Here is a 72,089-nt window from a genome sequence, read left to right on the forward strand (position 1 = left end):
TTCAAGTTCTGCACAGGTGTTTTCGTCATTTTGTGCAAAAATTGACAGTGCAATTTTCTGCAAAACAGGCATACGTATTCTATTGTGGACCGTGCTACATAACACGAGTTGTTTTCTGTTCAGTCTTTGCTTCATTACAGGTAGCTTTTGCATCAGTTTCAGTCAGTGGCCATGGCTGATAACATCAATGATGTATTTCGCATGTTATCTACTGTGCTGGATGGAGACAGGAACTACCCACTTTGGGCATACATGATGCAGCATGTTTTGGTTGCAAAAGGAGTGTGGAACATTGTGCAGGGTATGGATGTATGTCCAGGTTCTGTGGATGTAGGATCTGTTGAGGATGTTGCAGGTTCTAGCAGCTCTACTGTTGCTGCTGTTTTACCCACTGCTGAACAAGCTCGTTGGGATGGTAAAGATGCGCAGACTCATGCCTTGATTGCACTTTCTGTCAAACGTAACATCACCCCACATATTCGTTCAGCTAAAACAATAAAACAGGCTTGGGATATTCTAGCTGGTTTGTATGCAGGTCGTAACGAGGCCAAAATCTCTTACCTGTGTAAAGAGCTAGAATCGAAGATTATGCAAGAAGATGATTACATGAATGTTTTTCTTGCTGAGATTAAAAATCTCAAGGAACAGTTGATTTTTGTAAGTGAGATTATTCCTGATCATTCTCTTGTGCAGACTATTCTTGATGCTTTACCTGACTCATATCAGACTTTTTGCTTCTATGTGGAGACTTGTTACTGAGGACAGACCTGATGTTATCAATTAGTATGATAATTCAGTCAACAAGCTCTTGCAAGAAGCGCAGTCCAGGCAAAACAGGGCTAGGCAGCGTGTAGTTGATCAGGCATTTATTGCTGCCCAGCAGAGAAGAAGTGGTAAGGTAGCCCCTTCCACTGTTTCTTCTCCTATTAATAGGTCTGCAACTTCTTCTCCTTCCACAGGTAGCAACAATAAGTCTGAGAAGGCTCTTGATAAAGGCAAGAAGAAGATCAGGTGGTGCAACTATTGTAAGGCAAATGATCATGTCATTAAGAATTACCCTAAGCTAAAGGCTAAAGAGGCAAAGAAGAAAGAGTCAAATGCAGCCACAATAGCGGATGCTTCTACAAATGCAGATTCTGCAAATGTTGTACAAGATACAGAATGGGCGTTTAGCATGTATTGCCAGTATGACCCATCTGTACATGATGCATGTTTGGCAGTTTCTGTTGACTCTCATGTATGGTATTTTGACAGTGGTGCTACAAAGCACATTATCTCGCATCGTGATATGTTCACTTGTCTTGAGGCTGTCCCTAATGGGAATACTGTCACATGTGCCAATAATGCTTCTTACCCAGTGAAGGGCATTGGTAAAATTATGCTTACTGCTGCAAATGGTAGCGCTTTCACACTTTCAGATGCTTTGTATGTGCCAGGGATAAAGAAGAATCTATTGTCTATCTCTGCGCTTGCTAGACTTGGACTTGTAGTCAAATTTGTGGATGACAGATGTACTGTTCATGATTTGACTTCTGGTGATATGATTATTGTATCTGGCACCTTGTTTCGTGGGCTGTATAGTCTCAATTCTTATGACAAGTGTGTGGAAGATTCAGCAAATGCAGTTTCTGATGAAAAGGCAGTTTCATATGCAAAACTATGGCATGCTCGTTTTGGTCATCTAAACTTTGCTAGTTTGCTGCGTTTGCAGAAATTTGATATGGTTGCTTCATTGCCCTCTCTTGAGGCACCATTGAAACATGTTTGTGAAGGCTGTATTTTGGGCAAAATGCAGCGTTCTGCGTTTCCAAAGGATGGTTCTGTGCGGGCCACTCGAAAATTGCAACTTGTACATAGTGATGTATGTGGGCCTATGCAAACTCCGTCATTTGGTAAACACTTGTACTTCGTGACTTTCATTGACGATTACTCAAGGCATGCATGGGTATATCCACTGAAGGCAAAGTTCGAAGTGTTTTTGTGCTTCAAATAGTTTATGCTTATGGTTGAAAATGTATCCAATTGTACTGTGGACACCCTCCGTTCTGATCGAGGGGGGGAGTACATGTCTAAAGAGTTTGATGCATTTCTGGCTAATCATGGGATAAAACACCAATGTACAGTGCCATATACCCCTCAGCAAAATGGTGTTGCTGAGAGAAAAAACAGGTCACTTATGGAGATGGCACGATGTATGGTCAAGAGCCAAGCTTTGCCACATGCATTTTGGCTTGGGACTGTCATGTGTGCTGCATATGTACTCAACAGGTGTCCCACTAAGGCCTTGCAGTCTATTACTCCATACGAAGCTTGGCATGGCAGGAAGCCTTCTATTGGTCACTTGCGTGTCTTTGGTTGCTTGGCCTATGATGTCAAGAGTGGAGAGTTGACGGGAGAGTAGGAGACGAGAGTCAACTATGTGTGGGTGTGAAGAATGGATGATGTTGATGTCGAGAGTGGAGAGTTGACGGGAGAGTAGGAGACGAGAGTCAACTATGTGTGGGTGTCAAGAATGGATGATGGGCACACCACAACCCATGAGTTTTATTGATGTGTTAGAGTTAGGGTGGAACCGGTTCAACGAACCGGTTTCACATTGTATACAAACTACAAATGTTACATAGGGCCTTTACACCCCAACAACCTCCCACTTAAAGGCAATATGCCCGTAGGAGAGTGAGAAAAAAAAATACAGCAAGTATACAATGATATACAAGACCAACACAAATCTGTAAATGGCCTCATCCAACACCCATGAGTGATCTGCAGTGTGCAAACCACTCGGAATGTAAACTCTTCGTCAGAAGATCTGCAGGATTATCATCCGTGTGAATCTTGACAAGCTGAAGCAACTTGTTATCAACGGATAAAGTGGTACTTCACATCAATATGCTTCGTCTTTGCATGGAAAACAGGATTTCGTGCCAGCTGGATGGCACTCTGACTGTCACAATGCAAGAACGGAACATCACCAGGGAATCCCAAATTTGCCACAAGCCGAGCAAGCCATAAGGCCTCCTTGCAAAGCCTCAGCAGCTGCAGCATACTCTGCCTCAGTAGTAGACAAGGCAATGCATCCCTGTACATGAGATATCCATGAAATTGCACCACCTGTAAACGTGAAAACATAACCGGTAGTAGACTTCCGGTTATCTAGATGACCTGCATAGTGTGAGTCTGTGTACCCATGAACAATGGCATCATGCTTACCAAAGCAAATGCACATCTCCTTCGTACCCTTCAGGTATCTCATGACACCTTTCACTGCATCCCAATGTTTCTTCCCAGGGTTTGCCATATATCTGCTAATGACTCCCACTGCAAAGGCAATGTCGGGCCGTGTAGTAACCATGGCATACATGAGACTACCGCAAGCTGAAGCATAAGGTATCTTGGCCATCTCTGCCCTCTCAGAATCACTCTGCGGGCTGTCCTTAGCACTGAGTTTCACGTGTGGCGGCAACGGAGTAGAAATAGTCTTTCCCCCCTCCATATGAAACCTATGCAAGACCTTGCCTATGTATTCCTCTTGAGACAAATAAAGCAAATGCTGATTTCTGTCCCAAGTGATACGCATACCTAAAATGTGGCTGGCATGTCCCAAATCCTTCATGTCGAAGGTCTGATGCAAACCCTTTTTTAAGACATCCATCTCCTTGAGAGATTTACTGGCAATAGGCATATCATCAACATATAAAATGAGAATTAGCAAACTACCATCTGATACCCTCTTGGTGTATAAGCAGTGATCTGTGTCACTTCGCCTGAAGCCTTGGGATTTCATGAAAGCATCAAATTTATGATACCATTCCCTTGGTGCCTGTTTCAAACCATAAAGGCTCTTCTTGAGCTTACACACAAGATTCTCTTTCCCCTTTACTACAAAACCCTCAGGCTGCTGCATGTATATCTCCTCATGGAGATCACCGTGAAGAAAAGCAGTCTTCACGTCCATCTAGACCAATTCCATGTTCTCATGTGCAACCAAGGCTAAGACAATCCTCAAGGTAGTCATCTTAACCACAGGAGAAAAGATCTCATCAAAGTCAACACCATATTCCTGCTTAAAGCCTTTGGCAACCAATCTAGCTTTATACCTCGACCTACCATTTGGTATCTCTTTGAGCCTGTAAACCCATTTGCATGGCAATACTTTTTTTACCATTAGGCAATGGTACCAAATCCCAAGTTCCATTTTTCTTCTGAGAATCCATCTCTGACTTCATGGCAAGCTCCCACTTGAGCTTATCATGCCTCTGCATTGCTTCCTTGAAGCATGAGGGTTCACCACTATCCATAAGCATGACATAATCAGCCCCTGGGACAAACCTATCAGGTGGTCTTGTGATCCTAGTAGACCTCCAAACCCTATGTTCTTGACCTCCTGCTGGCTCTTCAGCCTACATACCATCATCATTTGGCATGTGTCCTTCAAGGTACGGTTGTAAGATAATGTCAGGAAGCTCCTCAAGCGGTGGCATAACATTTGGGAAATTGTTTCCCTCTTCCTACTGGTCATCAAGACCATCATTTGCAGTATGATTGGGCTGATTTTGGGGTTGTTCTTGCTGCGGTACAGCCCTCTCGTTTTGCTGTCCAGGATGTGCATCTTCATCATATACAACCCTTCTGCCTTCTGGAGCTTTCATGGGCTGTTTGTGCATGCTATTTTCATCAAAGATCACATCATTGCTGCGTATGACTTTCCTTTGTGCGGGATCCCAAAGTCTATATCCCATCTCCCCATCATCACCATATCCTAGGAATACACACTTATGAGACTTAGGCTCGAGTTTGTTGCGCAAATCCTTGCGGATATGTACGTACGCTACGCAACCAAAGACTCGCAGATGCTTATAAGAAGGAGGCTTTCCACTCCATATCTCTTCTGGCACCTTATTATCCAGCCTCTTATTAGGCGATCTGTTGATGAGGTAAATGGCCGTTTGCATGGCCTCTGCCCAAAATCCATGGGATAGTGCAGCATGTGACAACATTGACCGAACCTTTTCTTGAATGGTTCGATTCATACGCTCTGCAGTTCTATTTTGAGGTGGGTTATAAGGAGCAGTGATCTCTCTTTTAATACCCTTGGAGTCACAAAATGCATCAAACTCCTTCGACACGTACTCCCCTCCATTGTCAGAACACAAGCATTTGAGTGTCTTACCCATTTGGTTCTCAACTAAGGCAAGCCACTTCTTAAATTTCGTGAAGGTATCACTCTTCGAACGAAGAGGACTGGCCCACACTTTACGTGTGGCATCATCAATGAATATAACAAAATACTTTGCCCCCCCAAGTGATAGATTTGGCATTTCACATGTGTCTGTATGCACAAGCTCTAACTGTGAGCTTTTCTTACCCAAACCCCTCTTATGAGGACAAATATTCTGTTTACCATAAATGCAGTGCTCACAATTTTTCAAATCTGAAAATTTAAGAGACGGGATGTAACCAAGACGAGACAACTCTTCCATTCCTTTGACACTCATGTGTCCAAGCCGGCTATGCCACAATGAAACCTTTGGCAGCTCGGCAAACTAAAGCATCACCAGATACAACAATTTTTCCAGCAACTAATGGATAGAGAGTGTCCATCTTAGGACCCCTAGCAACAACCATGGAGCCCTTTACTATCTTCCACTTCTGAGCACCAAAGGTGGTGTGATATCCCATATCATCAAGCTGTCCCGTACTAATGAGATTCTTCTTAAGTTCAGGGACGTAGCGAACATCATGAAGCATGAAAGCTGAACCATCACAGAGCTGCAATTTCACATCACCCATTCCCTCTATGAGGCATGCATGATTATCTCCCAAATACACATATTGAGGCTTCCGAACACGGTACTTGCTGAAGCTGTCCTTGAAAGGAGTAACATGGAAAGAAGCCCCTGAATCAATCAGCCATGTGTTAAGATCTGAGAGACATCCCGCATGTAGAGAGTGTGCACTGATAGTAGAGGTAAAAAGAAGATCTGAAGAGCAGTGGCTGCCATCAGACACATAATTCAGCTCCTCTATCTTGACAGAGAACTTTTTAGAATGAGGCACAATGGCCTTTGAATCATCACTTGCATCTGCCTTTTGCATGCCCTCTTTCTTTTCTGCTTTCAACTTCCAACATTGTATTTTAAGATGTCCCTTTTTGCCACAATGATTGCATTCAACATCCTTTTTGGAGCGGGACTTGCTCCTACCATTTCTGTCCTGACTCTTGCCTCTATTCTTGGTTCGGCCACGTGCTTGCAATGCATTCCCTTTCCACTTGAGTTGTTCTTTCGATTCATATCTTCCTGCAGGATGGCACCCTCCACATCTGCCACATTTAAGAGAGGATTGGAGTTGCTTGTGGCTGTCCTGAAAGTGTCCCAAGATTTTGGCAATGAACCTAAGGGAATACAGCCTATACCTCCTCATCTAGTTTCAGCCCTTGTGCAAGCACTTGGCAAAAGATGCTTTTAAACTCATTTATGTGTGCACTAACTGATGTTCCCTCTTTCATCTCGAGACTTGTAAGCTTCTTGAGCCAATAAACCTTGCCTGTGGCACTCTTTTGAGAGTAAGTGTTCTCTAACCGCTGCCACATTGCCCATGCATTGGGCATATCTCGTATCCCAAGAAGAAGAGAATCCACAACTGATAGCATGAGTGTGGAATGCGTAAGCTCATCACCGTTGAGCCACTGCTCATCACTAATGGCGGAGGGCTTGACACCCTTTTCCCTTATAGGGAGATGCTGACTCTTCTACAACAAAACATTGTACACCTGGGTCCTCCAGATGTTGTAGTTCTTAGCACCCTCAAGCTTCCGGATGTGGAGCAAAGATGAGCTCTCTCCTGATGAAGCCATATCAGCAAATAGAACCAAGAAATAAAGTGTATGACTCCCTGCAAGCACTTTGAATTGCTCAGCAAAGTATCTCCAAAGTGCGGAAACACTCCCAGATAAATAACACCTCCCACTTGTTGCAGAAACGGTACAGCAAGCTTTAATGACACTTATAGCATTCGAAATGCGGTATAGCAGTAGGAAACCTCCACCAAAACTGTCCAGAAACAGTAAATGACTGTTTTACTCAGAAAATGGCACAATTTCCCCAACTTAAAGTGCTCAATTAGTGACCAAAAGGCATGTAACAGTCCCCCAAACTGTGGCAAACAATTCAGAACTGCAAATAGGCAAAAGCCCCTTGATTTGAACACTTTTGACGAGGATTTATGGCATGTACTTCCTGCTGCAGTTTGTCCAATGCACAATAACACCTCTGTCTTCAAAAGCCCCTTGATTAGAGCTCAATTTCTGAACATGTGAGGCATGTATGGCATCCAATAGCTTCCTTCTAAACGCATATGCATCCAAGAGAGTATGCCACACATAAAGCTCAATACGCACTTGTCATATCTAAACAAGTGCACCACATGTACCATACATGCTAATCAGTGTTCTCTGCAAGAACGTGATGCAAACTAAGAGCTTATCAACACTTGCACTACCGCAAGGACATCACAAATGGCATACATACATCAATTGCATCATAACCATGCACATACATGGCATTTAATTACATCCCCAAAAGCATGCATCCAGCGAGGATTTGACCTGTGAGCGAAAATTTGCAGATCTGTAATTTTGAAATATCTCCCAGATTGTTCAAAATTTGCAGATGCGCGTGAGAGACAAAAATGTGCAGAACGACGTTTCCAATAACCCAACGTGGACAGAATTCTAAAAAATTTGCTAATAAGGACTAAAAACGTGCTGAATCGTAGCTCCTGCACATACACTTTCTTTTTCCTATACTCTTGCTATGGTCTGAGAATCAACACACAAAGTGTGGGCAATCCTGCAAGCAAATAATGGGCAGATCTGGGCTCCAAAAATCTTGCTAAACATGCCCTCGAAACATACTGCAAGAAGCACCTGCTGCAATGTAGATATGTTGCCAAATGCCCTCCAATCTCAACCACAAAGGGAGCAATGAGAGGGAAATCGAGGAGCAACCAAGGAGCACACAAAAGCTCCAAAAATCTCCTGCAAAATAGCTCCGAATCAGCCCCAATAGGCTGTCCACAAAAAACCACACACTGCCGCAACAAAACCTGTTGAAATCTCTGCTATGTGCACTCCAATGAAGCACAAAACCAAGTGCAATGGAGAAGCAAAGCTCCGCTGAATATCCTCCTCAAATCACGGCCGAAAATCAGCCCACAACACTCATGAAGAAGGCCTCTCCACCGTCAGCAACCTCGAGCTCTGATACCAGTTGATGTCGAGAGAGTGGAGAGTTGACGGGAGAGTAGGAGACGAGAGTCAACTATGTGTGGGTGTGAAGAATGGATGATGGGCACACCACAACCCATGAGTTTTATTGATGTGTTAGAGTTAGGGTGGAACCGGTTCAACGAACCGGTTCCACATTGTATACAAACTACAAATGTTACATAGGGCCTTTACACCCCAACAGGCTATGCTTTAGTGCCTATGCAACCATGCAGAAAATTGGATGATAAGACTGTCAAATGCATTTTTGTTGGTTACAGTGCTGAGAGCAAGGGTTACAGATTGTATCATCCGCAGTCAAAGCGTATTTTGATTAGTCGAGATGTTTTTGTGGAAGATGTTGTGCAGCCTTTGTTATCATGTACCAAAGAGACAGGTGTGAGCTCACGGGATGTATTTGATACGTTGTTGCCTCTATTTACAGGTGGGAATTCAAATGTAAGTCCTAATGAGGCAAATACTCAACCTATGCAGATTTCAAACGACATCATAGATCAGCCTATTTCTAATGCAGATTTACAGGATGTAATCTATGAAGATAGGGCTAAAAATGACAGGCTAGAGGTATGCCTAAATGGCTGGTGAAAACCTTGCCTGATAGTAAAATTGATGCATCTATGTCTAGTCGTACTCGTTCAGGTTTTCAGCATGCCTCTTATGCATCAGATTGTTATGCTTTGGCTCTGTCTAGTATGTGTGAAGAGGAAGAATCTCTTTCATTTGATGAGGCACAAAAATCAGAAAATTGGTTGGCTGCAATGCAAAGTGAATATGATGCTATAATGAAGAATGGTACATGGTCTTTGTGTGATTTGCCTATTGGTAAAAAGGCCATTAGATGTAAGTGGGTTTTTAAGTTGAAACGAAAGCCAAATGGCAGTGTTGATCGCTATAAAGCTAGACTTGTTGCAAAGGGTTATGCTCAAGAAAAGGGCATTGATTTTGATGAGACCTTTGCTCCCACTTGTCGTATGACTACCATTCGTAGCATTTGTGCATTGGCAGCTCATAATGGTTGGAATGTATATCAGTTGGACATAAAGATTGCGTTCTTGAATGGAGATTTGCATGAGGAGGTGTATGTATCGCAGCCTCGTGGTTTTGTTGAAAGAGGGCAGGAAAACAAATTGTGCAGGTTAAAAAAGGCTTTATATGGTTTAAAGCAAGCTCCACGAGCTTGGTATGAAAAGATACATGCATATTTGACTGCACAAGGTTTTCAGAATAGTCCAACAGAAAGCACTTTGTATGCTAAACGTGTGGATGATGTACATCTAATCATTGCTCTATATGTTGATGACATGCTGCTCACAGGACCAAATGAGAGTCATATTGCTGATTTTAAGGCTGATTTGAATGCCTCTTTTGAGATGTCAGATTTGGGACATTTGCATCATTATTTTGGGGATACAGTTTAAGCAATGTGATAGAGGTATTGCTTTGTGTCAGACAAAGTATATTGAGACATTGTTGCGGAGATTTGGCCTTGAAGACTGCAAGCCTATTGCTACTCCAATGGAGACAGGTTTGAAGTTGAGTCTTCATGATGCTGGAGATCACTTTGATGTCACACTCTATCAGACAGCTGTTGGTTGCCTCATCTATGTATGCATTACCAGGGCCGGACATTCAGTTTGCAGTCTCACAGGTGAGCAGGTTTATGCATAGCCCAGGGTCTCAGCATTGGAAGGTAGTTAAACGCATCTTTCGCTACTTGACTGGCACCATACATCTTGGGTTGTTTTATCCCAAGGGGGGATCATTGCCGCCAGATTTGCATGCTTTTTCGGACTCAGATTGGGCTGATTGCTATGACACAAGAGTGTCCACAAGTGGTTTTTGTTTCATGCTCAGTAGCTCATGCCTATCTTGGTTGAGCAAGAAGTAACCTACTGTGGTGGCCACTTTGAGTTGTGAAGCTGAGTACAGGGCAGCTTTCACAGCTACGGTTGAGTGTGTGTGGCTCAGACGGCTTATGGCTAACTTGGGTGTTGGATAGGAGTCTGCCACCTCTATCTTCACTGACAGTCAGAGCGCGCATTGGCAGTTGCGAGAAACCCAGTTTTTTATGCTCGCACAAAGCACATTGAGGTGTATTATCACTATGTCAGGGAGAGACTCTCAGCAGGAGAGATCAGTTTGGCCTATGTGCCAACACAGGACAACCTCATCGATCTTTTTACAAAGGCGCTTCCTCGTGAGAAGTTCGAAGCTTTCCGCAAAGCTTTGGGCTGCTCCCCTTTGTGGATTGATCTACTTCGGGCATGGCACTCCCCTATACATGAGTGCCAGCTCTCGTTCACACCATCACTCCCAGGGGGGATTTGTTGCCATATATATATAGGCAGTGATGTGTGTGAACACACTTAGGACCGCCGGGGCACTTTTTTCCTCTTTAGGAGGTTTTTTCCCCGGGCTTGTATATACGCCCATCATTCTAGGGCTAACTTATCTTTTGTACATTGACACAATCTAATACACTTTGTGTTGTGTGCATTCTTGCTTCTTCTTCTCCAAGCTTTGTGTGCTTTCCTGCAACCCTAATTCCAACAACTATTTGCATAAGTCAATAGATGTTTATGCAAGCTCATAATAATCATCTTATCAAGCTCTTATGCTTTTTTGTTTAGGATATTAGTAAACGCGAGCATCCTATCAAGCCTTACAACGAACCCACCCTATGAAGGTTGCTTGATTCTCTCCACCTCTCCTAGAATATCTCCACACCTCCTAAATCTTCTCATGCTACCCTTTATTCTCTCCTACTAGTAGATTCTACTCACCTTTTCACAGGTTCTCTCACATTTATAGATTCTCTTTTACAGCCTCTAGCCAAGGGCTTGTTCTCGCACACACCCTATTCACTTGTATATTTTCCTCAAGTGAACAATCCTAGCACACCTAGAAACTATACCAAGTTTCCCACTTACTTGATAGTCCGCGACCAGTGCCTCAAGTCTCTAAACTCATAGTCTTTGACACTCTCTCTCTCTATATGTCCAAGGCTACTACAAGTGCCCGTGACCTTGACTAAAGTGCTCACACATACATCTACCACATGGCCTACATCATCGGTGGCTCAGAGGTGGTTTTACTCTGTTGGGGCAGGTTACATTGGGTTGTGGGGTTTCTCTCTCTCTCTCTCTCTCTCTCTCTCTCTCTCTCTCTCTCTCTCTCGGAAAAGATGTTCCGACTCCTCTTCCTTAGGTGCCTCCATGAAGTTTGCTGATATTGTTCCTTCTCCACTGGTGGGTCTGCTGTAGCAGTCTCCGAATTGCAATCTGAAGTTATAGGGATCTGTATCGGATACCTAATGGTTCTCTCCCATCAATGCTTGCGCAATCTCACCAATGTGCCTGTTTTTCTGCTCAGCAACTCCATTTTGCTGGAGAGTGTGTCTGCATGTAAACCTGTAAACTGTCTCTGAATACCATTCTTTTGCAAAAATTCAGAGAACTCATTGGAGAAGTACTCTTCCCCTCCATCTGACCTTAGGCACTTTACATGTTTCCCTGTTTGCTTTTCAACCATAACTCTGAAATTCTGAAAATGAGTGAACACCTCACTCTTCTCTTTCATGAAGTATACCCACACTTTCCTTGTGTGGTTATCAATAAATGTCACATAATACCTGTAGCCTCCCATAGACATGGTCTTTGTAGGACTCCATACATCTGAATGCACAACATCTAGTGCATTTCTGCTCACGTTTCTGTCACGTGGAAATACATGCTTTGTTTCTGTCACGTGGAAATACATGCTTTGTTTCTGTCATGTGGAAATACATACTTTGTTTGCTTTCCAAATTGGCATGCTTCATATATTTTCTGCATACCTTCAACTTTAAACTTTGGCAGCCCTGTCACAATTCCTTTAGTCTGCATAGACTTCATTCTCTGCACATTCACATGTCCAATTCTTTTATGCCAAATGTCTGTATCTGCAACAATTCTTGAATCATTTGCAAACATCATAGCACTCACTTCAGGCATGTTTACATTCAATGTAAACATTCTGCCCACTTTGTTGCCTTTTGCAACCAACCTACACTTGTCTTTAAAGTCTTCAATATAACAACCATCAAGGTTAAACCAAACTTGCAAACCCTGCTCGATCATCTGGCCAACTCAAACCAGATTCTTTGTTATGTTCAGAACATGAAGTACATCTGCAAGGTACTTCACTTTGCCATCCTGCATAGACAATGGCACATCTCCAACATGGGCAATTGGATGAGCAGTGTCATCCCTTGTTTCCACAAAACCTGGTCTTTCAAGGTTTTTCATCTCCTTGAACCACTCCCCATGACTTGTCATGTGGTTCGAAGCACCTGAATCAACGTACCATATATCATCTTTATGTGTTGCTTCAACATTTCCAGACATGGCATTAACGACATGCTACATAACAAACAACCTTTCATTATCCTCATTGTTTTTGCTCGAGGATGCATAGTTGTTTTGTTTGCAATTTTCCATTTTGCATGTCAACTTGCTTCTTATAACAATCTACCTGCACATGTCCAAGCTTACCACAATAAAAGCATCCACGTGTATCATTATACTGCCTTTACCAATTTTCACGGCCTCTTTGACTCCCCCTGCCTCTGAATTGGCCTCTTCCACCTGCGTGTTGTTGTTGTTCTTGTGAATTCCAGGACTGTTGTTGTTGTTGCTGCTGCTGGCCATAATTCTGATTACTTGTTCGGCCACCTCCTTGGCCATGTCCACGGCCTCCTCTACCTCGTCCTCTTCCTGAACTTGTGTAGAAGGCCTGTTGCTCTGAACTGTTTTTGTTTTGTGAAGACTGTTGGTCTTCACCCAAGCTCTTCTCTTCTATAATCAACATAGACACCAAATCTGTGAAATTGGGAATGTTTTCGTGAGTCTGAATAGACGTCTTGAATGCCTTGTATTGTGGCCCGAGACCACGTAGACAGACTTCCATCTTATCATCATCATCTACTGAAACACCAATAGATGCAAGGGATTCCACAATACCCTTGATCTTCAATGCATAGTCATTCACAGACATACTCTTTTTCTCCATAGTATATGAAGTTCATTCTTCAACTGTATCTTTTGTGCCTTGGTATTCATTTCATAGAGTTTTACCAAGGTGTCCCACGCCTCCCCTCCGTCTACCCTAAATTTACAATGAAAGTGGCATCTTCTCCTCAGGGATTTCATTAACGTCTTCACAATTTCGTGATCACGTTAACAAAACCTGTTGTTAACATAAAAATTCTTGTGATCACAATGTATATTCACGGGCATTTTTTATGACCTGCAAAAACCTTCTCTGCCAGTAATCCCGCCGGGAAAACCCATTTTCCCGGCGGACAAATTAAAAAAATAAAAAAAAATAAAAAAAATAAAAAAAATAAAAAAATAAAAAAATAAAAAAATCATGTTCACAGTCATTCTTACCATTTTTGGGCCTTCTGGACTCATTTATGATGTCAAAAGTTCAAAATTCTTGGCACAAAAAAAGTTTTGTATAATTTGCTGGCCTTAAGTTCAATTGACACACCAATTAAATCTAACTATACTTACATCAATTGACTCAATTGTCCATGACATCATTGCACTCAATTGAGCCCAATTGGACTCAATTACACTTGATTTACACTCAATTGATATTAATTGGGTGTCAATTGATGTCAATTGTGTCTAATTCGACGCAATTGAGCCCAATTTACACCCAATTTGCATAAATTGGGTGTAAACTAAGTATCAATTGAGTCGAATTGGACTCAATTGATAATAACTGGATGTTAATTGATATTAATTAAGCCCAATTGACTTCAATTGGGTGTTAATTTATTACAATTAATGTCAATTAAGCTCAATTGAGCTCAGTTGACATCAATTGGGTGTCAATTGATATCAATTAAGCTCAATTGAGCTCAGTTGACATCAATTAGGTGTCAATTGATATCAATTAAGCTCAATTGAGCTCAATTGACATCAATTGGGTGTCAATTGATATCAATTGAGCTCAATTGGGCTCAATTGCACTCAATTGACACTCAATTGGGTGTTAATTGCATCCTATTGTGCTCAATTGAGCCCAATAGGATGCAATTAACATCATTCGGGTGTCAATTGATCACAATTGATATCAATTGGGCTCAATTGCACTCAATTGTGTGATCGATTGTGTGTCAATTGATGTCAATTGAGCCTAATATGATACAATTGAGCTCAATTCACGCCCAATTGGATGTAAATTGAGTGTCAATTGAGCCGAATTAGACTCAATTGATAGCAATTGGGTGTTAATTGATATCAATTAATATCCAATTAACACAATTGAAGTCAATTAAGTCTAATTGACTTCAATTGGATAATTTGGGTGTCAATTGAGCTCAATTGGACGTAAATGACATCAATTGGGGGTCAATTAACATCAATTGAACCTTATTGACATCAATTGGGTGCCAATTAACATCAATTGGACTCAATTGACATCAGTTGGGTTTCAATTGAGCCAAATTGGATGCAACTGACATCAATTGGGTGTCAATTGATTACAACTGAGCTGAATTGGACTCAATTGCACTCAATTGATATTAATTGGGTGTTAATTAAACCTAATTCCATGCAATTGAGCTCAATTGACATCAATTCATATCAATTGATATTAATTGGGTGTCAATTGATGTCAATTGAGCCTAATTCGATGCAATTGAGCTCAATTCACATTAGTTCACATCAATTGGGTGTCAATTGATGTCAATTGAGTAAAATTGAGTCTAATTGGGTGTCAATTGAGTCAAATTGAGTATAATTGGGTGTCAATTGATATCAATTGAGCCAAATTGAGTCTAATTGAGTCCAATTAGACTTAATTAAGCTAAATTGAGTCTAATTGGGTGTCAATTGATGTCAATTGAGTCAAATTGAGTCTAATTGGGTGTCAATGGAGCCTAATTGACATCAATTGGATGTCAATTGAGCCCAATTGAAGCTAATTGTGTATCAATTGACACACAATGGATGTCAATTGGGCTTAATTGACATCAATTGGATTCAATTGACACAAATTGATGTCACATGGGCTCAATTGACATTAATTAACACCTAATTGATGTCAATTAATATCAATTGGGTGTCAATTGATTATAATTGATGCTAAATTGAATGAATTGAGTCCAATTGACATCAATTAAGTCTAATTGGGTATTAATTGATCAATTGGGCTCAATTGATATCAATTGACACCCAATTGGACTCAATTGACATCAATTGGACTCAAAAGGGTGTTAACTGATGTTAATTGAGCCCAATTGACATCAATTGGGTGTTAATTGAGCTCAATTGGACACAATTAACAATAATTGGGTATGAATTGAACTCAATTGACATCAATTAGGTGTCAATTGAGCCTAATTGCATCCAATTGAACTCAATTGACATCAATTGGGCAAATTGCATCCAATTTAATTCAATTGACATCAGTTAAGCCTAATTGCATCCAATTTAACCCAATTGGACTCAATTGAATCCAATTGGACTCAATTGACATCAGTTAGGTGTCAATTGAGCCTAATTGTATCTATTTGGACTTAATTGACATCAATTGGGTGTCAATTAAACCCAATTGGAGTCAATTGATATCAATTGGGTGTTTATTGATATTAATTGAGTTTAATTGACATCAATTGGGTGTTTATTGATGAATCGAGTCCAATTAGATGCAATTGGACTCAATTGGGTGTGAATTAGACTCAATTAATATCAATTGGGCTCAATTGATATCAATTAGGTGTGAATTGATGTCAATTGAGCCCAATTCGATGCAATTGATATCACTTGGGTGTCAATTAGACTCAATTGGCACCCAATTGATGTCAATTGAGTCCAAGTGGATGTCAATTGATATCAATTGAGCCCAATTGATCAATTGACACCCAATTAGACTTAATTGATATCAATTTGACTCAATTAGGTGTTAATTGATATCAATTAGACTCAATTGGATGCTAATTGATGTTAATTGAGCTCAATTAGACTCAATTGACATCAATTAGGTACTAATTGAGTGTAATTGATGTCCATTAAGTATAATTTGGCTTAATTGATATCAATTAAGTATCAATTGACTACAATTGATGTCAATTGAGCTCAATTGACATCAATTGGGTGTTAATTAATGTCAATCGAGTCTAATTAATATCAATTAAGTATCAATTAAGCCAAATTGATATCAATTGGGTGTCAATTGAGCCCAATTCACATCAATTGGGTGTAAATTGAACCTAATTGGACTCAATTAACATCAATTAGGTGTGAATTGATGTCAATTGACCCCACTTGGATGCAATTGATATCAATTTGGTGTCAATTGGACTCAATTGGCACCCAATTGATGTCAATTGAGTCCACTTGGATGTCAATTGATATCAATTGAGCCCAATTGATCAATTGACACCCAACTAGACTTAATTGATATCAATTTGACTCAATTGGGTATTAATTGATGTCAATTGAACTCAATTGGATGTTAATTGATGTTAATTGAGTCTCAATTGACATCAATTAGGTGCCAATTGAGTGCAATTGATGTCAATTAAGCCCAATTTGGCTCAATTAACATCAATTGGGTGTCAATTAACTACGATTGATGTCAATTGAGCTGAATTGAAATCAATTAGGTGTTAATTGATGTTAATTGAGTTTAATTGACATCAATTGGGTGTTAATTGATGTCACTTGAGTCCAATTAGATGTAATTAGACTCAATTGGGTTTGAATTAGACTCAATTGATATCAATTGGGCTGAGTTAATTGGGTGTCAATTGAGCCCAATTGACATCAATTGGGTGTGAATTGAACGTGATTGGACTCAATTGACATTAATTAGGTGTGAATTGATGTCAATTGAGCCCAATTGGATGCAAAGGATATCAATTGGGTGTCACTTGGACTCAATTGGCACCCAATTGATGTCAATTGAGTCCAATTGGATGTCAATTGGTACCAATTGAGCCCAATTGATCAATTGACATCCAATTAGACTTAATTGATATCAATTTGACTCAATTAGGTATTAATTGATATCAATTAAACTTAATTGGATATTAATTGATGTTAATTGAGTCTAATCGGACTCAATTGATATCAATTGGGTGCCAATTGAGTGCAATTAATATCAATTAAGCTCAATTCGGCTCAATTGGCATCAATTGGGTGTCAATTGACTACGATTGATGTCAATTGAGCTCAATTGACATCAATTGGGTATTAATTGATGTCAATTGAGTCCAATTAACATCAATTGGATGTCAATTGAGCCCAATTGACATCAATTGGGTGTGAATTGAACCGGATTGGACTCAATTGACATCAATTAGGTGTGAATTGATGTCAATTAAGCCCAATTGGATGCAATTGATATCAATTGGGTGTCACTTGGACTCAATTGGCACCCAATTGATGTCAATTGAGTCCAATTGGATGTCAATTGATATCAGTTGAGTCGAATTGATTAATTGACACCCAATTATACTTAATAGATATCAATTTAACTCAATTGGGTATTAGTTGATGTCAATTGGACTCAATTGGGTGTTAATTGATGTTAATTGAGGACTCAATTGACATCAATTGGGTACCAATTGAGTGCAATTGGTGTCAATTCGGCTCAATTGGCATCAATTGGATATCAATTGACTAGGATTGATGTCAGCTCAATTGACATCAATTGGGTGTTAATCGATGTCAATTGAGTCCAATTAAGCCCAGTTATGTCCAATTGGGTGTCAATTGATTGAATCCAATTAAGCCCAATTGAGTCCAATGGGGTGTCAATTGATGTCAATTGAGCCCAATCGATCAATTGACACCCAATTAGACTTAATTGATACCAATTGGACTCAATTGGATATTAATTGATGTCAATTAGACTCAATTGGAAGTATAATAAGATCTAATTGATGGTAATCGAGCTTAAGGTGATAAATTTAGAGATAACTTTTTTTGTACAAAGAATTTTGAACTTTTGACATCATAAATGAGTCCAGAAGGCCCAAAAATGGTAGGAATGACAGTGAACATGAATATATTTTGACCATTTTTTTTAACTTTTTTTCCCGTCGAGAAAATGGATTTTCCCGACGGGCCCGCCGGGAAAACAAAAAGCCCGGCAGGCTTCGGCAGGTTACCAGGTCACTGGTAACCTGCTATTTTGAGAACATGAAAACATGTGAACATGTGAATAACATGTTCACAAGTGTTATTAACAAAAAAAATCTTGTGATCACGTGAATATAAAATCCCTGCTTCTCCTCGAAGAGAAGTCTCTTTTCCCTCTTCAATGATGCCAAAAGATCTCAAAAGAACTGTTGACAAAGGAGAAGGCTCTTCTGATCTGCGGCAACGAGGTGCAGATAGATGCTCTGCTTGAGGGTGGAGTCCGCCGAGAGAGAGACTTCTTTTGCGCGATAGGGTTTTGCTGATCTGTGGGGCAAGGAGATGGAGAAAGATCATCTGCGGCAGCGATGAGAGAGTGTGTGCGAATGAGACAGGGCTGAAACTTTAAGGCCTGCCCTATCCTTCAACTTGAAGGCCTAGAAGCTACCTTGACCTTCACTTTTACACATTTGAAACCCAATACTAAAGAAAATTTACTTTGGATGGCCTTCTTTCTCATGGTGGCCTTCACTTGAAGGTTTAAATGGCTTTGAAGGCCACTGTAGGCTTCCAATTTCAGCACTGCGCGCCGATCGAGGAGGATTGTGAAAACGAATCACGGTACCCTCGAATAACATGGATAGTTAAATAACGGTACCCCTTCATGATGTAAATTAAAAGTGATATTAAGGGTTCGGACATTGACTGGACCCTTCGAAGGTTTGCCTGGAGCCCGCTCAGCAAAGGAGGCTAGTTCTCCTTGCCACGTAGTAGTCAGTGTTAAGCACATGCACAAACACCACGCACCACGTAGCCGTCGGTTGCTCGCATCATTCCTTCCTCGCTTCACTGGTGTATCGGATCATTTATCTACCTTCTATTCAAGCCGCTCCGTTACAGCTTTCCATTCCTGCATTCTAAACCCTAAGCCTTCTTGCACCCATTCGAGCCGCTTCGCCAAATCTTCCCTGCGTTCTCCTCCCAACCTTATTTTCTGTGTGCTTAGTCCCAAGGTCCTTGCGTCGTAATAAAGCGATGGGGATTCCTCAAACAGGTCTAAGTTACACATCTCTGCCCTGTTGACACGAAAACACAGATTGCTGTCTTCGTAGTCAGATGCATAAGCTAAAACCTAAACCATATTTTCTATGTGCTAAGTCCCAAGGTCCCTGGGTCATAATAAAGTGAGAGCAATTATTCAAAAAGTTTCGAGTTCCCTTCTCGCTTTATTTTGACACACCTCTGCCCTGCTGACAAGAAAACAAATCTCTTCGTTATTTGTTGTGTGCTTAGTCCCAAGGTCCTTGGGCCACTATAAAGCGAGCGGGATTTGAAAATCTTTTTCTCATGTTCTTCTCGCTTGGTTTTGACTCAATTTTTTGTGTTTCCAAACCAGAGTTCTCATAGAAAAAATATTCAAAGATGCCGCGATTAGAGAAGGTCCCAAAATCTTCTTCAAGCCGGGCTCGTCCTCAACAAGAGACAGAGCATCAGATTCAGGCTAGACGTAGACGTTATGAGTCATACCGCACTGTCCTGATGGAGCTTCGCAGGATCCAAAGGCACATGCAGCCTGCTATCACGAGACTACCCTTTCAGAGGGTAGTCCGGAATATAGCATTTGGTTATCAGATACGACTTCGATGGACTCCATTTGCGATGCTCTGCCTGCAAGAAGCAGCACAGGATTGGATCATTGAATTTTTTGAAGATGCATACTTCCTAGCAGCACACGCGCATAGGGTCACCATCATGCCGAGAGATTTTAATACCCTGCGTTGCATTCGTTTACAGGCATGAAAGACTGCTACAGCCTGTCTTGTCGGGTGACAGGAGAATGGAAGACATTCTCACCATTCCTCCTCTACATCCCAGAAGAAAAGAACGTGAGCGTCAACCAGTGACACATGAGAAAAACACTCGTTCTCAGAAGCCATCTGCTGAAGAAGACTGTGCGCTAGTTATAACAGAAATACCTGCAGATGTCAGTGCGGAGCCCGCACAGGAAACTACCCCTCAGCAAACCTCATTAGATGAGCAGGAAGCTCAGGCCCAGGAAAGGGAAAGAATAAGACAGGCTGCACAAGAAAGAGCACTGGCTCAAGAACAGGCTCGACAGAGGCAAGTATTTGAACAAGAGGCTGTCAATCAGGTCGCCCCCTCAGTGATTATGCTGAGTTCAATGAGGTTCGAGTAGCATTCACAGTTGGTGGGAATCAAGAGGTGGAGGCTCTAAGGCGCGAGGACATCGCAGATGGAACCCTTGAAATGACAGACACGTGTGTCAAAGTAGTCCTGTGGTAAGTCTTCAGCTCTTGCTTTGATCGCTACAAGTAAAGTCTGTGTCGAGTCACTGTGAAGCGAAAAGAGGCATAAAGTGTTGTGTGTTTATTCTTCTTGCTTTATATTGACCGATCTTAATGTCCCTTGTGTGCCCATAAAGAAAGGAAACTCGGTTACCTCACAGTTGTTCTTTTCTTCCAGGATGATAATGTGTGAGAGCTTACGGAGGATGTGCAGAACCAAACAGTTCTATTGGACCCCCTCATTTCAAACTACCTGCGGTCTTCAACGGTGTCCTATCTTGACATTTGCCGGATTCTTCTCGAGGCTTCATTCAGACACCCGATTCGTTATTCTTCCTTACCACCAGGCGTATGTGTATAATTTTTGTGGTACTAATTCTTCAAGTACTGCTTATTGTGTCTTAACATTACTTTTTTGTACTTGTCTTAATTTGAGCAGATCGCATTGGAGTGTGGCAGTTTATGACATCCAACAGAATATGTGCTTTTATGCAAATTCTACTTCTGGATTCCATGGAGCTGTTAGAAAGTAAGTTTGCTGCATCAAAGTTTGGATTGACTAACACTAAATCTTTCTTTCAGTGCTGTCCAAAAATGGTTAATTGCGTTGAGCTCATTATAGTCCTTCTAAGCCGCCTCCAAACCAGAAGGGTTAGGGTGAGTCCTCAAGCTGACTCTTCAACATGTGGCGGGAGGGCTTGCCTTAACACAAGGCTGCTTTTGTTATCAATTCTCGAAATTGAAGGCGTAAGTGTTTATATTTATCTGATCGTCAAACACTTCATGCATGATCATAATTCTGCATGCTCATATTTCTAATGGTTATTTTCAATGTTTAGGAACGCCCTGACGTAAGCAATTACACAGACTTGGACCTCCACGAGTTCAGGGTAAGCTGCCCTCCTAGGATAGTGACTGCTATTCAAGGCCATGCACAGGAGGAGGAGAGGATGGGTCCGGTCTGGGCAACCGAGAGAGAAGCCGTTGAGAGCGGAGATGAGCGGAGGCCCTTGAACAATCGGCTCGCGATAATCTACTCGCGATTGATAATTTTGCTCGTGCGTCCGAAGAAGTAGGTCGATCGAAGAGCATCCTAAAGAGGGAATCAATAAAAGCATGCCTTGTAACACTACAAGGGATCGGGCTCATACCCGCGCTCCTACCCGCTAAAAATGACTTGTGCAAAAAAGTAGCGGGCCCGTGTATCAGCGCGTGTATCATCGCGGCCACAGACATGCGTGTAAAAGCGTGTGTATAGCACCTCTCAGACGCGCTTATACACGGGTGTGTAGCCACGTTCTTTTTACAGACGCGTTAATACATCCGGCTATACACGCTTTTTCTTATTTTAGACGTGCTTATACACGGGTGTATAGCCGCGTCCTGTTCAATTCAGATGTCTCAGACGCGTTTATACCTGCGTGTATACACGCGTTTCTTGAATTTAGATGCGCTTATACACGCGTAATTACCAGTTTTGATGCATTAATACACGCGTATTTTACAGGGTATCCGCGTAGATACACGTGAGTTTTAGCAGTTTTGACGCGTTTATACACGCGAATAGAGAGCAAAAAAAAAAATCCAGAGAGTGCTATTTGGTGCCTGAATACTGTTCCAGCATTCCAGCACCCAATAGCACTCTCTGGAATTTTTTTTTTGTGCATTAGACCATCCCATTAGACCATCCACGAAGAACATATGCACGAAGAAGATTAAGACAAGAACAACATGAATGCATACATTGTCAATACACGATTCAAGACAGACATGAATGTAATACTATCGATCAATCAATTCAATATTACTATCAAAATTTCATACATGTATACAAGGGAGTCCATATCTCGAAGTAGCCCATGGCTTGAGTTTACAAAAAAATATATACAATCACATCCTCAATATGGAATGTGATACTATAAGTCTGAGTACTACTCAAACCCAGATGATGACTCAGTGCTCCCTCCATGCTCAGATGAGCTCACATCGGTCGGAATGTCCGATGAGTAGTGCTCACGTCCACCCTCTGCAGCGGCGGCCGGTGGATCATCAGCAGCTTGTGCCTGTTCAAGTAATATATAGTATATAAGTATATATATATGTAATTCAATAAACCAAAACCATTCGTTTAGAATTTTCAAGTACCTGTCGACCGTATGGTCTCATGGCCATCTCAAACTGCGCGTCCGTAATACGTCCCTCGGCTCTGAAGATGGCCCACGTGTCACGTCTGCTATGCCGGCGAGCATACGCAGTATCGTGGGTTGTGGGCTTCCTCCCCGTAACCCGTCGCTGTATCATAATCAACACAATTAGTAAGATTAAAACAATCATAGAATCAATGAATTAAGTAAACAATCAAATAAAGTGGCAAGATACTTACGAACTCTGCCTCCCATGACTCGACGCCGCCAGATCCGAAATGCGAAGATCCAATGGTCTCCATCTGGATCCGTCGTGCCTCCACATGCTGCCTGCTCTTCACGCCACCCTCTGCTCGTTTCTTTGCCTCCTTCCACTCGCGTTTGTGCGCAGTGGCAGGTTTCTCGGCAGGATAGCCACCCGCAGCTACATTTAGCCGGTCATCGTACGCGAGTTTTTTAAGGTGAGATCTTTTATTACTTAAGATCTCCCTTATTCGCGTCCTTCCCCATACGTCCGAGAATGTAGCATGTGGGGGATTGGGGTACCGACTATGTACAGCCTCTATCACTTCCCCAACTAATCGGCTATTTTGATCTTTAAATTTAATAAAACAATTTCTATATGAGTTTGATACTACCGCACGCATGTACTCCATTACCTCCCTCCCCCTCGCATCCATCACTATCCCGCCCCTATCTGTCACATCATAGCAAACCACTATCTCCATCTCTCTCATCTCCTCCTCTTCCGAACTGTCTCCTCTAACTCTTCTCCCTCTATCTCCTCTCTCACCGCGTGCCCTACTACCTCCCCCACCTCCCCCACCTCCCCCACCAAAGCACCCGCCGCATCCTCCACTCCCACTCTTCCTACTGCTGCGGGTGGAGTCACGACTGGGGGATTGTCTACGTGACGGTGGCTGTGAGCCCTGACGTGACGGTGGCTCTGAGGGAGCACGTGATGGTGGCTGTGAGGGTGTACGTGAGTGTGTCTGGGAAGAGGTATGTCTCCTCGGTGGACGTGGAAGAGGAGAAGCTGCATGCCGTCTCGTCGGACTCGGAGGAATAGACGGCACTGGAGTGCCCTGGATACTCGCGGTAGGGGTATAGACACTAGGCAGGGAAGGAGGGGGATGGGCATACATATACTCTATAAGCTCAACCGGACGAGGATGGCGCCCAAAATGATTCAGTATCTCCATCAGCCAATTGTTGTACGCAAATGGATCAGATGAGGAACCTGGAATATCCATAAAGAACCTGCAACAAACATCTTCATGTACATCATGGGCTATCTCTTGACTCACATTCAAGTCAGTTGTGTTGCCTGCAAATCATGAATTCTGAAACGCAGTCTCTGCAGAAACGCGTGTATACACCCGTCAAAAAACGCGTGTATACACCCGTCCAGAAATGCGTGTATATCCGCGTGAACAGACTCTGCAGACAGTTTACACGCGCTTTTACACGCGTTTCTACACGCGACCTGCGAAAATTTTTTTTCAAAAAGACCGACTCCCGACAAAGATAGAATGTCCTTATAAAAGGACCATTGTCGCCCCTGTCAGGACCATTCACCCAATCGTATGCAAATAGCATAAACAAAAGGACGGAGACAAACCCAAAGAGCAAAGAGCAAATAGCATAAACAAATCTGACAAGGCACAGGATAAAGTGACTCACCTCTGAAAAAGTGAGTCTTCTCTGCTCCTTCTCTGCTCCCTCCTTCTCCCGTGTGTGTGCTCCTTTCTCTGCTCCCTCTTTGCTGTTGGAAGAGGCGAAAACAGGCGAAAAACGCAAACAGTGTTGATTTGTTTGTTCAAAATCTATATTTGGGGAAGGCGGGCTATTTTTAGTTTAAACATACCGCCGCGTTTATATTCGCGTTTATAAACGCGTGTATATTCGCGGGTATGAGATTTTAGCTGCGTTTATACACGCGTTTTGCAGAAATTACCCGCGTTAATACACGCAATTTTTAGGAATTATCCGCGTTAATACACGCAATTTTTAGGAAATAGCGCGTCAATACACGCGATTTTTGTGCTTTCATTAAAAACATATTATGATTTTGTGTTTTCTGATTTGTACACAGGATGTCATCAACCTCTTCAAGCAGTTCTGGGGAAGATGAGACAATGCGTCATCGTAATCGCGATGTGTGGTTGGGACAACGGATCAAATGTATGTGTAATCGATGTCAAGGATGCATTGTACGAGCACGTCGAATCACCTTGAATCACATCTCCATGTATGGAGAATGGAATCAAACAGGTTTAGAGGTGAGTAGATGTAAATTGATGGTATTCAAATGACTCATGGTATCCAAATTAAATTAATAGAGTTGTAATATATAAACTCTAATTGAAGCAGGATGCAGTACCACACCCTAACATGGTACCCTACGCGCGACGAGAGCACGTAAAGCGTCGACGAGATGATGCTGGAGCTTCGGGATCTATTGTCAGAGATGAGTGGGAAAGGGATGACAATAGCCCTGCACCCCACGAAGTTGTGGAAGAGGAGGTGCTTGATGATATGGTGCGGAATCTTTTTAAGGATGATCCCAAAGGTATGGACGACGATGATATGGAACAAGAGCACCTTTATAAGGCTTCATCGACACCGATGTTTGAAGGGTGCACATTCTCAGTTTTACGTGCTTCACTTGAACTGCTTAATATACAAACAGTTTATGGATGGAGCAATGCAAGTCTTGACGCATTGTTGAAGTAAGCATTCTAACTTACAAATTTGAATTAGTGGTTTAAGGTTTAGGATTTAAGACTAATTATAATTGATGATATTGGATGCAGGCTATTATCAAACATGCTTCCAAAGGAAAATAGGCTACCCACCTCAAGAGACATAGCGAGGCGCTATGTGACATCTCTTGGAGGACTGGATTATGATAAAATACATGCATGCGTCAATGATTGCATTCTGTTTCGTGGGACGCATAAGGAGGCTCTACATTGTCCCACTTGTGGTGAAGCAAGGTACAGAACAGATATGAAGAGTTTTGATGTACCTCGTAAAGTCTTGCGACACTTTCCTATAATTCCTCGCATCAAACACATGTTCAGGTGCAAATCCATAGCAGAGCTCATGTCATGGCATTCCTCACATCGATCGGATGATGGCATGTGGAGAATTCCCGCAGACACTCCTGCTTGGAAGCATATTGAAGATGAGTGGCCCAGCTTTAAAACAGAGCCCAGAAACTTGAGACTTGGCCTGGGTATGGATGGAGTGAATCCATTTGGTTTCAAAAGCACCGCATACAGCGTGTGGCCAGTTGTGTTGGTGAATTACAACCTTCCACCATCAATGGCGATCAAGAAGGGACATCTTATGTTATCCCTTCTAATTCCAGGGAAACATAAAGTCAAGCATATGGATGTTTATCTTGAACCACTGATTGATGAGTTGGAGGAACTATGGAGAGGTGTTGCGGTGGTGGACATTAGTAGGCCTCCCTCCTCTCGACACTTCGACTTAAAAGCAGTGTTGATGTGGACAATGCATGACTTTCCAGGATACAGCGATTGTTTTGGTAAGAATTCTAATTACCTCCCTACTCTATTACTATTGGCTATATATATTAATTAGACAGTTTGACTTTATTATTCTAACTTTTATTTATATTTTAACAGGTTTGAAAACATCGGGTAAACATGCATGTCCTGTTTGTGGCCCTTCGTTAGTACATGAGTATGCTGACGGTTTGTGTAAGACTATATTCGATAATCATCATCGATTTCTCCCCTTAGATCATCCTAAATATGTTGCTAGTAAGAGTAACATTCCTCCACAAACACTTCGTGCAAAAGATTGGAAGCGTATTTGGGAGTCTACAACTATTCTTCCTCCAGATGGCATGAACAGGTATAGTGATGTTTTTTCAATCTTGTTTTGTGTAGTCTCTAATTGGATTAAAGGTCACATAGAGCAACCCCTTGTGTAGGTACTCCATTTTTTTTCGGCTGCCATATTGGACCCATCTTAAGATCAACCATCTTTTTGATCCCATGCACATCTTCAAGAATGTGGGATCTGGTATTTGGGAACATATTATTGGTAAACGAGACAATGTTAGCGTACGTGAGGACTTGCGGGTCGCAGGACGTATGCGTCAAGCTTGGCCACGAGAGGTGGGTGGGCACGTTCGTCTTCCGCCTGCACCATGGATTATATCAAAGAAAGAGGAGAAGCAGGTAAAGCAGGCCATCACCACTGTGCGTACTCCCACTGGATGCATGAGATCATTGAAGGGAGCCTTTACAACCACTAAGAAAAGAGGCGTTGAGCAACTATATGGGTTGAAGTCCCACGATTGGCACAAGATGCTTCAAGTAAGTGTTTTCCAAGTCTTGTACGGACGTTGAAATTAAATTTTGTAATGCCATAAACCATAAATGTGCTCTTATGTGCGCAGTTCATACTACCTACTAGCATCGACCATTGTGCAAATAAGAGTTTGAAAAAATGTATTTATAAGATGGGCGAGCTTGTGAGGTATGTAAAACCCATGCTCAGATCACCCTTCATTATACCTTGCAAAATGAACGTGCATGAGGTATAACGTACTATTTATTTATTTTTCAGATATGTTAGTTCCAAAGCAATTGATCCAGCCACGTTGGATGATGCGCGTGTTATGGCAGTGGAGGTGGTTTGTTTGGTAGAGGAGACTTTTCCGCGAACCATTCTCACAAGTCAACTACATCTCATTGTGCATTTAGTGGACGAAATTGCTTTATGTGGTACTGTGCATGCACGCTGGATGTTCTTCCTAGAGCGCTTCATGAAGACCTTAAAAGACTTTGTGAGGCAAAGTGCAAGGCCTGAAGGAAGCATGGCCGAGGGTTGGTTGATACAAGAGTCTCTTGTATATATTTCAGAATTTCTTGGTCAGGTGGACAGCTCTTTGCCACGACTATGGAGCAATGAAGAGGACTTGAGGATGACCTCTATTGTGCCTCAAGGAAAAGGACAGAGTAAAGTAATTGACAGAACATTGATTGATGATCTCAATTTCACTTGTATCCTAAATAGTGATGTGATGAGCAGATGGGTTACAAGATATGAGGATGCAAAGACAAAAAGGCAAGCAGAAAGAGCTCTCTTTCGGAGGCAACATGGCTCTCGGAAGGCGTACCCTAAGCATCTAGCAACACTTCCGAATGATATCCATGTTGATTGGTTGCATGAGGAAATGGAGAGAGCAGAGAGTGACGAGGGGATGCATATCACGGCGGAAGAATGGGAGTATGCACGAGGATGCATGTCAAAGGTACATAGAACTAATGTTTTGCATTAGTTGTAAGTGATTTGCTTTTAATATTTATTCACATTGCTTACACAAATATTGCTTCTATTTTGGTCCAGTGCACTATGTTCAATGCTATATGGTGTGAAGGCAAGCATTTTCGAACACAAAGAATTGATGAAAAGAGAAATACACAAGATTGCGGTGTCATTAGTAGCTTTGAGGGAGCTAATGGAAAAATGGATGATTATTGTGGCATAATCCAAGACATATTTAGGCTTGACTTTCGTCGCTTCTTTGTGTATGTTTTGGATGTCAAATGGCAAATGAACGTGGTGGAAAAAGGGCCTGATGCAACGATAAAACGCCATGCAAGTGGATATGTAACTATTGACTCTACAAAGTTCTGGCAAACAAAGAAAGATAGGCTCGTATTGCCACAACAATGTGAGCAGGTATGCATTTTTTTACTAATGTGTTTCATGTACATATATATCTAAGCTCGCGTACCCCTTGACTTTTGATATGCTAATTAATTACTGTACTGTGTGTATTTGAGTAGGTTATCTATCTACCAATGGTGCATGACATCAAATGGTGGTACGTCATCCCTATTGCACCACGTTCCAAAGTGATGTATAATACATTCACTGATATGGAGCATATGGAGGATGTAACAAGCCGCAATGAAGATGATGTCGAACATGCCATTGAAGATGTTGTGATCGATGATCAAGAAATAAGAGATGATCATGATAATGAGGATGAGCATGCCATTTCTCATGATCATGAGAATGACCCTACCATTGAGGATGATGGTGATGTTGATGAGGATGATCAGGACATCGATACCATTATCAATGGAGTACAGAATATCGATAGTGGAATAAATTTAATCGTAGCCTTACCAATTGATCAAATGGATATTGATGTTGATCGTTTGGCAAGGATGGATCTTATTGAAGATGAGATCGAACCCTAACCAATCCGTCACTGTATGTTCTAAATTGATGACATTTCTATCATCTCATATGCATGATTTATTTTTGAATATATTTCATTGTTGTAAATGCATGTAGTGGGATTGTGTAATGATGTATACTGTAATGTACTATGAGATGGTTTAAGGAAAATAGTTTTTAATTTTGTAAAGGAATTCAGTTTTTCTTCAGTTTTTCTCTGCCATGCGTGTATTAATCCGTGTATAGTAGCGTGTATTTATCCGTGTATAATAGCGAGTATTAATCCGTGAATATTACCGTGTATAGATGCGTGTATTCCTGCGTGTATATAAACGCGTTTATACACGCGTTGATAAATGCAAACATACACGCGAACTTAAATGCTAAAATACACGCGCCCGATTCCATTCAAATACAAGCGCGACCATACATGCGTTCGTAATTTATCGCGTGTATGAAACGCGTGTATGGCAGCATTGTGTTGTAGTGTAACCTTTTGTAAATATCCTTCCTTATGTTTCTTTTTGTATCTATATGCCCTTGATTTTGAATGTGCACCATTGTAATGTGCACTCCTATTATGTACATGATTCAAATTACCAAACAATTCAAGTGTATAGAGAAACAATTTTGCAATGGAAAACAAGAGTCTTTCTGTTCAAATTGATTTTTTTGTAGTATTACACATTAAATGTAGAGCTTTCTGACTGTTGCAATGGAAACACAAGAAATTCATTTTCGTATTTCTGATTGCAGTATACAAGTGTTGTGCAAAAAGTATGGCTTGCCATACTTTTTCCGCAAAGAAGAACTCAGGGATAATGGGCAATGAGGAGCCCATTTTTCAGAGCCCTGTTTTTAACGGTTGCAACATCATATTGTGTACAGTTGTAACCCAGAAACACAGTAAATGTAAAGCTTTCATGACTTTTGCAATGGAAACAAAAGAAATTCATTTTGGTATTTATGATTGTAGTATACAAGTGTTGTGCAAAAAGTATGGCTTGAGTTATCCTAACACTTTTTGTTGCGCTAGTGGCCTTTAAAGACTTCTGGATCTCTTGGAAGATCTTTACCCTGTAGCTTTCGCTTGTTGAAGCAGCTGGCAAGGTCCATTCCTTACTGTCAAAAGTTGGGAGTGTCAAAGGAGAGAGACGACCCCAACCTGTGGGTGTTACCGGTTCGCAATAATGCATGTCGTAGAAAAATATTCCACATTTTGCAAGTGCCCCATGAGTGCGGTCTTGGTAAATCTGTTCACCTACATATGCATGGTATACGTCGAAAATGCCTATTATGCTCTCAATTGGCTGCCAGTCAACTCGATTGGAAAGATAAATAATAATATAAATAATGGGGGAGGCTTAATCTTTTTTCTTCTTCTTTCTTTCTTTTTTCCTCTTACCGTAATAAGAGGAGAGGAAAAATAGAAAAAGTGATTTTTTAAAAAAAAAACTTCGTCGTGAGAAGCAATAACAAGCTCTAATAAGCAACCACTTGATCGTAAGTGTCTCTAGCAGTAGCGGAGCTTCACACGACCAGTTCAGCGTTCGTCGTGTGCAGCAATAACCAGCTCTAGCAGCAGGAGCACCGTTTCACAAGCAAACACTTGATCGCAAGCATCTTCATTGCATGCATCACATGTGTCTTTGCAGTGTAGTAAAAAAAAGGTGTCTCCGTCTCCACACATCAATAAGAAATGGTGAAAACTAAAGCATAAAAAGACCATTTACACTTCTATCCTCAGCCCACTAATAATACGATTCCAATTTCTCAATTGTTTGGCTTTTTGGTCAAAATTGTTCAGTGGTCTTGTGACAAAGTATCCATAACAAAGTATCCGGCGAGGCGCACCTCACAAAAACGCCCATAGCGGAGTCAATTCTATCATCCGGGACGTTATCAAGAATTACTCTGTGCATACCCAATATTTCTTCTATATTGGAGTGCGCTTTTCCTATGTCCTCTAGCCTCTTTTCTGTTGGCACGCATCACATGTGTTTTTGGTGCAGCACATTAAAAGAAAAAAGGATAGCTTCATCGCCTTTAAGGCTTAGCACACAAAGTCAAAAGAGAGAGAGAGAGAGAGAAGCCATCATCATTGAGCTAGCAAAGGTCTTAGCTTTTGGGTGGCCTGCAACACTCTTGTGAAGAGAAGAAGAAGGAAGCCAGCTCAAGGAGTTCACAGCAAGTAGAGTTAGTCCACCAATGCCAATGAGAGGAGAAGAAGGAAAAGGTTGTGGACTAGAAAAACGTAGAAGGCACTTACTCATTTGTCTTTAGGGTTTTCTACCTTTCACATTTCTTTCTTTTTCACCTCTTCTTTTTCTTGGACATTTCAAGCATTGGGGAATGTCCACCTACACCTTGGATCTTGTTTATCCTACACTTGACCATTTTCACATCCTTGGCTACCCCAAAAATTTCTTTTTTTATCCTTGCCCATTTTTTTCCATTCACACATAGGTGAGGACACGTGACTTTACTTGGGAAACATACACATGCATTGTGGTATAGAATAGATTGGTGACGTATCCTACATTTGCATGTGACTTGAGTGTGGTTGAGTGATGTATTGATAATTCTGCATGCTCATATTTCTAATGGTTATTTTCAATGTTTAGGAATGCCCTGACGTAAGCAATTACACGGACTTGGACCTCCACGAGTTCAGGGTAAGCTGCCCTCCTAGGATAGTGACTGCTATTCAAGGCCATGCAGAGGAGGAGGAGAGGATGGGTCCGGTCTGGGCAGCCGAGAGAGAAGCCGCTGAGCGGAGATGAGCGGAGGCCCGCGATAATCTACTCGTCGCGATTGACAATTTTGCTCGTGCGTCCGAAGAAGTAGGTCGATGGGTTGCTTCTCGAAGAGCATCCCAAAGAGGGAATCAATAAAAGCATGCCTTGTAACCTTTTGTAAATATCCTACCTTATGTTTCTTTTTGTATCTATATGCCCTTGATTTTGAATGTGCACCATTTTAATGTGCACTCCTGTTATGTACATGATTCAAATTACCAAACAATTCAAGTGTATAGAGAAACAATTTTGCAATGGAAAACAAGAGTCTTTCTGTTCAAATTGATTTTTTTGTAGTATTATAAATTAAATGTAGAGCTTTCTGACTGTTGCAATGGAAACACAAGAAATTCATTTTCGTATTTCTGATTGCAGTATACAAGTGTTGTGCAAAAAGTATGGCTTGCCATACTTTTTCCACAAAGAAGAACTCAGGGATAATGGGCAATGAGGAGCCCATTTTTTAGAGCCCTGTTTTTAACGGTTGCAACATCATATTGTGTACAGTTGTAACCCAGAAACACAGTAAATGTAAAGCTTTAATGACTTTTGCAATGGAAACAAAAGAAATTCGTTTTGGTATTTATGATTGTAGTATACAAGTGTTGTGCAAAAAGTATGGCTTGAGTTATCCTAACACTTTTTGTTGCGCTAGTGGCCTTTAAAGACTTCTGGATCTCTTGGAAGATCTTTACCCTATAGCTTTCACTTGTTGAAGCATCTGGCAAGGTCCATTCCTTACTGTCAAAAGTTGGGAGTGTCAAAGGAGAGAGACGACCCCAACCTGTGGGTGTTACCGGTTCGCAATAATGCATGTCGTAGAAAAATATTCCACATTTTGCAAGTGCCCCATGAGTGCGGCCTTGGTAAATCTGTTCACCTACATATGCATGGTATACGTCGAAAATGCCTATTATGCTCTCAATTGGCTGCCATGTATTAAGTTGTAGAACATGTCAGTTAAAGTGCAGAATAACCAAACTCTTAGCTTTTGAAAAGGGTTTGTACAAACCTACAGTTCGGACAGTGGTGTGGAAGTTCACATGAGAATCTCTTCACTCGTAGCTCTCTATGGTGAAAGGCATGTTGAATCAGCACCTCCTTCACCCGATTACTTTGTGGACAAAACTTGAAATCTTTTACAAGGCCTTTGTGTGAGTCCACATACTCATTTGTAGTGCTACTTCTCTTCCTTTTCTTTGTCTACATCATCACCCAGCTACCTATGGAAAGCGTATAGGGTATCCAGGAACCGTCGTCTAGGTTGTAGCTGTTGAAAACTGTGACAGTTGCAATGCTGGTTCGCGGCCTCCTAGAGCTCGCCATGACACAAGCCGTAAAGGAGCTTGGAGCTTAGAAGAGCTTGGGGATTAGAAGCGTGTACAGAGGCAATAAAGGCAAACTGTGAGCTGGAATGTTTGAAAACCCTATTTTTGCCACTTAAAGTGGGAGAATTGATGTGGATACGGAGATCTTAAATGTGGAGAATGTCAGCCCACTTCGTCCTTTATTTTCATTGAAGGACAATCAGTGAAAATAAAGTATTATTTTATTCGAGATATTCTTTCTGGACTGTTGCGAATGGGGACTTTTTAGAGTGGTCAGTATGTTTATTTATGATTTTCATAATATTTCTCATTCGAAATCGAGTATTTCAACGTTACGGAAGCCAGGTCCCTATTGGATGCGCGCTCTTCTCTCTCTAAAACTAAAAGGCCCAAAAGAGACCCCAAATTTTGCCTGATGGTATTCCTTTTAAGACGAATAGAGCAACCACTTTTCTCTCTCTCTCAGAATATGTATACCAAGAATATGGCTAGCATTGTCCAAGTCCTTCATCTCAAATGCCTTATGCAGTCCTGCCATTAAGGTACTCAAAGACTACTTGCATTTCCTAGCTAGAAGTATGTCATCAACATAGATGATTAAAATAAGAAGGCTGCCATCTGTGGCCCTCTTTAGATAGAAATAGTGATCATCTTCACTCTGTCAAAAGCCCTGAGCTTTCACGAACCCATCAAACTTGAGGTACCGCTCCCTCAGAGTCTATTTCAAGCCATATAAGCTCTTCTTGAGCTTATAGACATGATGAGCTTTCCCCTTGTCAACAAATCCCTCTGGCTGCTTCATGTATATCTCCTCATGGAGATCACCGCCGTGAAGAAATGCAGCCTTCACATCCATCTGATACAACTCCATATCATTTCTTGCAACCATACCAAGACAGTTCTCAAGGTAGTCATCTTGACTATAGGAGAAAAGACCTCATCAAAATCAATCCCATGCTCCTACTTGAAATCCTTAGCCACAAGCCTCACTTTGTACTTCGGTGAAGTGTCAATAGGTGTAAAATTTTGCTTATACACCCACTTGCATGGCAAAACTTTATGCCTATCTGGCAAAGGCACCAAATCCCATGTGCCATTTTTCTTGAGAGATGCCACCTTACTTTTCATGGCCAAGTCCCACTTAATCTTATCTACCCTCTACATAGCCTCTCTATAGTATGAAGGCTCACCATAATCAGTCATAAGATAATCAAGACCTGTCTGAAACCTGTCAGGTAGATGTGACTGCCTAGTACTCCTCCTCAACTGAGGGGCGGACTGCTCATGTGCAACCTGCTATCCATCTGTACTTGGCTGTCCGACATCATCCCATGGCTGAAAATGTGGTACATGTAGAATTGTTGGTGGCTGGTCTACCTGACCACCATCCAATACATCGCTGGGCTGAACTGGAGGTTGTTGTACCTCTTGCTGCACCTACATACCTGGTTGTTCGATGTGTGTGTCTTCATATATGGTACGTCTTACCACTTTCAGTCTATCAGCTGATCTTTTTGGTATCAAATGCTCTTTGAAGATAACATCATTGTTGTGTATTAACTTATGACTGGCAGGATCCCAAAGTCTATATCCCATCTCTCCTTCCTCACCACATAACTAAGAAATATGCATTTATATACTTTCGGATCTAGCTTGCTCTGCGATACTCTCTGTGTATGTGCACATACACCTCACAGCCAAACACTCATAAGTGTTTATAAGATGAAGGCTTGCCTGTCCACATCTCTTCAGGTATCTTGTAATCCAAAGCATGATGAAGGGAGCGGTTTATCAAATGAATAGCAATCTTCACTACTTCAGCCCAAAACCCATGAGATAGGGCAGCATGTGACAACATCAATCGGACTCTATCATGTACAATTCTATTTTTGAGTTCTTGACCCAATTTGGTGCTTACTTTGACCATCTTCGGCTCTTCTTCAGTTCCCAGGTTTATTTCGGCAAGGTCCTCTTCTTTGACTCACATTTTCCTAGTTTTCTCCCATTCAGTCTCTTTCTCCCATTCAATCTCTTTCACATCTAGAGTTGCATTATCTTTCTCCCATTCAGTCTCTTTCTCCCATTCAGTCTCTTTCTCCCATTCAATCTCTTTCACATCTAGAGTTTCATCGGTCACATGGAAGAATTTTGTCCTCTTGCTTTTAAGGAAGAGTTGCATTATCTCCCTAAAATTCTTGATGTTTCCACATATGATTGGGCCAAGGGAGTGTTAGGTAGATATGACGAGAGGCTTTGCAAGGCATATTAGTGGAATGAAGAGCATGAATGTTCATCATTTTAAGGAGCATAAGAGATGTCAATTTTTCAAGGGGAGGCAAGTTGATTGGGTATGTGTTATCGAGGTGTTATGAGAGGAGACTGCATTGAAGACAAATCTTGATGATCTTTATGTGCACCTAGAGGAGTAGGAGAAGATGAAGTCTTTGGTAGTGGATGAGAGAGGAGATATTTTCTAGAGTGTGGCAATTAATGGGATGGATGATGAGGAAGAGGCTCAGTGAGTTTGTGGAGGAGGAGAAGAGTGATGGTGAGTGGTGCCAATTGTTATTCTCGGATGTCCCATTGCCAAATCAACTTAGAGTGGTCAGAGAGCATGGAACCATGGTCTACCCTAACTGCCAGAGTATGAGGCACCCATTCTGCTTTGTTGCTAAAAAAAGACTATGTCTAGTCTAGATGAAGAGGAGGTGTACTCAAGTATGTGTGCCCAGAGGAGGAGCACCAGTTCCCTAGCAACCACCCATCCACCAAGTCCCAGTTGTCCATTAGACTTTTCCAATATCTTTTCTCTGCCCCTGACAAATAGTTGGAAGCCCCAATCCTATCTCTACCACTTTCCACCATATTGAAGTCACCCATTAGAATGTAATTACATTGAGGGTTTAGCTTTAGTAGCAAGCCATTCCTAGGGTTTAGCTTTAGTAGCAAGCCATTCCTAGAGACCCTTCCTTATTTTGGAATAATGGCAACCATATATGTTAATGATCCACAATATCTATTCTTCCCACATAACCTCTAGCACCATTAGGGTGATTGGCCACATAACTTCTAGCACCATTAGGGTGATTGGCCACATAACTTCTAGCACCATTAGGGTGATTGGCCACATGGAAAGCGAGCCCTGTGTTCTTACAAAAAAGGGTGCATGATTGTATATGACATGCTGCAAAATTAAAGAAGTCACAAGTAAGTAATCCTGCCTCTGATTGTTTTGTTAAAAATAAGAATATCGTACCATATACTGGTGGGTGATGTTTTGCACGTTCCATGCTTCGGTGAATGCTTTTTTCCATGAATCCAGTGTGTTCTGAAACATGCTTAGATCGTTGTTGCTCCAAGTGTTTCTCTCCATAAATTGAAAGATCTTGTCGAGAAGGATCCAGACTTCTGCTTTCCTGTTGTGGCCTGCACCTCCACCTACACTGTCCTTCACTACATTGTGTAGAGCTTTCCAACACTGAAACACGCCTGATTCCTTACCATTCCTAACGGAGCATGGAAGAAACCGCCTAGCTTTAACACCCCCGATTGATGGCTTTGTGGGTGGTCTAGAAATTGTTGTTGACCTTTTTGTATCTTCCTCGATCTTCACGTTTCCACCATGCAAATCGATGTTACTTAACACTCTCTCCATAGCTCTAATGGATATCTCTGATTTTCTTTTGGGTTTCAAGGTCCATGCAAAACATATGTATAAGTAAACCAATTTCTCTACTATTCTGCATAGAGCATGCATTGTGCAAATGTGCACCCTGCACAAGGGAATGTCAAGCACTGGCTTGAAAGTGGGATCTTTAAAGTCCCTTTCTGGCCCTTTCTTCCAGTTTCTAGGATCTAACACACTAGCAACTGACATGCAATACAAACATGGGCTACTGAGGACAGCTGGACCTGCTGCGACATTATACATGCATTTTAGTGTCTTCAGGTCACCTGCCATATGCCACTCCACAGTGTAGTCACCAAATCCCTCAACATGAAGAATCTTTCCTTTTCTTTGTTCACTAATAACAGAGGGAATCAATGTTTGTTGAAATACCCAATGTAATATTGCATTGTCCTCTTTGTCGATCTGCATGCTTCAAGTACATGAAAATCAAGCCAAGATTTAAAAGCTAGGCAGGGATGCAGTCAGTGTTCGTGAGCAATAACAGTGAACGTAACTCACCTGGAATGACCCAAGTGGAAGTATGTTGTTTTCTGATTGCACACTGAAAAATCTGGCGTCTTCTTTAGTAATGGATGGAGCCCTATTCATTAGTGTAGTCGTGACCCTCTCCACTTTTTGGCACTTGATCATTTCACACTCATCTAATTTCAGCACAAATTTCAGGACACCACCGCATTCCTCTGTTGTCACTTCGAAAAACTGTACTGCATATCTTTGCAAAGCTTCAAGCTCAAAAAATATATTGTTTTGTTCATTGAATACAACATCTCTATTCTTTGTAACAAATGTTGCCTCAATATGGAAAGGTGCACCAAGCTTGTTCATTACTTCTAAGTTCACTGCGTGGAGCCTAGAGGTTACCCACATTGGCTTGGGAAGTAAACACAACTTCTTCTTTACAATATCCTTCTGTGATAGAGCTTTATAGAGGCTGCTATATCCTCTGAAAGAGATTCCTGTCTCATCCATAATGCCCTGCACTTCTGAAGCATCGAGCTGGTTTGCATTGATGAGTTCACGCACATGCTTCTCGTGTACAGCCTTGAACTTTCTCAGAGCTAATAACTCGTCCATAACCTGCTTTGGAATGAGGTGACTGTAATGAAGCCCAGCTTCGATGACATCCTTTGCCCCTCCTTCAGGATGTAGCAACGATCTGCATTCAATAAAAAATATATATCTCAGTTTACAATATAACATACAGCTCAAAGAATAAACACAGAGGTTCTGTTCAGTGAAAACAACCTTACAGCATGTATCCGCTTCTTTACTCCCCCACTTCCAAGCTTAAGCTGGTGTAGGTTAGATAACTTTCTTTTCCTTCTACGAGGACATAGTTCTGTGTCCTTCTGCCTCAGTGTGTCTATTTTGTTTTCCAGCTCCTTTATGATTTCTTCACATGACCTGACCCGTGTAATGTACTGTTGATTCTGTTCATTTAGAACTTTGTTCCTCATCACTGACATTGCATCTATAACCTTTTCCAAACTTAAAGTCTTTGATTCAATACGTTGGATATATCCAGGTAGTCCTTGTTTCCTATCACCTGTAAAATGTAATACGCTTGTAACATTGGAAAACGGAGGTGTTGCATTTGTAGTAGGATCTTTTGGGTACAACCTTCCATCTATCCACAGATCTAGATGATGCTCTCCTTGTCTTCTTCTATGCTCCATTTCTTGATAACACAGATGACTACATTTGCTCCTTTTTTGTAGCGGCTCATAGTCAGGAGATGAACATCGACGTGAAGGTGGTAAGTCTTACGTCTTTGAGCACCCTTGCTGAAGGTGGAGTCTGAAGGCAAGTTTGGGTTGATATTCTCATTTGCCATTAGGCTTTGTGATGAAATTAAAGGAATATATGATTAGAGGATCGTAATATTAAAAGAAAATATGATTAGAGATTCATAAGCTTATCGGCGGGGAGAGTGGCACCCTTGCTGAAGGTGGAGTCTGAAGGCAAGTTTGGGTTGATATTCTCATTTGCCATTAGGCATTGTGATGAAATTAAAGGAATATATGATTAGAGGATCATAATATTAAAAGAAAATATGATTAGAGATTCATAAGCTTATCGGCGGGGAGAGTGGCAGCAATAGTAGTTGGCGTTTATGGGCTTCCAAGCTTCCCGCTCAAACGAGTTTGAAATGGGCTTCCAAGCTTCCAACCTTAGAACGAGTTCGATTCTGTCAGTTCGATTCTATTTTTGTCAGTCTGACGTGCAAATTAAAAGAAATCCTTTGCACTCGTTTTATTATTGTGCTTTTGATTATTTTTATAATTAATTTCTCTTTTTCTCTCTCTAGCTTGCATGGCATTTCTTACAAGGCCCAAAAGAGACCCGAGATTTTTCCTAATGATTCGAAATGTTTTGGAGAGATTCCATATGGAGGGGGGGAAGGCTCTCTCTACTCCATTGCCTCCATGCTACAAATTTTCTCTAGAGAGGACACTCCGAAGTCCAATGAGGACCGGGCTGAAATGTCCAAGATACCTTATGCATCTATAGTTGGCAGTTTGATGTATGCCATAATTGCTACTAGACCAGACATTGCTCATGCAGTGGGAGTAGTGAGCAGATTTATGGCAAATCTTCGCAAGAGGCATTGGGAAGCAGTAAAAGGGGTTATGAGATACCTTAAGGGTACTTAGGATATGTGCATATGCTATGGGAAGACAGACTCAACAATACATGGATGCTGATTATGTAGGTTGTTTGGAGAACAAGAAGTCTACTATAGGCTACTTGTTCACATTCATAGGTGGTGCTATTTTATGGGTCTCTAGACTACAGGGATGCATTACCATTTCTACCACCACTGAGGCAGAGTATGTTGTAGTTACTGAGGCTGCAAAGGAGGCCATCTGGCTTTCTCGTCTTATGGCAGAGTTTGGTATGTTGTAGGAGATTCCAGTGTTGCACTACAATAGTCATAGTGCTATTATGTTGGCTCCAAATCCTGTATTCCATGCTAAGACTAAGCACATTGATATCAAGTACCATTTCATATGACAAGTACTTGGTGATAAGCTCATAGCTCTTGTCAAGGTTCATACCGATGACAATCTTGTAGATCTTCTTACAAAGAGTCTGGCTTTAGAGAGGTTTGCACACTGCAGAGACCTAATGGGCATTAGATGAGGTCAGTTTCTATAAAATCCGGATACAAAAAAACATCCGGATAAGTGACCTTGTAAAATATGTATACATGATGGTGTAAAGGCCCTATGATAGAGGATCCCACAGCACAATATTCGAAAGTATGCCAGTGGTTCCAGAAGTGTTGTGTCCAGAAGTAACTACAAAGTTAGACCCAGATTCGAACAGAGTCAGATCCAAATTTAGAAGAGAATCCGGATCCAAATATAGATCCGAAAAAGGATTTGAATATAGATTTGAAAGTGGGTACGGATACAAATCTGGAAGAAGATCCAAATCGGAGTCCGAAATCGGATACAATGTGCAATCTGAAATAGTGGAAGTCCAAAATCGGATACAGTATCAGAGTCTGACATACAAAACCATCGAAGTTCAAAATCCAACTCACAATCGGAGTTCGAAATCCGAAACAATCAAAGTCCGAAATCGAATACACTGTCGGAGTTCGAAATCTGATATAGAATCGGATACAGATCCGAAACAGTGGATTCAAAAGGGGCTTCGGATATAGCGGATCCGAAAGGAGATTAGGATCTAATCAGGAATATGATACAACACCGGATACTAGGTGATCTTGTTACAATTATAGACATAGATACACAAAGTGGATACAAGATCCGAAAGGGGATCCGAATCCAGAACAATCGGATACAGAGGCAGATCTAGATCTAGAGTAAGATCCAATCAGGAATCCAGTGATTCTTTTCTGTTGTTGTATACACTCCCTTTAGGCCCATTCATCTTTAAGTGGGAGACTATTGGGGTAAAGGCTTTGGGCCCTATCAGACAGCTATCCCTTAGCTGTGCGGGCCCAGCCCACATTCCCACCTACTTTCGATTCCCTGTAATGGTCACTTACAGATAGAAAATATACTCAGTGAGAGTGAGGGTCTCTTATGATGGTTCATTCTTCCCTTATCCTATGTGTGTGTTCTCTTGTTCTCTCGTGCTCTCTCGCTCTCCCACATCTCTTCATCCTCCACATAGCCTTTAAGAGATTTAGAGACTTTTAGGCTATGTGTCATAGAAATAAATCTTAAGTTGGCCCCTCAACTCTTCAATAAAAAAGATTATATATATAAAGAAATTAGAAATAAAAGCATGTCCACTCAATCTTAGCCCACCAAAATTGCCACATTATTTAGAATTTTCCAAGACAAGGTCTTCCACATGAGTCCATGCCCTTAATAAAGAAATACTTTCACTTGGTCCCTCCAATTACCATGGATTTAATCTCACTCACCCCACATAATCGTAACCCATGAATATTCTAACTTCTCACTTGACTCTTCTTAAGAGCGTGCTCCTACCTAAGAAGTCTACGCTTCTCTTCTCGGGAAAAGAAAAAAGAACTAGGAAAGAAGAAGAAAATAAAGAATATATATATATAATAGGAGAAGAGCATGATTATCCCACCACCCCAAAGAAAACAAATATTAAGGAAAAAAAAATTATTTACACCACATCCAAGTGTGGCTTCTTAGGACTTTGCATAAATTGACTCACCAACCCAACTGCATAGCTCAAATCTAGCCTAGTGATAGTTATATAAATCAAATTGCCTACTATGGGCTTGTACATAGTAGGGTCATTAGGAAAAAAGGGAGCTCATTTTGGGGCCTTTTGCGGTTTGGAAAAATAAGCTCTCAACCAATCAACAGAGGGCCAACGTAACGTTGGAAATTCACAAAAATAAGAGAAAATAGATAAAAGAAACAATATTTTATGTAGGTACAAGCGTGCTACATTAATGTGGAGATTGGTTTTTTATTCTCACAAGATCTTTGGACATGAAGATAGAATCTAGTCTGACATTTTCTCTGACAAGGGCCTTCCCGCTTCCACTTTTCTTTGAACTTTGAAATGTTGTGCTGCCTTTCCTAATTCGAAAGGTCTACCATTCTACACCACTGCCTCATTGTGCAGCAGCCTCTTCTTTTCCAAAACTGCTCCCTTGATCCTGTTTGGCTTAGAGTAAGATGTTTCTTGTCAACTGTCTGTCTGCCCACTTTCTCTTTCTTGAAACTTCACTTTATTATCTTGTTTACATTACTTTGCTGTGGTTACAGATTCACAAGGTCTCCATGGTGAATAAAAACTATGGCCGTTCTTGTGGAAGACGCTCTGTGGATGATAATGCTATGAAGGCAGAATTATACCACACATCCTTACCCCGTCGACCTGCTTCTTCTATTTCTTCGGTAGAGAATTCAAGTACAGTCAAAACGGAAGGAACTTGGGAAAGGTTTAGTGTTTCGAAAGGAGCATGGGTGCTCATGCAACCTAGCAAAAGAAAGAGACCCCAGACAAAAAACATTTTCTTGGCATCATGGAAGGGAAGAGTACGAGATTTTAAAATCACCAGAGGAAAGATATCGGTGAAAGAAGTTTTGATTCAGCATGTGTACATGCATAAAGAACTTGTCTTGCGAGACTATCCAAATGATCTTCCGCAACACAGGCCTAATTGTATATTTTTCTATTGTGGTTTTGTTCTTTATGAGGTGTATGGATTTTTAAGATAAAGCTTTCTTTCTTTGCTTATTGACATTCTTGTGTTATTTTACATGGTAAAACATCGATTGTATTCTGGGATTTATAGATGTTTTGCATGGATCGATAGGAGAACAACAATACCAAGGTCGATGTGCAACAGAGCTAGCTCAATCCAGTATATTTTTTACTGATCATTTTTATCAGTTGCTGGACAATGCTAACACACATGGTGTGTTAAGAAAACAAGATCTTCCGGCATGGAATTCAGTGGATTGGCCTCTCCCACATTTTAGTGTTATAGAGGCATATAGGGCCAAGCTTTTCAAAGAAGTACAGAAAGCTCTGAGGCCCAATATTGCCACAAGGATAATAAAAATTTCTTTATGCATGCCTCTCACAGTTTTTGTAGACTTGTTTAATACCTTTCCAGTGAAGGTTTCAAAAACAATGTTCACAGTTAAAGCAACAAGTCTGGCATGCATGCCATAATTTTTGGATAAAGGTTGGGATAAGAAGACATGTAGTTCAGTGTTTTGTGAGGTTGTCCAACCTTCTATGCAACTGAAGTACATGGATACATCACAAAATTTTATTTTTTCTTTTTATTATAAGCGCAGTCGAATGCTAGGTACAAAACTAGTCCCAATGGATCATTTTCTATTTATCTACAGGCTGATCTAGAGGCTGCTCTACATGGTCCAAGCTCACCGTATCATCTTAGAGAATCTATTTTCTGCTGCTCCATCCTGTCATGTACAATCTCTTGGTGCTGCTCCATTGTCTCCTCTACTGCCCCTGGAGCATCTGTTTACTGTTGCTCCATCATCTCCTCAATAACATCAGCATAGCAGGTCTTTATTCTTGTGGCTTCTCCTCATCAACACTAGGTCCTTGTTCCTGTGGCACCACAGCAGCATCATCTGTGTCATCAAGGTGTATGACACCTTCTCGGACTTTAGAGCTCTCACCCAACTCGACAGTAGCTGGTATAATAGGTTTGGGGGAGACATACTTCAAAAACTTCCAAATTGTATCAGCTCTGAAACTATATACATAGTTCGAGCTGAAGCTATCTTCTCTCATCTGCAATGAGATATGATGATTTAGAACACTTTGTACCAATATCAAATTTTTTGAAGCTAAATGAAAATTATTTTTTCTTACAAGCTCTGGCTGTCCTATCTCAAAATAGCTTGAAAGTATATATTTGGCACTAATTAGCACTCTCCAGCCGCAACTACTTGAATCATCTTGTTGTGGTGTCTGGATAGTTAGAAAGATATGTTAGAAACTGTTAATATCTGAACAAAATAAAATTATTCAATAAGTTCAAAGGCATAGCATGAAATAGACATCAGTAGAGGGAACGACTTTCTACCTCTAAATCTATTGGCTCTATTGAATCCAAAAGATTGACATTAGGAGGACAGTGATCCAATGCATCTAGAAGCCTTCTAATACAACTGCAATACATATAATTCAGTTAGTGTGCATTAAATCAAAATAATGAAGTTTAAAGTTAAAAATAGCACACAAACCACTTACAATTTCAGCTCTCTGTGTGTGTTTCTAAGAGAGTTGAATAAAAAGCATTGCTTCTGCTGGATGTCAATAGAAGCAAAGCTCCAGTGGTCACTGCATAAGAAAAAAAGCATTAAGAAATCAAAGGCTACAAGAGTTCTCAATCTTGAAGAAAAATCCCAAAAGAAGCAGTCACCCACATACTTGTTATGGTATGGAAGTAGCAAAATATCGACATCAAAATCGCAGTGTCTGAACCAATTGGAAATATCCATGGGAGTTTCCTTTAGATCTCTTAACTTGAAGGAAATGGCAGGATCAATAATATGAACTGTATGTTGTACAACATGGTTAAGCTAGCTTCTCATCATGCTACATTGGACCAAACAATAATTAGGGTAGGGTGTAAAGGAGGAGGTACAATAAGGATTGTTTTGCAAACAAATGTAAAATAAAAGACACTTACTAGAGCATTGCAAGAATGATAGTATCTGAGCAATACTCATTCTTATGAGCCAATGCTGCCAAGCATGGTTTTGTCAAGTCAAAATTATTCTCTGAAGTTTCATCCTCCATATGGACAACTATGTTAGGGCCCAGCTCTTGTAATCTTCTCTGTATCTGTAGCTCCATCTGTACAGTCTCCACATCTATAGCAGATTTGGATTCTTTTATTTGCTGCTTCAGTGACTCCTCATAAGCAGCTTTCCCTCTGGTCTGGTGCTCTTTGGGTGGGTTACTTCAACAACCTTCACCTTATCTACCTTCAATTTTCTTGTAGGTGGAATTAATAATATGTCTCTCATTTTTATGTCCTGCCATTCCACAGGATGGACCAGCTTGTCATACCTCCATCTCACTCTGAACAAGGTGTTGAAGTCTTTGGCCATCAGGAGTTACCCTGTGAGCATGGGCTGCTACCAGCATTGCATCTTCAAAGTATTTCTCCAAGTAATCCTCTGCCATTTCCTGTAAGGAAAGAATGGCACTCCTGTTCCACCTGAAACCAAGGTGCCAACTATCACATATTTCTCTCACTAGTCTCTGAAAAGGTGCCTTGGGGATTGCAAAGCCTATAGCTTTCTGTTGCTTCCTGATCTCCTTTAGCACACCTGCAGAATGTTTCAATCTCTTGGACTTTTGCTGGAGCAGGCTCATTGGCTTCCCCTTCCTGCCATGTGCAACTCTTCCCTTTGGAGGCACACTAGATTCCTTGATACCTGCCCCAGCTGCTGCTGCTGCAAGCCCTAGCCCCTTGCCAGCCCTCCTTACAGTTGACTTGGTTCTTGCCATTACTCTGAAAAGCTACATACAAAGCAATGGAAAGAGATTACAGCCATGGAGAACATGGAATGATAAAGAAGGCAATGACAAGGTGGATAAAGCAACATTTATAAATTTGTAACAAAACGCGATTTTGACAATTTGAAATTTCTAATAGCTCACCCTCGCGTTTTCCTGCAAATACTTGAAACAACATGCTATTACATTTCTACAGTGAATTCTCTGTCTTTACAACTACAAACAATATGGATTGAGTTTATGCAAGGAGTGTACAGCCTTGAATAGCCCAGAAAGCCTACAAAATCACAATGATAGGGATGGATGAAGCAACAGTTTCATATTTGCAACAAAATGCGATTTGGGCTGTTTGAGATTCCTAAAGCCTTCTCCTCACGTTTTCCTGCAAATTCTTGAGGCAGCATACTGGAGCATGTCTTCAGTCATTTCATTGTGTTTGCAACTTGGTGCAAGATGGATTGAGTCTATAGAAGGCAAGAAGTGATCAATCTCTCACTCAACAAGCCCAATTCAAAAGTCTTCCTGCTTGTTTTTGCAGTGGAAAAAGCTAAGGAATGCATATAATATTTATCATAATATCTAAGCTACATCACATCACTCAGTAACTTATCCTAATATACTATTAAACAAGAAGAAAAGGATATAGAGTGTCTTACTGACCTGGAAGCTATCTGTAGGTGTGCTGTGCTGGTGATAAGTACCCTGTGCTGGGGATGAACCTGTGCTGCTGGTCAGGATGCTGATGGTGCAGAGTAGGAGAGGTAGAGAGGCAAGAGAGCTGAGATAGGAGAGATTAAACAAGAGTGAATAGATTAGTGCAAAATACAAATAAAGTAGCTAATAAATACCACACGTGTGGAATGTAGTCGTTTTTTTCACACGTGTGGATGGGACCCAGATCTTTTGGAGTTTAAAATATGCACATGTGAATGGAACTTTTTGCCTTGGAAATTGTGCCAATCATGATTTCATAATCAGATCCATTAACACTCTTCCCTCCCCATCTTTCATCCCTGCCAGCACCCTCCCATCATCCTTTTCCTTCCCCCTCTGATCACTTTCTACCTAACACACTCCATCCACTCTGCAACCTGCCTGAAGACTACTACCACTGCCAAATCTCCAGGTTACCTAGGCTGCAGCTCAAGTTTGGAAGAGAGCAGAAGAATCACCAGGGCAACTCCAACAGTATGGAAGAGGAAAAGAAAGGTCAGAGATCTATATTCTTTTCAATGTTTTCTGATATATATTTCTTCCATCCATAGAATTCTTGAAACTTACTGCCCAGGAATCTGGTACATCACCCCAGGATTTGATTGGAGATGGATATGAATAGGACCTAGAAGTTTGCAACAAAATGCGAGGAGAGTGCTTTACATTTTCCAAATGGCTTAAATCGCGTTTTCCTACAAATTCTTATATTAGTTTTGGTTTTCATTTCTTCCTCTTTGTTTTGCTCTCTTTGGCCCTGGGGAATTCCTCCTAGTATCAATTACTATCCAGGACACTGTAAGATGTTCTTAGAATTTGATTGGAGATGGATGTCAATAGAAATGGAGAATTTGCAACAAAATGCGAGGAGAGTACTTGACATTTTCCAAATGGCCTTGCATCGCGTTTTCTTGCAAATTCCTGTCCCTTTTGGTTTTCACTTCTTCCTCATTGTTTTGCTTTCTATGGCCCTCGGGATTTTTTCCTTGATGATGAGAAAAGTTTTTGCTTTGGAACAGTTGATTCTCAGGCCCCTCCTTTCAAGAGGAAGCTGGACTTTTCTCCTGCTATAGTTAGACCACAGCAATCACCAGGTGATTCATGTGTGCTCATGAAGAGAGTTGTTTGGTGATATCCTATACATTCCCTGATTATGTCAGCATATAGAATTCATGATATATAAATTTTTGTTTAGGCAAAAGCAAGAGACTAGAGCAGAAAGGTGAGTCTTCCCTTTCAAAACAAAGGGAACCAGAAGAGGACAAATCTCCAAATTTGCTCCTATTTGACTTTCTTCACAAGTACAAGGCTCAGAGGAACTTCCACATATACCATAGTATTTTCAACAGGGAGTTCACTATGAGCTCTGTACTGGAGCATCACAGAGATTTTCTTTCAAACCATTGGGATACCTTCAAACAACTGACAGAGGCAGGAAGAATTGTGGAAGGTGAAAAGGTTTTTGTGCATATAAATCATATTGTCTCCATTGACAGGTTGAGGTACCATGTGAATAGAAGATTTGACAGCCTGCCTGAGGAATATAAATTCAGCTGTAACTTGCACACCAGAAAGTGTAGAGTGCTTGAGGAAACCATGGCATTCCTTTTGTACATTGTTTTCCATCAGCACTCTCTAGAAGAGCAAGGGCAGGAGGCTGAAGAAGAAGATACATCTGTAGCAGAGGAAAAAGAGGATGTTCCTATGGCAACAGATATGGCAGAGCGAGCAGGAAGAAGATATCAACCTCTAGGATGAGGGGCTGCAAGTGGCTACTCTTGACCTTGTTCAACTGAGGACTGAAACTCTTAGGGCAACACAGCCAGTTGAAGATTTTGATGTTCAGAGCAGCAACTATGCAGTGCCCATGCTTCCAGGTGTCTTGATTGGTGGTAAAGATTATGTTTTCCTCCATGATATAGAGTGTATGTTCAATTTGAGGGAGGACTATGCCATTTTCCTTATTGCCCAAGCTTCAAGGCTTGACAAGAAGGTTGGCATAGAGGATGACCATTCACTACTGGCTTTGTAAACAACTTTTGATCTTACAAAGGCCCTTACTATTTGTTTCAAAGAGGCTGAAAAGTTCCAAGAGCCAGATGAAGCTGCCTTCCAGCTGGCACTTCACAAGGGAAAGCTTAAAGAAGAGACTGGACTGGAGGGGAGAGGAATAAATCTTTGGAAAGATGAACTTCTTGTTGCTGATGAAAATGAGAAGGTATGATCTTGTTACTTCAAATCAAATACTTTATCTTGTGTTTAAATGTTTTGTAGTTGTGTATTATTGTCTCACTCCAATCTTTTGATATGTGGCAGGCTACAAATTGAGGATGACACATTCCTCCAAAGAACAAGTGGAAGCAGGCCGGCTGGGTTTGGCAAAATGTCAAGCCTAGCTCATTATATTCATGATCTAGGCAGTGCTAAGATCTTGATTTACCATAGGCAGTTGAGCAATAATGGAGAAACCATTGTTTACTTCTTTAAATGTTTGTCTAGGGTTTGAGGTGGACATGATCTTCCATGGCAAAAGGAAAAGATCATTTTAATAGAGAGGTTGTCTGCCATAGATATATTTGGGGATTATGTGAATAAGCAGGCCTCTAGGGCCTCTTACTTTTTGTCTTACACTTCTTATACATTAGCATGTGGTGTTAAGGAGCCCAAATGTCTGGAGGGCTATGGAAAACACAAGCTCATAAGGTTTTGAGAGCCACCCATGATTGCATCAGGCCACACAATCCAAGAAGAAGAACACGTGGAGATAGCTGAAGATAAGGATACCCCTCCCAGACAAGCAACAGAGGCAAGCATTGATAAACAGACAGTCGACATCAAGCCAACAAGGAAGAAAAAGAGTCCAATCAAGTTCAAAAAGAGAGTTTCGACTGGCAGGCCCTGGGGGTAATAGGATTTAGTCATCAAATATAGCACAAACATTATGTTGAAGTTGAACTGATTTGTACAAAGTCTTTGATCCTCATTAGTTCCTTGTCCGTACGGACGATCAGTATCCTTTTGCATTTGTCCCATCACCGTACGACACTTCAGCACTCTTCCCACACTCAGTAGCTTCTAAAAGCGTGACACTCAGTACCTTATTGGTAAGGATCAATAGTGTGTCTAGCATAATTAAGTAGTATTGATTGAATTTTTTGTGTGTAGCTCATGGATGTATTGATGCTTGTTAATATAGATCACATGTTTCACAAAAGAAATACTTTTGATGGAGTCTCAAAACATATAGGCATAACACCAAGAGTCACTTGTTCCACAGAATAAAAATCTATTGATTGAGTTTGAAAACATGTGGACATAACACCAATAAGTTACAAACTGCTATTCATGTTTACTTGTCCATTTATGGTTTGAATCCCTCCATTGTCTATGTCTCTCTGCTGCCATTGAATTGTCCAAAGTTTGTCTTCGTCTTTGCTTTTGGGCTAGAATAAAAGCAAGCTTGACTTTGGAACTAGCAACTTTTCTTTTAGCATGCAGCCTCTATAAAATACCTCGGTAAAACCATTGGAAGACTTCCTTCAGATTGTTTGCCTTTTGACTCCCTCCATAGTGTTGTGTGTGTCTGAAAAATGGATTACGTGCCATGTAGTGAGACTTCTCCATGCCTTGGGTAGACCAAATTGCTGGGCATCCATACTTTTTGACAAAATAGGGAAGGTGGTTGTAGATGATATGCTGTTTTCACAGAGACATAAGAATGCATAGTAAGTTATAACAAAAAAGAGGATCACACTTAAGTAAAAGAAGAAGACATCACTTTACCATGTAGTGAGTTATATTGCACGCTATCCACGCGTCTTTCATTGACTTCCCAAAATGTTTAATTGCCTCTTCAAAGTTCTTGTAATCACTCTTTGTCCATGTTACATTGTCACAGAACATGAAGAGTTGTGATCAAGAGACCTCCACACCTCTGCCTTCACATTTCGTGCTTCCCCATCTGCCTCATGATCTTTCACGGCATTATGGACTTGCTTCCACAATCCATAATTAATCCTTGAAACTGTTCTACCTTGCCTTACTTGCTTACTACTGTGTTTGGGTCGAGACAAGAATCTTTTTGCCTTAACACCACCAATAGAGGGCTTGATTGGTACCTCCTTGCCATTGGTAGACTTTTTAAAATCCTTTGTGATATGAACATCACCTCCATGCAGACCTATATCGGATAACACTTTTTCCAATGCTTGAAGAGCATCCTTTCTATTTTTTTCGGGGGACGGAGTTTCCAAGCAAATCCAATATACAAAAATACCAATTTCTCAATAATTTGACATAGAGCATGCAATGTGCATATGTGAACATTACATAGTGGAATGTCAAGAATGGCCTTGAAGTCAGGGTCAACTTTATCTCTATTAGGTGCTCTCTTCCACCATTTGGAATCCATTACTTGAGCTGATTCTTTGCAGTAAAGATAAGGAGACTTTGAGTTACCTCCTTTACTAACGTTATACATGCACTTAAGTGTTTTACGATCCCCCGCCATGTGCCACTCTTCTTGAAAATCACCTTGTCCTGCAACATGGAGATTCTCTCCTTGCACTTGTCTTTTAATTATTCTTGGTATTTCCGTGTGGTGAAACACCCAATCTAGTGTTTCATGGTCTTCTGTCTTCACCTGTGATTATAGAAAACAGAAGTCTTACTATAAAAGATTTGAAAACATTGACTAAAATCAAGTATGAAACAAAAAATGATCATACCTGGAACGAGCCTAACCACCATATGTGTTTCTCCGACTGCACACGAAAATACTTCGAACTCGCTTCAGTCAATGATGTATCAAGTGCTCCATTCATCAATGTAATAGTAATCCTTTCCATTTTCTTTTCCTTTACAACCTCACACTCATCCTGTTTGATAACAAATTTCAAAATGCCTTTGCACTCCTCAAATGTTATTCCATAAAACTCGACCATTCTTCTTTGAAGTTGTTGTAGATCTACAAATATATTGTTCCAAGGGTCATACACAGTGGTTCCGTGACACTATGATGCACATTGTAGACAAGATAACCCTTCCTCTTTACACTCGCATCGAAAGGGGATGGAACAGAGCTGAGTATTGGCATCGTCGATCTACCTATTTCATCATTCGAGCTGAGCACGTCGGCAATCTCACCAATGACTTGAGGCGGATCCGATATGCCGAGATGTTGCGGATGGTTCGCTTGTTCTGGTTTATTGGCACTCCTCGTAACACCTATGTCACTATCGATGGGAATCGCATGTTGCAGAATCGATGGGTTTATGATAGGGTGACTCAAGTTGTATCCCCTGATAGAGTAGCCGTTACCCGTCTTTCTAGACGAGGTTTACCTTCCCTACCAGAGACTTATTGAGTTCTTGAAACCATGGGAGAACCCCCCTACTTTTTCAATGCTACCACCGCAGATCTTTATTAGGTTCCCTAGAGGACTACCATGTAAATAAATAAGATTGGATTTAGTCCAATCCTTGTAAATGGCTTGGTTTACTTGTAAATATTAAAGCTTGGAATAAAAGGTTTTGATTTTCACACTCATTGTCTTATGTGTATTAAACCGCCTAAGTGACATGATTCTAAATTTAGCTTCATATTGATAACCAGGATCGTCAACTTCTTGCTCCCAATGCATTATATACAGATACACAGGAGAAGAAGCTTCTCCTCAAACAAATGCAACCTCCCTCATTTAATGGGGCAGGTTCAAAGATTGAAAGGGATGCAGAAGTTTGAATAGAAGCCATGGACGATTACTTTTCGGCTGCTGGTACAGGAATTGGGAATCAATCCATGCTTGCCAGATTCCGTCTTACCGGGGACGCCAAACTTTGGTGGAAGCAATGGTGCCGAGATAAGGGCGTCACTGAAGATACCCAAACCTGGAGTGACATTAAGCAAGCTGTGAAGGGCTGTTATCTCCCCCCATCTCATGAATCTATTAAGATGAACGAGTTCTTCAGCCTCAAGCAGCTTAGCTTAACCTTGGAGGAATACTACTCAAAATTTGTCACACTTGGCAAATATGCTCCACCTATGTCGATCACTCAACAAGTGGCCCGATTTTGCCAAGGGCTGAATGAACCTTTGGATTCTCGCCTTGAAGCAATGAGGCCAACTACCTTGCAAGATGCTCTTACCCGAGCCAAACCTCTGGCTAAAGAAGTAGAGTGGTCAAGCAAAGAAGAGAGTCTATCCTGAGTCTAACCCAAGGGGGTGCCTTCAGAGGGATTACCAATCGAATTTCCGCCACAACACTATTGGTCAGTACCCCAATAATTTTATCCCCCGCAGTTATGCTAATTCCACTTCAGAATCCTATGGGGACCAAAGGTGCTTTTATTGCAATGAAGTTGGCCACTTCCGAAATGAATGCCCCAAACTTGCAAGACCCTCTCTCAATCCTAGTGTCACTGCTGCTCCACAAGGCGGCCGGGTAGTTCAAGGTCATGGGATTCCTAATAACCGCCAGGCTGGACGAGGTGGTGGTGGACGTGGTAGAGGTCGTGGAGTGACTGCCCGTGTCTGCCCTATGATTAGTGAACCGACTTTAGAGATGGAAGAAGAAGAGCAAGCCACCATTCATGCAGCTATAGAATATCAAGGACCTAATCAACAGTTTTCTGTTATCCAAGCTCCGGCTACTTATCAAGGTAGATCTTTCCACCTCTTGATTGATTGTGGTAGTACGCATTCATTTCTTTCTCCAAAATGCTTGCGTAAGTTACAGTTAGATCAAAAACCAGCCCAAGCAATGATTGTTGAGTTAGCTAGTGGAAAAGAAGAAGTATCCCAACATTGTGTGGGAGATCTTGAATTTGAATTGGGTGGTGAATCAACCCATGGGTATTTCAGAAGCTTACCATTAGGGATTTATGATGGAATCCTTGGTATGGACTGGTTAATTGCAAACAATGCTGACATTCACTGTGCTGAAGGAAGCATCACCTTTAAGAATAGTCAAGGACAGGTAGTATCAGCCCAGGGAAAAACAAGTAAACCCAGATTTTATTTGGTCAAAGCTAATTGCCTTCTTAAGGGAGTGCGCAAAGGCCAACAGATCTTCCTTGTCAAACTCAACAAGGTAGAAGAAAGCAACCCAGATTTAGAACCCTCTTGGCTCCAAGATTTTTCAGATATCTTTCCAGAGGAACTTACAAAACTACCCCCATCTCGAGAAGTAGATCATGGGATTGAGTTAATCCCTGGGGCTGAATCAGTTTCAAGGAGACCTTACAAAATGTCTCTTCCTGAAGCCATAGAGCTCAAGGAACAACTTAGGCAGCTCATTGAGCAAGGATTCATTCGCCCTAGTAATTCCCCATGGGGAGCACCTGTTCTTTTCCAGAGAAAGAAGGATGGCATGCTTCGTCTTTGTATTGACTACCGAGGCCTAAACAAGGTCACTGTCAAAAACAAATACCCCATTCCTCGCATCGACGAACTTCTTGACAGACTTTATGGATCCAAAGTTTTCTCCAAGATGGATTTAAGGTCTGGCTACTATCAAATTAGGATCAAGGAATCAGATATCTCCAAAACCGCTTTCAATACCCGCTATGGCCACTATGAATTTACAGTCATGCCATTCGGATTAACCAATGCTCCCGCCACCTTCAATCGCCTGATGCAGGATATCTTCCGACCCTACTTGGATGAATTTGTCCTTGTCTTCTTTGATGACATCTTGGTCTATTCTCAGTCAAAAGAGGAACATGAGGAGCATGTACGCAAAGTATTGCAAATACTGCACGAACATAAGCTCTATGCCAAGAAAAGCAAATGTACCTTCTTCACTTCCCAAATTGAATATCTAGGGTTCATTGTCTCCTCAAAGGGCATCTCAGTAGACCCTGCCAAAGTCAAGGATATATTGGAATGGCCACCCCCTAGGACAGTCAAAGAAATCCGTGGGTTTCTAGGCATCACAGGATGGTATAGGATCTTCATCAAGGATTACGCCAAGATAGCCGCACCCTTAACTGATCTCCTCAAGAAGGAATGTAAGATAGTATGGTTACCAATCCACCAAATCAGTTTTAGCCAACTTAAGACTATCCTCACCTCAGCACCAGTTTTGAAGCTCCCTGACTTCACCAAAGAGTTTGAGGTTGTCACTGATGAAAAGATGCAGGGGGGAAGAGAGCTTGAGCTCTTGCAAGCACACACACACACTCACAAAACCCTAATAGAGAACACACAAGGTGAGAGGCTGAAAATCTTCTTCTTCTCTACTCAACACTCAACACACCATATACAAGATAAGAGTACACACAATATGAAAGGTACTCAACCAAATACATACACGGGTTCTCTATAGTGTGAACCCGACTAAATGAGCTGGCGCTATAACTATGCCAGTCTCTAGAGTGGCTGTCACACAGCCTGTCATCCCACTGGCCGCATATCACCCAAGATCTCACCAACCATGCCAGTGGTGTAAGTGCGGGGCCTATCCCCCAGGCGGGTCATCAGTGTCCACTGCCTCACTAGAGCTCGATATCTCAACACTCCCCCTCGAGCTCAACTCCATCTCATGTACACCAAGCGAAGCCCTGAATCTGCGGAGCTTCTCTGTACCCAATGCTTTGGTGAAGATGTCAGCTACCTGATCCTCTGTGCTGACATAAACAAGGTCAAGGTCTCCTGCCAAGACCTTCTCTCTGACGAAGTGGTAGTGGACTTCTATGTGCTTCGTACGAGCATGAAAGACTGGGTTCCTGGCCAACTGTATACTGCTAATGTTGTCACAGAAAATGACAACTTGTCTATCCACTGATAGACCCAAATCTGCAAGTAGCTTTCTCAACCAAGCTACCTCACATGCTGCCATAGCAGCTCCTCTGTACTCGGCCTCTGTACTCGATAGAGCAACCGTAGGCTGCTTCTTGCTGCTCCAAGTCACAGCAGCACTCCCCAAAGAAAACATGAATCCACTGGTAGATCTTCTGTCTGAGATACTACCAGCCCAATCAGCATCTGTGTACCCATGTACACATATCTCTGTCCCAGTCTCATAGAATAGTCCACAATGTAAAGTAGACTTCACATACCTCAGTATGCGTCTCACAGCATCCAAATGCGGTTTCCGTGGAACCTGCATAAACTGACTCACCAACCCAACAGCATAGCTCAAATCTGGTCTGGTGATCGTCATGTAGATCAAACTTCCTACTATGCGTCTGTACATAGTAGGATCCTCCAAGATCTCTCCTGAATCTGCACTCAACTTGCCATTCTGATCCAATGGCACAGAAATAGGCTTACAGCCTGTCATACCATATTTGGACAACATGTCCAAGCCATACTGTCTCTGCAGTAATCCAATACCATGTGGTGACCTAATCACCTCAATGCCCAAAAAATATCTGAGCTCCCCCAGATCCTTCATCTCAAACTTCTGTCTTAGCAAGATCTTTACATCAAAGATCTCTGCATCATGGTCCCCCGTAATGATCAAGTCATCTACATAGATGACAACAAGCACAACCCCTCTATCACCATGTCTCACATACAATGAGAAATCTGCATTGGCTACATGAAAGCCAATAGTGACAAGATATTCAGAAATCTTGTCAGACCATGCTCTTGGTGCTTGCTTTAAGCCATACAAGGCTTTCTTCAACCTACAAACATGCTCGGGGTGACCCACATCCTCATAACCAGGTGGCTGCAACATATACACCTCTTCTTGCAAATCCCCATGCAAGAATGCATTCTTTACATCCATCTGATGTAAAGACCATTGCTTTGACGCAGCCACTGCTATCACAACTCTCACCGTTGCCATCTTGGCAACTGGGCTGAAAGTTTCCTCATAATCAATCCCATATGTCTGTGCATATCCTTTGGCTACCAATCTAGCCTTGTACCTGTTTATGCTTCCATCACTGTTATGTTTAACTTTGTACACCCACTTGCATCCAATGGCTTTCTTGCCTTCTGGCAATTGCACTAAATCCCAAGTTTCATTTCCATATAGTGCATTCATCTCCTCATCCATAGCTTTCTCCCAACACACATTTCCAACAGCCTCATCAATGCATGTGGGCTCAACAACCTGCACAACCTTTGCCATATATGCATAGTGATGTGCCACATAACCATCATATGTAAATCTCTGCACAGGGTTCTTCACTCTCCCTGATCTTCGCAGCTTTTCATTCATGGCTTCCATAGCCTTCTTTACACCAGGTGTTCTCATAGCTGGGATCCCAAGTTCCTCATCAAGACTCATATCTGAGCCACTAGACTCTCCATCAACATGAGAATGCCCTGCAGAAATGTCAGGCATACCAAGGGGCTCAACCACTTTCTCTTTTCCTTTACGTGATGTACTAATCACATTTGCAGGGCTGGTATTATGACGCAGCCTGCCACTCCATGGTCTATCAACAGACCCACTAGATGAGGACTCTCCTGGCCCACTCAAGGACTGTGATTGCTGACCTGCATTCTGTGCAACCACACTTCCACTCACATCAGCCCCAACAGCTTCTTTTTCAGCAGCATACCAGCTGCTCATCTCATCAAAGACAACATCCCTGCTTACCCTCAACTCACGTGTAGCAGGGTTATAACACCTGTATCCCTTTTGCTCAAGGGAATATCCAATAAACACACATTTTTCAGCTTTCGGATCCAGCTTGGTTCTCAGCTCATCTGGCACATGCACATATGCAATGCATCCAAAGACTTTCAGATGAGACAAATCTGGTTTTCTGCCAGTAAACCTCTCCTCTGGAGTTACATCATGTATGACTGCAGTTGGAGTCCTGTTCATGATGTATACTGCTGTAGAAACAGCCTCAGCCCAATAGCAATGCGGCATATTCTTCTCTTCCATCAATGCTCGCGCAATCTCAGCAATGTGCCTGTTTTTCCGCTCAGCAACTCCATTTTGCTGCGGAGTATATCTGCATGTGAACTGTCTCCGAATACCATTCTTCTTCAAGAATTCAGAGAACTCATTGGAGAAGTACTCTCCCCCTCCATCTGACCTTAGGCACTTTACATATTTCCCTGTTTGCTTTTCAACCAAAACTCTGAAATTCTGAAAGTGAGTGAATACCTCACTCTTCTCCTTCATGAAATATACCCACACTTTCCTTGTGTGGTCATCAATGAAAGTGACATAGTACCTGCAGCCTCCCATAGAAACGGTCTTCGTAGGACCCCATACATCTGAATGCACAACATCTAGTGCATTTCTGCTCACATATCTGTTACGTGGAAACACATGCTTTGTTTGCTTCCCAAATTGGCATGCTTCACATATTTTCTGCATACCTTCCACTTTAAATTTTGGCAGCCCTGTCACAATTCCTTTTGTCTGCATAGACTTCAATCTCTGCACATTCACATGACCAATCCTTTTATGCCATATGTCTGTGTCTGCAACAACTCCTGAACCATTTGCAAACATTGCAGCACTCATTTCAGGCATGTCTACATCCAACATAAACATTCTGCCCACTCTGTTGCCTTTTGCAACCAACCTGCACTTGTCTTTGAAATCTTCAACATAACACCCATCAGGGTTAAACCTAACCTGCAAACCCTGCTCAATCATCTGGCCAACTGAAACCAGATTCTTTGTTATGTTCGGTACATGAAGTACATCTGCAAGGTACTTCACTTTGCCATCCTGCATAGACAATGGCACATTTCCAACGTGGGCAATTGGATGAGCAGTGTCATCCCCTGTTTCCACAAAACCTGGTCTTTTCGGGTTTTTCATCTCCTTGAACCACTCCCCATGACTCGTCATGTGGTTCGAAGCGCCTGAATCCACATACCATACATTATCTTTTTGTGCTGCATCAACATTTTCAGACATGGCATTCACGACATGCTGCATAACAAACAACCTCTCATTATCCTCATTATTTCTGCTTGAGGATGCATAGTTGTTTTGCTGCACTTTCCCATTTTGCATGTCAGCCTGCTTTTTATAACATTCTGACTGCACATGTCCAGGCTTACCACAATAATAGCATTCACGTGTATCATTATATTGCCTTTGCCAATTTCCACGGCCTCTTTGACTCCCCCTGCCTCTGAATTTGCCTCTTCCACCTGCGTGTTGTTGTTGTTGTTGATTCTGGGACTGTTGTTGTTGCTGCTGCTGCTGGCCATAATTCTGATTACCTGTTCGGCCACCTCCTTGACCGCGTCCACGACCTCCTCTACCTCGTCCTCTTCCTGAACTCGTGTAGAAAGCCTGTTGCTCTGAACTGTTTTTACTTTGTGAAGACTGTTGGTCTTCACCCAAGTTCTTCTCTTCGATAATCAGCATAGACACCAAATCCGTAAAGTTGGGAATGTTTTCCCGAGTCTGAATAGACGTCTTGAACGCCTTGTATTGTGGCCCGAGACCACGTAGACAGACTTCCACCTTGTCATCATCATCTACTGACACACCAATAGATGCAAGGGATTCCACAATACCCTTTATCTTCAGCGCATAGTCATTCACAGACATGCTTTTTTTCTCCACAGTGTGAAGTTCATTCTTCAACTGTATCTTACGTGCCTTGGTGTTTGTTTCATAAAGCTTTACCAAGGTGTCCCACGCCTCCTTGGGGGACTTGGCATCCTGAATGTGCCCAATCATGGTGTCCTGTATACTAATGCAAAGCCAATACATAACCTTCCTGGCTCCTTGGTTCCAGTCTTTAAACTCTTTCACATCTGCAGCAGTCGGATTTATATCCGGTATCTCCGGTGCCTCTTCATGCTCACCTTCTATGTAGTCCCAATAACCTTTTCCCATCAGGAAATTTGTCAACCTGAACCTCCAAGCATGGAAGTTATTCTTATCCAGCTTCTCAGCCACAATCTGAGTTATCCCATCATTTGACATCTTGCCAAACACACAACTTTACCAGAAACTGCACTCTGGTTTTTCTGCACAAATGCTGTATTTTCTGCACAGCGGTACTGCAATACTCTCAAATGTCACAACCAGTGACTTCAATGCACATACATACACCCAATGGCAACTGTAGACCTCTTTGCAGCACCCACAGTGTCTGCACAGTCAATCTGTCTTTCTGCAGTTCTTAAAACAGAGTTCTGCAGAGAATCGATGACTTACCCGCAGTGCTCGAAATCGCCTGTTTTCTGAAAAGCGGAGGTCCAGACGCGCCCGAAACGCGTTTTCGGCCCTGAAATTATAGTCCGAAGGACTGTATAGTTGCCCTATAGCTTCACTCCCGCGAAGAAAGCTCCTCAATCGGAGATCGTTTGTCGGTGCCTCCCGTAGAGCTCCCGACAAGGGTGTAGTCACCAACACAAATAGGGAAGAGTAGTTGAAGCTCTTACCCTCGTACCGCTTCTTGTGGTTCTCTTGCTTGCAGCTCAGCCCTTAGCACGAACCAGGCTCTGATACCATGAAAAGATGCAGGGGGGAAGAGAGCTTGAGCTCTTGCAAGCACACACACACACTCACAAAACCCTAATAGAGAACACACAAGGTGAGAGGCTGAAAATCTTCTTCTTCTCTACTCAACACTCAACACACCATATACAAGATAAGAGTACACACAATATGAAAGGTACTCAACCAAATACATACACGGGTTCTCTATAGTGTGAACCCGACTAAATGAGCTGACGCTATAACTATGCCAGTCTCTAGAGTGGCTGTCACACAGCCTGTCATCCCACTGGCCGCATATCACCCAAGATCTCACCAACCATGCCAGTGGTGTAAGTGCGGGGCCTATCCCCCAGGCGGGTCATCAGTGTCCACTGCCTCACTAGAGCTCGATATCTCAACAACTGATGCTAGTGGCCTTGCACTTGGTGGTGTCTTAATTCAAGAAGGAAGGCCTGTGGCTTACACTTCTCGTAAGCTTAAATCCTATGAAGTCAATTATGCCACCCATGATTTGGAACTCCTTGCAGTTGTTCATTGTTTCAAGTTATGGAGACACTATCTCCTAGGCCGTAAGTTTCTGCTTGTAACCGACCACCAGAGTTTAAAGTGGATCTTCACCCAGCCCAATCTCAACATGAGGCAAAGGAGGTGGATTGAGATTCTGCAAGAGTTTGATTTTGATATCAAATTTCGTCCTGGAAAGAATAATGTTGTAGAAGATGCCCTCAGTCGCAAATCCTTCCTAAGTGCAATCTCTATACCCAATAACCCCATCTTAGAGAAGGTAAAGCAGGTTTCACTTCATGACCCTGATTACCAAAAGCTAGTAAGCCTAGTTCACAAGGAGGCACCCACAGAAAAGGAAAATAGATTGATCAAGGGATACACCCTCGATGATGAATGCCTCTACTTCATGCATAGGTTATGTATTCCCAAGGATCTTGCACTGAAGAAGATGATCTTGTATGAAGCTCATGATAGCCCCATAGTAGCAGGACACCCAGGTTATGCAAAAACCTTGAATGCCTTAAGGAGAAGTTACTTTTGGCCTGGAATGAAGAGAGATATCCTTCAATACATCAGACATGTCAAAGGATTAAAGTTGAAAGAATCAAAATGCCCGGGAAACTCCAACCTCTGGACATTCCTCAGATGAAGTGGGAATGTATCAGTATGGATTTTGTCACAAGTCTTCCCACAACACAAGGGGGGTATGATTCTATTTTAGTAGTTGTGGATATGCTTACCAAAGTGACCCATATTATCCCAGTAAAGAAGACATTTAAATCTTCTGATATTGCCCGCCTTTTCATCAAGGAAATCTTTAGGGTTCATGGATTGCCAAAAAGAATAGTCAGTGACCAGGACTCTGACTTCACTTCAAAGTTCTGGACATCATTATTCCAGGCTATTGGAACACAACTTTGTTTCAGTACAGCTTACCACCCAGAAACAGATGGTCAAACTGAGAGAGTTAATCAGGTTATAGAAGACATCCTGAGAGCCTATTATGGGCGTGAACCAAAGAAGTGGATTCAGTATCTCCCTCTAGTGGAATTCTCTTACAATACATCCTATCACCAAAGCATAGGGATGTCACCATTCAAAGCTCTTTATGGTCAGGAATGTTTGTCTCCCTTAAATTTCTCTGACCCCACACTAAAGGTTGAAGCCTCCAGGATAATGCTTGAAGAAATGGAAGAACAAACCAAAGCTATTCGTAAGGATATTAAAGCCGCCCAGGATCGACAGAAGCATTATGCTGATACCAAAAGATCTGAAAGAATTTTTCAGCAAGGAGACAGTTTTTCTTCGAGTGCGGCCAAAGAGAAGTTCTTTATCTCTTGGAAAATTTAGGAAGCTGAGTCCAAGGTATTGTGGGCCTTATGAAGTCATCAAATGTTTGGGAAAACATGCCTACAAACTTCGCCTCCCAACCCACCTCAAAATCCATGATGTATTCCATGTAAGCTTACTAAAGCCATATGTGCCTCATCCTGATCATGTTCTTGATGATGAACAAATTGTAATGCCAACTCAAGGAGTCCTTGAAATGAGACCAAATAGAATCATCAACTCTAGAGAAAGAGTGCTTCACAATAGAATCCTTAGGGAACATTTAGTGGAATGGAAAGATTACCCTGAGGAGGATGCCACTTGGGAGGAAGAGTCAACCCTCCAAAAGAATTACCCAGAGTTCGTGCCGAGATGAGGATATCTCGAGTTCTTTTAGTAGGGAAGGATGTAACATACCCATTGTAAATAACAATGTACTTGCTTCAGAGTTGAAAAAGATGTAACATACCCATTGTAAATAACAATGTACTTGCTTCAGAGTTGAAAAATATAACTTAGTTTGTCATTTTTACGATCAAAAAACTTCTATTTTTAGAAAATGAGCCATTTTTGCTTAGAAATTTGTAATTTTGAATCCAAATTTGGAATCTACGCGTAATTTTACGCTTAAAATAGTTTTTTCTGAACTAAAAACGGGTACCCAGAATGGGTTTAATTAAGCTTTTAAGCCTTTAATCTGCGAACTTCTGACCTAAAATAGTAACTATCCAGGTGTCTAATCAACGAACGGAACACGCTCCCATGGTCACGGGGCAAGGCCGGACGTTTCTGTCAAAAAAAAATTTTGACCCCTCGGGACGACGGCAGGCGGCCGCGGCGTGGGCCCCACCACGGGCGCCGCTCGTGAAAAAAAAAACCGACAATCCACCCGGGACATCCAAGCGTGTACACGACCTAGACGCACCCTCCAGCACACCCCTACACGTACCCCCTCCTCCCAGAACCCTCTATCCACAGGTGTCGCGCTCTCTCTCTCTTGGGGACACCTCCACCCCCATGTGTCACACTTTCTCTCTCCTCGAGACACCTCCATCCCCAGGTGTCTCACGCCCACACTCTCTCCCGGACACCTACACCACCCAGGTGTCACCTCCCCGCACCCGACGTCCACCCTCCAGCACCTATAAAAGGACCCTCCCAGCCCCCTTCTCCAGACAAGCCCCCAGCAAGGCCCTACGCGCAAGCCCTCTCTCAAGCTCTAGGACATGTCCTACACTCTTCTCCCCCCTCGTGTGAATAGACTTAAAGTGTGCTTCTCCTCCAACCCTTGCCTTACTCTTCCCTAGGCCTCCCTAGACGTACACTCTTCTGAAGAGCTCTCCAAGTTAAGGACACCCTCTCAATTCCTCCCCCCATATGCGGTGACTTAAACAGCTTAGGCTAAGAGGTCGTTCCTACCCATAAGCCCAACAAGCTTTTCCTACCCCAAACGGACTCCGTTTTCGAATCCGTTTGAACCAGTAGAATTCTCTCTTTTCTCTCCAAGTTCCCAACCTCTTATATTCACCCCGTTCTCTCTCTATCCTCTTAAAACTCTAGTGCTCCTATGGCGCCAAAACGCCGCCGAATTGAAGAACCACGCGCTGCCCAAGGAGGGATTGAAGCGAATGGCGTCCCTGCAATCGACTTCGCCCCTCTTGAAGCAAATAGGCACGAAAACGATAACCAGGTTGGTCATTTAACAAGTTTAAGTAAAATTGTCTCTTATGAAGCTTAATGCAAAGATTCGTAATAATAGGAAAAGAACCAAGGTTAAACCCCTAGTATAGATGGCCTAAAGTACCTTATAGTTACTCTTAAGTAAAGTTATAGGAAAATAATCTTGCTTTAGTTTTTGTTAATGTGTGAATTCATTGAATAAAGGCTATGTTTCTTTTTATTGGATATACTGCTGGTTTATTGCTAACATGTAGGTACAGCTTCTCCCCCCCTTAGCTAACTCCGTGCTTGCCTTTGTAGCCGGGCGGAGGATATAGCGAGGCCGGGAGTCGGCCCAGGGCAATCCCCTCCTATGCCACTGGGAATTGGATTTCACCACCACGGTGATGTATATATGCTACCTAGTTCTGTGGGTCCAGGCTAGTGCGGTGATTTAACCCCCACCTCATGAGGAGACGTCCCCTCCGAAGGGCGAGAGGGTTTGGTACAAGCGGCAGTACCTGAGGGGGTGACAGGACGGCATGGCCCTCATCGGCTGGCTGACGACGAGGGGAGACGGTCCGTGAGGTTTACCCAGCTGGTTGAGGCTGGAAGATCGAATTCTAGATCATCGGTGTGGTTGTGGTTGTGGTTGTGGTTGTGATTGGATTGTGGTTATGGTTATGGTTATGGTTTGGACATGGAAGTTTGGATTGGAATATCGGCCCGGTTCCAGGGTCTTTGTAAATATTTTTCACTGTAAGTATGTTTGTTGATTTCAATGTTGTGCTAAGGAAGATTTCTTTTAAGGAATCAAGTGTAATTAATTAACAAAGAAATTTGTTTTTAAGTGTTTCACAGTGTGGTAGGACTTAATTAGAAAACAATTGAATGGGTGAGTGTGTGGAAAGTGGGAGAATGGATGCCCTGACGGTACCATTCTAAGGATGGGTGGACCCAATCAGTCGGGTAGCTTTCTACTAGTCGTAACTTACGATACTTAGGGAATAGTAGAGTCCCGAACAAGACTTGTTTTAGGGGACCGAGCCAACGGCCATGCCTCATGAAATACGGGGGAAAAAGGCGTTGGCTTCCTTGAACCAAGTGTGGGTCTTGTTCCATCTCCACACACATTCCGTGCTGGGGTTTAGAATTTCCTTTAGGATGACCATGCTTCCCCTGCGAGATAGGGTTAGGTCCCTCCGTTTGCTCAAAACCTCGTATTTCTAGGAGAACGAGGTGTCGTCAATCGGAAAATAACACGAGACTTAACCGCCTATCAAAAGGATTCCCCCGCCCTACGGGTCGGGGTCCTTACACGTGGACAGTGAGCATTGGAAGAGAGCATGGAAGAAAATTGGTGAGTTTGGACCAAGGTTTTCACCGCCTACGTATCATGCTATGCAAAATGATCTATTAGAGAAATGTTATGCGTAAGTAAAAGAACGTGTACAAAGAATAATTCTTAGCAATATAGAGCTTTCTGGATGTAGTATAGTAAGTGATGGATGGTCTAATGTACAAAGAAAATCATTAATTAATATAATGGTTATTTCACCTAGAGGTGAGACTTTCATCCGTGCCGTGGATTCAGCTGGTTCAATCAAAACTGGGGCTTACATTGCTCAAGTCATTAGCTCTGTGATAGAGGAAGTGGGTGCCAAAAATGTAGTCCAAGTCGTCATGGACAATGCAAAAAATTACAAAAATGCATCCAAAATCCTACAGTGACAATATCCACATGTTTTTCCGGTAGGCTGTAATACTCATAGTTTGAATCTTGTATTAAAAGATTGGTATAAAAGTGATGATACCAAATGGTTTGCCTCAATCGTCGACACTGCTCGCCAGCTTGTGAGATTCATGCTCAAGAGACAGAGAGTGTTAGATATTTTTCGACCTCGCATGTCAGTTATGTTAAAGCTTCCAGCGGAGACTAGGTTTTGCACTCACTTTTACACTTTTGAGTCTCTTCTTAGAAATAAAGATGCAGTTTGCAAAACATTTACATGCATGGCATTTCATGACTGGGAGAACACTCAACTTGAAAAAGTGAAAGAGAAAATCAAAGTCTTGAAGGCAGCGCTTACGAGAAGAAGTTGGTGGAACAGTGTGATGGATGCATACCATGTAATGATGCCTGTTATGTATGCCATACGAAGTCTTGATCAAAGAGCGCCTAATCTCGGGAAAGCATGGATGCAATGGTGGACTGTCCAGCGGAGTTTAGAGTGTCCTGAGAAATTAGAGCATTCAGTGGTGGAAAAGCAATGGCGTGTACCATTCCCCAGTAGACAAAGAAAAGTTCTATTGAAGTACTTTCATGCTAGATGGATTGGAGCGCATTCACCACTACACAGTGCTGCTTACATGTTAGATCCTGAATATTGGAATATAGATTTGATGTCCAACGTTGAGGTGGTGCAAGATTTTTATAAAGTGGTAAACACTTTCTATAATAATGTTGATGATCGTGTAAAGTGCATAAAGGAGATGACCTCATTTCGATTGAAAGAGGGTTTATTTTCCAACTCCCTTGTTCAACAAATGGTTAAAGAGAAACTTGCATGGAAGTGGTGGATGATGAATGGTGGTGAGCATTCTGCTTTATTGCGAAACCTTGCGATGAAGGTTCTAAGTCAGTGCTCTTCAAATTCAAGCTCAGAAAGAAACTGGAGCATGTACAAATATATTCACAGAACTATTCGCAATCGACTTCTTGCAGATCGAGCAGATAAACTTGTTTACATGTATTGCAATGAAAAGATCTTGCGAGACATTGAAAGCGAAGAGTATGAAGAAGATATACCCAGATGGATGTACAATTGTGATGATGTAGTAGACGAGAACTTTGATGTTGGACGCACGTTGTGCACCACACCCTTGAGATAGAAGACAATTTAGACATTGACTTAGATGAGCTTAATTTAGCAGACGAGAGAGTAAACGGTGAAAGAATTTTGGAGCAAGATACTGACATAGAGGAAGAAGTCATTTCATTAATTTCATAAAAAGTACTTGTACAAATGATCGTATTTGGAGAACTTATCAATACAAAAGTAGGATTTGTCTTTCTTAGCTTTCATCTTGAAATAAATTACAAATTGCACTAGGAGTTGCATCTAAAGGTCCTGGTGGTTTATATTCACTAGCCATGGCGAACATTGTATAAATACCTTGATTTATTGGGACACTGCACAATGCACATGTGGAAGTATTTTGCATTTGCCTCACTAAACATATTAAGTGGTAGTAGTGTCCACAGGGTAGTATATACTGGCCGCTCCACCCATCGAATACTTTGTAACATACAGGACATTGGGGGGTGGAGGAACTAGTAGCCTCAGCAGAAACTCCCACAAGATCAGGCTGTATCAAAAAATGAGAGATGTGGTTCCCTTGGCGCACATGAGCAATACGTGAAGAGATGCTCTGTACATCTTGGTTGATCTTTGTGAGCTGCTCTTGAATCCCTCTATTGGCCGGGGGAGGAGTTGACGCTTGAGATAATCGCTCAGCTTCTTTCTCCTTCTTTGCTAGCTGTGCCCCTAAGCTTTCTTTGACCTTGTTTAACTCCAATCCAGCGCCCTCCACCATGAGAGCAAGTTCTTCCCTTGTGAATGTCACTGTCTCTTCACGTATGTCGTGGGTGTTGACAGTGGCCTCTCTGGAGGCGAAGTCCACTAGAGTTTCTAGGATAAATTGTGCATATAGCATCTTAGCAAAATAGAGTGGAGCGTCAGCGTTATGGAGAGGACGACCGTACACCTCCAAGAAAATGCGCTCGGCATTAGTTTTGATATCATTGTGAGTGCAACATGAAATCTTCCATCTTCCCTTCTTAATCTCGCCATCTGGACATGGCCATATTTCCTTTATCATCTCTGTGGTTACGCGTTTGTTTATGTCTTTCCATTGGGCATAAGTAGGATTTGTCCATTTCGACAACCTGCATGCTGTTCTTGTAGCTTCGCGGGCTGTCAGGCCATGTGCAAGGGCCTTCATTCGCTCATATGTCTTCTTGGCTAACTCTTGATGCTCGTTTGCTTGCGCCTCTGCCATATCTGCATGAACATAAATGACTTTAGAATTTTAATGAACTGTAAAGATCAATGTAAGATAAATTGACCATTACCCTCAAAAACTTAAAGTTTAACACCAGGAGAGGAGATATGTATTGCAAAGACTCAATGAGAAATATCCACTTAACTCCAAAAATACTTCAAACAATGCGCGCACATCAAATTTTGAAGAGAAAACATAAACTTAAACACCACAAGAGGAGAGAGATATTGCAAAGACTCAATGAGATAATATTTCAAACAATGGACACATCAAATTTTGAAGAGAGAAACAAAGTGCCATTCCTGAAACTTAATCTCCTGATACTGTATCATTACAAAATTGGGGTGAATGACACCGATAGCTCTACAAGAGGACGTTGTGCCCTCGTTGGGTCAGTATTTAGTGATCTAAAAAATTCAACTACTTGCAAAATTGATTTTCGCTCATCGCGATTAGGTAGAAACATCCAATTTTTGACTCTATAAATAATAGTATCCATGGTAACTTTGTCATGGGAACTATTATCCATCCACAACTCTTGTACTTTCTGCCAAAAGTCATATAAAGTTTGTAATAAATATCCCAAGGCAAAAACATCAAATGCAGGAGTGTATGCATCTGCCAAAAACGGATCATAAAGCTCTGGGGCTATCCACGACCGTTTATTTCGCTCTCTGTCTGCATAGGAGACCGCCTGTGCCACCTTCTCAGGGTTCTTGTCTGCTTCAAATACAAAATTGAGAGACACCCGCTTTTTGGGCGCTCTCAACAGTAACCCCCAATCGATAATACCTATGCGTGGCTTCAACTCTTTTGTAAAATCCAACACTACATTGAATGGATGTAGGTCGGTATGTACAATTCCTGCCAGATGTGCTGCCGCCGCTAGGCCTTCCACCAGGGCATGCATAATATGTGGCATGGTTATTACTATTTGTTTTATTTTAGAAAGTTCTAGATGACTTAAAGAAATATTATCGAGCGGGGGTTGTCTCCATCCTCGATCCAAACGAAAAATTGCTCTGGTGAACTCACTGAATCCTTCTGAAAGGAAACTTCAGAAGAGTATCACCAAGCGAGCCGCCATTATAGTACAGGAAAATAGTGATCCAAGGAGATTCTTTTGTGAAGGCAATACACCTGACAATCGATGGGTGTAGAACCTGCATGCCCTGCTCTGCCTGGAAGCTCTCGAACTTGGCGCTGCCTTCTCCTTTGTAGTGCTTTCCGCAAAAAGTAATGTGCTCCGGCAAAAATGATATACCTTTAACTGTATACTCTTTTACTGTGCCAAAAACACCAGAGCCTATTGTTCGCCCTTCGAACAGAGCCTCGTGCGGGATGCCAATGAGGTGTGTGCACATAGAATTGTAGATGGTACGATTAATGACACTTGTACCACTTGCATTTGCTTGGCTGGACATTGCAGCGACGTCCTGGGCAATGCGCACTCTTTTGGGGAGGGACTCTGCATCCAGCGCCTTCATGCGCTTGCTCTTGGCTCTTTGCTCGCTCCATACAATGTCCCATAACTGTAGACGTTGCATATTAGCTTCAGGCGGGGTAGCATCTCTAAGATCACTGCATGCTACACGCATACTCCCCAAAATGGTTCGTGTTATATGTTGATGGTTGAAATCTGCTATCTTCTGTCTATCAAGCAACTCAGCGTTGCCTCCGCTTCGAAGCCGACGCTGTGCATTTTTCCATATCTGGTCTATTAGATCTCGCATGAGTATCTTAGACTCATTGATCTTTTTGACGACATCATCAGCACATTGTGACACTGTGATGACTGCTTCAATGCGAATTGCTCGTAGGACGATTTTACGCTCTTCAGGGGAAAGCATGTTGCTCGTCTTCGTAAATCTAGCAAATATCACTAAACACAAAAAAACAGAATATCAAACATTACTGAAATCAACATCAAGCAAACGTGAGAGAACAGCAACAAGTGTATCATTACTTATCAATGTTCAAACAAAAACGGAATATCAAATAATTTTAATGAACTCAACATCATCCAATACATCATCAAACGTGAGAGAACAGCAACAAGTGTATCATTACTTATCAATGATCAAACAAAAACGGAATATCAAACAATATTATTGAACTCAACATCATGCAATACATTATCGAACGTGAGACAACCGCAACAAGTGCATTATTACTTATCAAGTGTATACATTATCGAACGAGAGAGAGAGAGAGAGAGGGGGAGGAAGAGAGAGAGGTGTGACAGATAGAGAGAGAGGGAACATTAGATGACATTTTTAATAGTTTTGTGAGTTCCTAAAGAGAGGAAAATAATGTTTTGTAATCCTAAAGCACTCCTCATCTACACACCTATCGTGATAGAGAGAGAGATGTGAAGTGTATCATGAGAGAGAGAGAGAGAGAGTTGTGAAGTGTATCATGAGAGAGAGAGAGAGAGAGAGAGAGAGAGAGGAGAGGAAGAGAGAGTTGTGACAGATAGAGAGAAGAAACATTAGATGACATTTTTAATGTTTTTGTGAGTTCCTAAAGAGGAAAATAATGTACTGTTTTAATTTTTAAGTAAATAGAGGGAGAAAAAAGAAATTATTAGGAATTATGTATATTTTAAGAGAAAAAAAAAGAAATCCTTATCTACACATCTATCGTGTTGTGAAGTGTATCATGAGAGAGAGAGAGAGAGAGAAAGAGTTGTGAAGTGTATCATGAGAGAGAGAGAGGGGGGTAGGAAGAGAGAGAGATATTCATTTTTTCGAGTTACGAATCACGATATTATAAAATAAAACATTTAGATAATATGATGTAAACTTTGATCCATGAAATACTCATGCCGCGTTAGCAACCAAGTATCGCATGGATCAAACACAATAAAAACAATACAAGTCAAATCAAACAAATTTACGACATTTTTTCGATCGCGTTAACGATCATATGCCGTAATATGCAAGCAAATTTACGACATTTTTTCGACCGTGTTAACGATCAAATACCGCAATATGCAAAAAATAATTTATGCACTAGCGGACGACACCAACTTGCCGCGTTAACGACAAAATGCCGCCCGATTCTATGGGAATACGAATAGGATACGAACATACACTGGCCACGTTACCGACCATATGCCCGCATTTGACAAAGGGAAGGGAAGGGAAGGTGACATCGCCATAACGATCCTATGCTTGCCGCGTTACCGACTAGTACCGCTACGGCGTGCCATACTTACCATAGGACACAGACTAGCCGCGTTACCGACTAAGTGCCCCAGGGTAAGCACCATTCCGAAGAATGGCCTTACACACACACCTGTCGTGTGGCGGACCACCCAAATCTTGCCGCGCATTGCGACAATGGGCAGCTGCCCGCACGAACACACACCCACACACACATCCCTCGTGTGGCGGACCACCCACATCCTGCCGCGCATTGCAACAGTGGGCGGCTGCCCGCACGAGCACACACCCACATACACACACACACACACAAGTTTCATTACCTGTGTATGCTGTCAGCAATGAACTCCCAAAGGGCTCCCCGGGCCCATATATATAGGAAATTGTACCCCGTCGGGCTGGATGACGACCCCGCCGGGGTTTCCTTTTTCCCGGCGGGACCGCCGGGTATAGCAAAAGCTCGGCGGGATTTTATCCGGTTACCAGGTTGCTTCCCACCGGCTTTTTTGGGAACATGTTGACATGTTAATAACATGTTAATATATGTTATTAACAAAAAAAAATTGTGATCACGTGAATATAAAATCATTGACTGGTACTCTTCAGGGGGGGCTTGTACAGCTTGGATGCATATGATAGATGCAGTGACAGTTCAGCTCATGAGATGCTCATGCAGTTGATGCAGATGTTTTGCCTGACACTTATTTGTGGCATGAGAGGTTTGGGCATCTTAACTTTAATGCTTTGGTAAGGTTGCCTAAAATGGTTGAAGATATGCCATAGATGCAGATGCCTCATAAGAATGTCTGTGAAGCGCGCTTGCTTGGCAAGATGCACCGCTTTGTCATACCTAAGGATGGTAGAGTTGGGGCATCACGCAAGCTATTCTTGATTCACAGTGATGTGTGTGGTCCTATGCGGGTTGCTTCAATTGGAGGTTTCTATTATTTTGTGACATTCATTGATGACTTTACTAGGTACACTTGGATCTTTGCATTGAAGTCCAAGTCAGAGGTGTTTACCTACTTCAAGCATTTCGTTACCTTGGCTAAAAATGATTCAGGCTTGAAGATTGCACACTTGAGATCAGACAGAGATGGTGAATATATGTCAAAGGAAATTTGTGGAGACGTTTGTGTGTCTCTCCAGTATGGGAAGGGTTTGTGTCCCACGACGAAGCGAGAGGGGAGGCTTTTGGCTTCTCGGGATGGTTTCCTCGCCTCATAGTGACGCAATGAACACAAAGAGGGCTGCGGATGTCCTACAAGTACCTAGTTCGTTTTGTGGAGACCTTTGTTGGACTCTTCAGTATGGGAAGGGTTTGTGTCCCACGACGAAGCGAGAGGGGAGGCTTTTGGCTTCTCGGGATGGTTTCCTCGCCTCGTAGTGACGCAATGGACACAAGGAGGGCTGTGTATGTCCTACAGGTACCTAGTTCATTTTGTGGAGATAGTTGTTGGACTCTCTAGTATGGGAAGGGATTGTGTCCCACGACGAAGCAAGAGGGGAGGCTTTTGGCTTCTCGGGATGGTTTCCTCGCCTCGTAGTGACGCAATGGACACAATGAGGGCTGCGGATGCCCTACAAGTACCTAGTTCGTTTTGTGGAGACCTTAATCACTGACTGACCCTTTACAAGTGTTGTGTCGTGAGATTTGTTGGCAACGTCCAGTGCATGGGATGGCTCAATGACTGACTGACCTGGTAATTACTGTGTTCTTTGGGAACTGTTGAACGAAGGAGAAGGCTCTGCTGATCTGCGGCAACGAGGTGCAGATAGATGCTCTGCTTGAGGGTGGAGTCCGCCGAGAGAGACTCTTCTTTTATGCGATAGGGTTCTGCTGATCTGTGGCAAGG

The sequence above is a fragment of the Cibotium barometz genome, chromosome 63 (assembly GCF_041138505.1).
Source record: "Cibotium barometz isolate CiBa-2024 chromosome 63, ASM4113850v1, whole genome shotgun sequence".
In the NCBI taxonomy this organism is placed as follows: domain Eukaryota; kingdom Viridiplantae; phylum Streptophyta; class Polypodiopsida; order Cyatheales; family Cibotiaceae; genus Cibotium; species Cibotium barometz.